General features: G+C 35.8%; 1 non-coding gene across 1 annotated transcript; it reads right to left on the bottom strand.

The window, feature by feature from the left end:
- Positions 1 to 50,311: 50,311 nt before the first annotated feature.
- Positions 50,312 to 50,418, bottom strand: LOC143642980 (U6 spliceosomal RNA). The gene has a single exon (XR_013156037.1). It is a non-coding gene; the product is annotated as a U6 spliceosomal RNA (small nuclear RNA).
- Between the last annotated feature and the right edge of the window lie 21,671 nt (positions 50,419 to 72,089).

Here is a 72,089-nt window from a genome sequence, read left to right as displayed (position 1 = left end):
TTCTCTTTTAAAGACACTAAGAGAAGAACCTTTTTGGCAGAAGACTGTGTGTGGACTTTCGCATGGGCCCTTTGCATAATATTTCACCATTCATCTGCACCACTGCACACATGCACCTCATCTATGCTTTTCTGGGTAGCAAGGAGTTAATACTTTTCATTTTTGTTTGCGCTTATTCTGTGGTTTTAGTATTTATTAAATGTTGCTCGGGCTCTTCACACTCAAGTGGCACATTTTATCAGCACCATCCAACTCTACCTAGAAGGTCACTAGCTCACTGATTCATTTCTGGATTATTACTTCTTTTCTCAAGTTCGTAAAAGCTGTGAACAAAAACATCAGCTGGAAAACTACAGTCTCGACAGGAACCTTAAAGTGAGTCTTTTCTCAGCTTTTTAAAATGGTTTATACACAGCTGGGTATGATTAGGGAGAAAACCTGAAGACAGTTCCTCTCTCCGTGACAAGCTAAGATGCTTTTCCCAGCTCTCAGCCACACAACCACTGAAATACCGCCCAAGAGAGACCCAAAATACTTTCCTGATTAAATACTCAATCTTACGAGATTTTCTAACAAAAGCCAGTGTGAGTGTCACTGACATCAAGGTAACTTTTCCCATTTTCACTAAAGAGTAATCATTTATATATTGACGTTTTAGTAATTTTCCCCAACACCCTTCCCAGAAATGTCAATGTACATATTTGAATACAATATTGAAGGCCTAAATTAGCAATGATTATTAGGGATTTAATAACAGTAAAAAAGTACCAGGAAAAAATGTCAGGATTTGAAATGTATTTTTGGGATGTGTTTCTATTCATTTTAGAAATTATCTACAGAATTCTGCATACTAGGTGCAATGCTATGTAGGCATTGGTAGTCGGAGAACACAGTAAACTTACTCCCTTCTTACCTGGAGCTTACAAATTATACATGATGTGATGTAAAAAGATGGAACATTGAGAAGATGAGTAAGTTTGAATGGTCCTGGGAGACATCATGAGGAAAGTAATATGTAAGTTGCAACCTGAAGGTTGAGCAGGGACTGGTCAGGCAAAGAATTGTGGGAAAAGTCTTCTAAGCAGAAAGAATTCTAGGAACTAAAAGAAGGCCAGGTGGCTAGAACTCAGAGAGAGAGAAGGCTGCATGAGATAAGATTGATGAAACAGGCACCAGCCAGATTGAGCAAGATCATGCAGAGAAATGGGAACCCTTTGAAAAGTTTAGAAAGGAAGCGTTAAACTCTTATGTATATTGTTAAATGATTAATCTATTTGTTAGATAAGAATGGATTGCAACAGAATAAGAATTGGAGAAGACAAACCCAGGTCTTTTATTCATCTAAGAAAGACATCATAATTTTGGAGTGTATAGTTGATGGAGTGTAGTGTTAGAGTAGATAGTTATAGTGTGAGGGAGAGGGAAATATCAAGAACAATTTTCTATAATTAGGACTGAGAAACTGGACAGAGGTGCCATCTACCAAGATAGAAAAGCTTAGTAGAGAAAGAAGAATATTTGGAGTGTCAAGTAAGGCAAAATAAAACATCTTGTTTGAGATTTGTAAACTGTGAGATCTTGTGATAAAGTTAAGTGGAGATGTCAAATAAATTTATATAGGGGTCTGAAAAAAGGCCTAGCCAGGCAGTATATATTTGAGAACTTTGGAATATAAATGGTACGATAACCAGGGTAGTAAATGAGAGCAACAAAGTTGAGAAAAAAAATTAGGAAAAGGATAATACCCAAACTCTGAATATGATAAGTAGCTTCTAAGAAAACTCCAATAATCCCTCTTCCTGGAACTCAGGCCCTTGTGTAATCTCTTTGTATTGAATATGGGCTAAACCTAGTGACTTGTTTTTAACCAACAGAGCATGGGATTTCACTTCTGAGATTAGGTTGCAAAAGAATCTGACTTCCCTCTTGGTTGCTCTCTCAGACTCTGTGGCTTGTTCATCCTAAGGAAGCTGGCTGCCGTCCATGTTCAGTTGCTTTATGGGAAGGTCTCCATGACATGGAACTTGGGGAAGGCTCTGGCCCACAGCCTGTGAGGAACTGAATCCTCAACCAGTAAGAAAACCTGAAAGAGGATTTTCCCCCAGTTGAGCTGTCAGATGAGACAGCAACTCCAGTCAACACCCAAATTGTGACCTAATGAAAGACCTGGAAGAGGTTTCCCGTCGCACCTGATTCCTGATCCCCAGAAACTGTAAGATGATAAATGTCTGCTGTTTTGAGCTACTAAGTCTCAGGAAAAGTCATTGCACAGGAAGTAGATAAAAAACCCACCTGAAGAATCCAAGTATTTAGAACAGGATAATATGATCTAGAATGATAAGTGGTGACATTGGTGGGTTGGAAATCAGGAGAAGATTGTGCTATAGGAAAAAGGAAATAATGTTTGAGTTAAAGAATGATAGTTGTATGGAAAGTGACTGAGAAGCCATAACATAAGGACTGAAAAGTTAGATTTGGCAATGTGGAAGTCATTGGGATCTTATGAGTGTAGTTTTGATAGAACAGTGGAGCATAAACCATATTGACATTCATTTAATAGTAAAAGGGAGATTCAAAAGAAGAGAAAAGGTTATGAACAACTTTCTTTGAAAAGCATACCTCTGAAGGTAATAATGGACATTTTTTCAGTTGCCCTTGGATCTAATTCCAGATTTCCCTTAAAGTAGGACTAGTAATTTCCTAATTATGTTTTCAATGACCTTGATTTTACCTCTAACTTCACAGTGGACCCTAACTGGGTTAAGCCTAGCAACTTATCCCATCCTCCTGGCCATAATGATTGGTGCAGGAATAATCATGGACAAACAATTTAAATTAGCAGAAAAGAAATGATCTCTATTCTACTGTAGCTACTGATAGAAATGCTCTAGTGTTTCCTTTGTCTACTGCAAAATTAGGAAGCAGGTAATCCAGGTTGTTGCTGGGAAGCCATTTGATAATATACATGGCAAGATAGAACGGTGATGGCAGAGTGAAAAGGAGGAAAGAAATGAAGTCCTTGGTGATGTTGTTGAGCCACCTCAGCAAGTCTCATGTGAAAACCTTTGGAATTTTACAATTCATAAGGCAATTAATAATCTTCATTTTTTATGTTAACTTTGAATTGTTTCTGAATTGCAACTGAAGACATCCTAACTTCAGGAAAAATCACAGACATAGCTAGAGGTGGAGGTAGAGCTTGAGAGGTGTTTTGTTTAGTTTAATTTTGAATTTGAAAAAGTATGGAATATGATCACTAGGATGATGTTGTGGATAGAAAGAATATATAAAAACAGGTAAAAAGAAGCAAATCTAAGATGTGAAATCTTTTGAAAAACTCATTATGGTGGACACTAGAAAACCTACAGGACAAAGGAGAAGCTAGAAAATGTGACCGATGTACGTTTTGTGATAGGAAGATGAGGCAGTCCTGTCTACTAATTTGTAGCTTTCTTTCTACTAGCTTATGAAGCAGAGTTACCATTGTTTTTAGTTGGAGTAGAGGGAACGTGGGGAAGGAGTTGATTTGACTTGCTTACTGAGAACATAAAAGTGATAAAATATTCACTGCACATGGTATGTGATAAACTTTCCAGAGAGATGTTGCAGTAGCAGTGGAAAGTGAAACTTAACATTTAGAAGTGAGATTCCTGGAGAGAAATATATTTAGAAAAACACTTATTACTGCCATTAAAAGGAAGGGTCCAGTGCACAGGAAGTTCAGTGGTTAGAATGCCTGCCTGTCATGCGGGAGACCCAGGTTGGATTCAAGGACCATGCACCCCACAATACCCCCCCCAAAAATAAGGGGTACAAAGTGAATGAAATGGACCCACTTTATATAAAGAGAATTAACTGGCATAGTGGAGTGCACTTTAAGAACACTTTCTTACAACTACTGCTCACAAAAGCATAATTTGGGAAAAGTCATACTTAGCATTTTTTTCTATAAATAGCAATTAGTTCTAAATATCATATTTGATTTGCTTCATGTGATGTTATTTTCAAATATTCAGGGAAATGACTTGATCAGTATTTATTTAGATATCCTCCAACTTGCACTAAGAACACTTTCTCAGGATCCTTGCCTCATTAATCATATATTTTCTCTCAAATTATTAGCTACTCTCTTTCTATGGACTCATTTTTTTTCAGCTTGCAGGTATTGGCAAACACAGAACAAACCTCCACACTTTGTACATTTCTAAAAACTGAGCAGTATTTCCATACTCTTGCTCAGCTAACTTATTCAGGGTTCTTTACCCTTGCTGTCTCTAATTTCTTACCTACCTTTGGCTATTGTTTCAGTCCATCCTTTTCTGTATTCCAATTAAATCAGTTATTTGAAGCTGCTCTTCTAAGATTACCAATGGTCTAGGATTACCCAATCTAATTGTGCTACTTTGGATCATACCTGACCTAATTTTTCTTAACTGATTTCACATCCTACAGGATCAGTTGGCCCTTGGTACCCAAACCAACTTGCAGTTCTGGAAATGTTGGCTGGAGATTCAAGGGAAACTGAGATCCTGGAACAGAGGAAGCTATGAACAAGGCAGTTGAGAAACCTAGACAGGTTATGAAGACAGTCCAATTGAAACCAATCTTTTGATTTGTTAGGGAGGTAGATGTCAGATAATAGGCTACAGGAAAGAAACCGAAGATATGAAAACAATAACAAAAGAAAGAGAAGATCAGAATGGTGAATCGGAGAAGTCTCAGGAGATTTGCAGGGTTGTATCTAAGTTTAAGGAGCTATATACCCTCACCTATTAGGAGAAAGGACGTTCTTGAGGGCACTGGGTTCTTTCAGAAATATCTGTTTTGAAAATCTTCTCCTTTACCTTGAGGGACACTACCCTTCTGGTGTTTTTTTCTATCTCCCTGATAATTCTTTCTCAGCCTCCTTACTTCACCCCTTGATTATTGTTGTGCCTTCAGATGCTGTTCTTGAATATTTCTCTTTCTATTCATAGTATCCCTCTGTTTCATCTTTTGTTTCTTGATTCTGATGTCCAATTTTTATCTGACCCATTCCTCTTCAGATTCCGTTTATTTAACTTCACTTATTCATCTGCTGGCTCCTTAAAGCTAAAGCCATCATCTCTCTTCATTTTTCCCTTCTCTTTCTTCTCATGTGTTTTTCATCTCTGTGAGAGGTCTTACCCAGCTGAACAAAATACAGATTTGGGTCCATATCCGGGACACATACCTTTTTCTCATACCTGTCACCAAGCCAATAAAATCACCAATCCAACTCTCAGAATGATCCTCAGTGGCAAGTGCATAATCCATCATGATTTTCTCTAATCAATCTTATCCCATTCTCTTATGCCAGCTAGTGACTGGTGTGACCAGACACTTGATTGTCCAAATGAGTACACTTTTGAGGACAACAAGCATCAGTTGGTACTCTTTCAGGCAAGCTGAAATGTATATTTATTGTCATCCCACTGATAACTACTTCTTTGCTAAAACAATGATTACTGCTCAGTTCCAATCTTACCCTTAGCCTCATTTGTAATAGTTGATCTATTTCTCCTTGACACACTTTCTTCACTTGACTTCCAAGACAATCTACTTATTTTCCTTCTGCCTTATTCATTGCTCCTTCTTAAAGTCCTTAGCTGATTCCATAATTTCTCTCATACCCAGTGCTCCAGGACTCAGTCCTTGCTTATTTTACCTCCCTTTCTTCATCTCCCCTTACATTTGTGGCAATCTCATCCAGGTCTATGACTTTAAATATCATCATATGCCTTACCCTCCCAAATGCCTATGTCCAAACTTCAGCTGAAAATTTCAATTTGCATATCTAACAGTATATCAGGCTCAACATATCCAAGACTTACACAGCGGTATTCCTACCCAAACCTTTTCATCCATAGCCTTAGCCATATCAGTGGATGAAAACTCCATATTCCCAGTTGTCTAGAGCAAAAACCTTGGAGATACAGTTCACCTCTCTCATTCTCTCATCTCCACATCCAATCTATCTACATCCAAGATGGCAATGACTTTACCTTCAGAAATCATCCAAAATCTAACCATTTCTTAGCACCTTCACTGCTACCATTGGGACTGTCCTACCATCATCTCTTGCTTGGATTATTACAATTGCCTTTAGCCCTTCCCCACCCCCCTCACCCCCCGTTTCTAATCTCTCCCTGAACAGGTCGTTTTCAACAGAGCTTCCAGACATAAAATGATCATGTCACTACCCTGAACAAACTATTCCACTGCTCCTCATTTCACTCAAAGTAAAAGTCAAAGGTTTTACAATGGCGCAACACTGCCACATAATCAGTTTTAATTAATTAATTAATTAAATCAGTTAAATCAGTTTAACTCCTCACCTCATCTGCTATTACTCTCTCCCTCTTTTATTCCTTTTCTTCCTCCCACCCTTCTTTATTCCTCTTCTGCCCTTATAACCCCCTTGCAAGTTCTCAAACACATCAAGCATGGTCTACGTTACAACCACTCTGCTAGCCTACTCCCGCAGATGTTTGAATTTCAACCACTCATAGTTTTCAAGTGTTCTTTCAAATACCTTCTCCTCAATCAGACCTATTTTGACCATCTAATTAAAATTGGAAACTTCCTCTAGTCCCAGAACTTTTGGCTACCCTTATTTTGCACCATATTTTGTCCACTGCACCTGACTCCTTCTTACATATTATGTACTTCACTTATTTGTTGTGCCTATTATTATAGTCTGTCTCCCCTTGCTTGAATGTAAGGTTCCCAAGTCCATGCTCTTTTGTGACTTTTATTCGTTGTATGGGCTGGCACAGCAGAGCCCTTGCTTCTAATGAACTTCCACCATTATCCGGTAGATTCTTCCCACCTCTACAAAGTAATCTTCCCCAAAGAGAAAAACTAGAAGATTTAAACAGTACAAGAATATGATTACAGCTCCCTTTCAGTTTCAAGAAAAATTATCTGCTAGATTTTCCTTTTTTTTTCCCTTAAGCTGAATAGCTGACACTTTTATTATTCTAAAAAGTCTGTTGTAGAATTTTTAAAATGTCTAACTATTAAGCAAAGAAGTGAAGTTTGGGTGTGCTTTAATAGATAAATATCAAGCAAATAAGAAACATGCTTAGGAGGGGAAAATTTCTCCCAGTACTATGTGCAAAAGAGTAGAGGTATAAAAACCCTGGGACATTAGGGGTTATAAATCCATATAGCATATGTCTGGGGACATCTGAAAGAAGAAGCTGGAGAGCTAAGAAAGGCAAGATCATGGGGAATATTTTTATGCTACAGAGTTTAAATTTGATCATTCTGTTTATGGTATAGAAAAAAAAGGGGGCAAACTTCTTGCTTACATTTTAGTATCCTGCTTATCTTTTGAATCAACCTGACAAACAAGGGATGAAATTTTTAAAATATTCCTAATGTCAAATAAGGGTTCATTTTCAGTGAATTCTGATTAGTTTAGGTTCACTTTTCATACCTTTAAAAATGACCCATTGCATTGTTAGAGTAATGACAAATATTTAATTGACTTTATAAGTAGTAGAAATATTACTGGACTTGACATAAGGAGAAATTATTTCAGCTATGTTACTAATTCACAGTGTGACCTTCGGCAAGTCAAATTACCTCCCTAGAATACATTTTATTCATTTGTATGGCTTTATAATTACTAGGTTATTTATTTCCTGCTCTAAAATCCTATGAAAACTTTAAAGCCTTTAAAGGCATTAGTTATTCTTAAAAATAAGATATTTAAAAATATCTACATCTAAACTATTTTATAAATATGGGATAAAAAAGGGAAAACCTCAGCTGCTAGTTGAAAGTTTCAGATAGATTTGATTTTTTGGTACTGTTTTAGTCTGAAGTGAAGCAATGGGGGTGGGTTACAGAGTGGCATGTGACCTTGACAGACTATTCAGAAGTGGGAGGATGAGACTGGTTTACTTAAGAGTTTGTAAGATGGAAGGATTAAGTTCACTTTGGCCATCCTTCAGAGGTCGAGCCACGGACCTCAGATTTCTGGAATACATGTGGATATTTGGTCTGGCACCCAAATTGTACTGCATGTACCTTTTTAGCCACTGCTAACATCAAAAGTAGTGCTAGCGGGTGGGCCACAGTGGCTCAGCAGGCAAGAATGCTGGCCTGCCATGCCAGAGGACCCAGGTTCGATTCCTGGTGCCTGCCCATTTTAAAGAAAAAAAGTAGTGCTAGTGAACATATTACAAAGGCAATATAAACACCTCATCTTAATGTATTATTAATAGCAAGTACATTGTAAGAACACTGAATTTATTTTAGAAATAAAGTCGGAAGACTTGGGTTTTAGTTCTAATTCTGCCACTGCTTCTCACTACAAATAATCATTTAACTGTTCAGGCCAGTCTCCCCCCATCTCCATCACCCAACATTAAAGAAAAGAGTTGGGGTGGATAATGTTTTAGACCCTTTCTAGTCCTTTGTCCACTTCTAGGCAAAGTGTCTTTGGTGACCATTTATTTCTTGGAGATGCAGACAGTTAGCTTTGTACAATTACCTACCCAAGGACCTGCAACAAATGGGTGTGCGGCAGTTTTCACACAGTTTAGAATTCCCTCCTCAATAGCAAACTGGTGATTGTATAAATGTCACTGAACACATCCAGATTCTGTAATGAAGAAGCAGAATTAGGGCAAGCACAAAGTAAAATGGCTTGGAGAGCTGTATGGAAAGAGAGAGGAAAATAATATGCATAAATCATGGAAAATGACCCCTTTTATTGGATGTGTTTAAAAGTCAAAACTTAATTTCCAGTGCCATATAAACAGATTTTTAAACATCATTTATTTTTATGATTGATTTGTATATATTAACAATAAGAAAACATTTAAAACAAAGAAAATCTATCAAATAAATTGTACAATCAAGTTCTTAGAGCTTAAACATTTATACACTCAATAACTGTTCCTTTGCTATCCTTTTCTCCTAAAGAAATATTTAAGAGTTGTAAAGTGCCACACTTTAAGGGCTCACCCAAAGCAGAAGTTTTAAAACTCATTTTGGATAAAAAGAAATTCTGAATCTGTAATTTTTGAAATATGTACCTTGTTCTGCCAGCTAGAGAAGACCCATCTTTTAAAATAATTCCAGTTAATAAAATTTTATCATAAAACAACTCTATAAGAAATGATGTACTATTTCTGAATTTTTAATTCCTATAGGAAATTAGTTAGAATTTTATTTAAGATCTAGAAGACATTATGTGGGACTGATTCCATTCATACTGAAAGCAGAAAGGAAATGATGGTTTAACTCCTCTTATTTGTTTTAGTAGGGGTGGTTGCTTTCTCCAATATGAAAATGACTTATTGTTTCACTGTTATATCTCAAAGACCTCACGATCTGTGTCATTCAGTGAACTGAAAAGTGATTCATATTTCTTAGGTATTTGCAAATAGAAATTTGATTCTTAGATGTTACAGTTCGGTTCTTGTATGATGATGTTTAGGTATCAAGCCTGGATTTGAGATGACTTCAAACAAAACTGAATTTGGGAAGTTTCATGAAAACATAATTCTAGCATTTCTTCCCATTTTGGAAGGGTAGGCATAAAACCAGTTACAGTTTCACAGTTCTTTACTTTGAGCATAAATTAACTCTTTTGCATAGAATAAAGTCTCTATATAGATTGTACAAAAAAGCCCCTTTTAGTATGTCACTACCCTGATAGCTTCCTTCTTTCTCTTTTCTATTTATTTTATTTATTCAAATTTTATCAAAGAAATAGTTTCATATAAGCCTTCCAGGAATGATGACATTCGCTGAATCTCTTCTCGAGAATTCCTCATCTGTGTTTGTCATCAAAGTCTCTTTCATTAGACAAGTTACTCTTCCCCATTTCCTCTGTGGAATCTTTCTGAACAATACAATTGATTCTTCTGTACCTCAACTCCTGAAATCTCCAAAAATTTGTTTATACTTATTATTTTTTTAATTTCTGTAAATGTTCATGGAAATTTAATAATTTTTCAACTGCAGTTTGGTTTTAGTATCTCAAGCTCTTTATTTGAGGCTCCCAGGAAGAGGGAGTATATGGATGAGACAAGACATAAATAAACAGTACGTCTTTGCCAGAATTATGCTGTTTTCACAGGTTATAAAATTACTCACGGGATCTGTTAAACATCTTACACTACATCAGACAATATTCAACACCACCTCTTCATTTTGGAGGTAAGCAACTGAGGCACAGTAAAGTGACACAATAGACACAGGGCCACATTGCTGACCAATAGAAAAACTAAGACCCCAAATCAGGAAATTCTTACACCCCATTTCAGTGGATTTTTCATCATTTCTTCAGTTATATAACAAAATTGGGCCTTTTTTTACTGTGTAGTTTGGGGGAGATCAAACAACTGATAAGGAGCCTTTCCTTAAGCAGCTGTCATCATGCTTTAGTGGGAAGAAATGCATTGAGTGTCAAGAATGTAAGGGTCTTGGGTGTCTTTTTTGTCACTAAACGGTTTTGCAACATTTGAAAAATTTTGCCTCATATTCTCAGATCTAAAATGAGGATTTTGACCTAGATAGTTGCTTGAGATGTTATTTATACAAATAAGGAGTTAAAGAGTGCATATAATATCTTGCATGAACAAAAAAGAAGCAGAATGCATGGTGATATATCTGTTGTTCCTCTTTGTACTGCTTTTCTTTTTCCAATTTTGCAGTTTTTACTAGGGACTGCCATTGCTGCTATAGACAGTACAAGCCTTGGGAAATCGCCCTTTCTTGTACCATGGAACAAATCTTCTGGAGGACTATCTCACCTTGTACCTTAGATTTTATCAGTACCAATTTATTGATCTATTATATAACAAAGATCATCAGGTAGATGCGTAAAATCTTTACCCGGTTTAGCTGTGACTTAATTAAGCAAACATAAATATAACATATTCCTTTCCATTGCCCTGAAGGCATTTTATATATTTAATCTGCATTATGGTTTGTGCCCTAATGTTGTTTATTTATTTGTTGAGGCTGTAACAGTTTTTCCATGCTCATGTTATTTTGCTATTTCTAGAATCTTTTCCTTGAGGTTTAATTTTAACTATTTCAGTTTTTGTATTTTTATTTGTAGATCATGATTTTTATCTTATAAGAGCAAACCATGAGCACTTTCCTATATACAAGATAATTGCCTATTGCTCACTCTCTGGGGACAGATACTGTTTTCATATTGAATATTTAATTCTAATAATTTTTTTCACCATATAAGTGTATGTTTTGGGAGTCTTATGCATATGAATATAAATGTCTTTCCACTTGACTTTTCTTTTTTCCAAAACAGGAATCATACCAGGAACTCTGTTTTGCACAATCCTTTTTTCCCACTTAAATTTTTATTATAAACATTTTCTCATGCCATCAAATATTCATCAAGTAAGTAATCTTAACAATTCCCAAATACTCAATTGCAAGAATGTTCATAACTTAGTGAACATTTTCTCTATTGTTGGGTACTTTGACTGTTTCCTGTTCTGGTTAACATAAATAATCCTGTGATAAATATTCTTATGAGTAATCTTTTACCTCATCTCAAATTATTTCCTTAAGCTAGATTCCTAGAATTGGAATCAATGGGTCCAAAAATATTTCTGTTAATGTTTTTGTTTTTGTTTTCTTTAGTAGATGAATCATTTAATTGGTATAAAGCTGATGCAGTCTATATATAAATTTCAAAGAGTCACATTTTAAAATATCAATACATTTGCTTTCCTTTATTTACTAACCTTATCTGGACTGGACCTTATTATGATAAATGTGATTTACATTATATAAAAAAATATATAGCAAATTCTTTGCATGACTTGCTAGGTTCTCCCCCACCTGGGAGAGAACCAGCTCAATCCTGCATATTACAAATGAATAAAAGAACGTGTGCAATAAACTTCATTCTTTGGGGGTGTGAGTGGGGTTGGGAGAACTTAGCTCCAAGGCAATGCTTTAGGAAAAAGGCAACTCAAATTTCTCTTAGGAAGAGAAATGTTTGCACCCATGGTGTTTTTACATCTTTTCACACAAACAAAATAGCACTTCTCTACTCTAGCTCAATCTGATCCATGAGCTGGTCTCACATTTTCTCAAGTCTAGGTTTACATGCTCTCAAGTCCAGGTTCACATCTTCTCATGTCCACTAGACTTACAGTATTTTATTCTCTTGAACTCACAGATTCCTCTAGATATTTGTCCTCACAACAGCACACCATAGGAACTGTCCTTTTCCAAAACAGAGCTTCTGCTATTTTGTTTGTGTGAAAAGATGTAAAAACACCATGGGTGCAAACATTTCTCTTCCTAAGAGAAATTTGAGTTGCGTTTTTCCTAAAGCATTGCCTTGGAGCTAAGTTCTCCCAACCCCACTCACACCCCCAAAGAATGAAGTTTATTGCACACGTTCTTTTATTCATTTGTAATATGCAGGATTAATATGTTATATGGGAATTGCTGTGCCTCTGTATAATTCCCCTTTCCCTCCCTTCTCTTCTGTCTCTGCCTCCCTCTTCAGATCTTCTTTCAGGGAAATGGGCCATCTCAACTAGTCTGTCTGTAGCATATTATGCAAAATGATTAAAATCATCAATTGGAAGATGCTTAGCTGCTGATAACAAAAATTCCAATCTGAAAAGATCTACACTGCAGATGAATTGTTTCATGCACAGGAAATCTTTTTTAAGTACGGCATTCCAATTGAATAGTGTGTGAAAACCAGATCTTTTCCATCATTTTTCTCTGCCAACCTCCCCAAGCTGGCTTTTGTCCTTGTGCTTGGGTCCCAGCTGCAGCCATTCTAAGATCACACCCACACACAGTGATGTCCATATACTCAAAGGAGCTATTTCTTCCTGGAGTATTTTTCTTTCTTTCTTTCTTTCTTTCTTTCTTTCTTTCTTTCTTTCTTTTTAAGAGCCAGGAGTCATTTCCCAGCAGATTTCCCCAAAGGTATTATGGTCCACAATGGACCTAGTTATTACCTAGTTACCTAGTCATTCCTAAGCCAATCACTGACAGGGAAATGGGCCGATAAAAATACACTAAAGCTAGTCGCGATTTACCCCTGAGGCTGTGAAAGCCCAACCTTCTCTGAAGCGCAAGGCTTCCCTAAATCTGGACCAAAAGAAAGAGAGAAAGTTGTGGATATATTATAATATAATAAGAGGAGTTAATTTGGAGAAAATGAGAAACTGGTGAGTTTAGGATTTTATTGATAGGCAATTAGTCAAAATAAAATTAGATATCCCCCTTTTTCTTCCTGACAAAATTTACTGATGTCTTCCACTTCATCTGCTTTATAGACAATTAAAATGAAAAGGTTTCCAAAGCACAGTCATATATTCTATTTACATCGGGGTTTTAAAAGTCAAGAAGATGAGATAAGCAGGCTGTACATTAAAAGTTATTTTCAAAAGGATATTGAGAACCAATATGATTTCCAAAAAGGGGTGGCCCAAATATGGCCAGCAGAATTGTAATTTCATGTGTATGTTGTTTTTGTTTTGTTTTCTTTCGTTTTGGGGTCAGTTAACTATTCCTGGTATTCCATGGGTAGAGAGGGAGATGAAGATGTGTTTTGTATTGTTATTTATGTGGATTAGACAACAGCAAAAAATGTAGTTAAAGCCATTCTAGTTTAAGAACTCCTGGTTCTATTTAAATGACAATTTCAGAGCATAAAATAGAATTTTAAAAAGACACATACACAAAAAGACTTTCACTCAAAAGTAACAGGAAGGCCGATAAAATAAGAGATGGTTATTATTTTTTTTTTTCTTTTTCAGGTAACAAGTAAATGAGGATAGCACACTGATGATGCTTAGTTAGGTAAACACCATGAAGCTTAATGGTCCTCTAAAGTTTAAATACAGACCTACTCAACAAGGAACAGTCAACAAACTGGCAGGATAAAGCAAACTTGCATTAAAATAAATGCCTATCTAACAAAACACAGTTACAGCCTAATGGGCTGTCAGTGTAGTGCAAATCTTTCCAAATTGCCAGAAAATAGACTGTAAGCCTTCATATTTAAAGTGAATTCCCCTGCTTGTAAAACATCAGGTGATTTAGGCAGCCCTGAATTATTTGAAATTTTGCTGCTGTCTGCTCTCTGTCCCACTCAGCTATACACCACCCTGGGGGAGGTAGCCTCAGAGAAATGAAGGGCACCAGTGACCACTTAGTCCAGACACTTTAAGTTTAAACAAGTAGCAAATGTTTCTGAGCCTCAAACCTCTGTGTACATGAACTTTAACTTTTGTCTTCCTTTCATACAGAAATTTAAAAAGATAGTCCTCCCAATATACCTCCATTTGGCAAAATTGTTCCTGTAGATTTATTTGTCCCATGTACCAAAAGAAAGGAACAGCTTGCATAGTTAAAAGCAATTATCACTATTTAAATTAGTATAACTCTTCTCTAATACAGAATCTACTTTTACGTTCTCTTGAAGATTATTTTCCAAGAATATTATAGTTATTTTATTTTTTTGAATTAGAAGTTAAAGGGTTAATTATTAAGGTCAATTTTATCATGGTAGGAAATAATATATACATTTGGAAACAAGTCTGTGTTTAAACTCTGCTATATCCCTTTTTTACAATGTGACTCGAGACAAGTTGTTTAAGCTCTCTGAGCTTCATTTATATTATGGACAGAGTAAGACCGCCCTCAGATGGAGAGATTATAAAGATCGATAGAATTGATGCATATTTTATGAGCATCTAGTACATCGAAGTTACCACAGAAATGTTAGCCTTCTCCCATTTTATTAGAACTGCCTACATTAAAAATTGCAAAATAAGGAAAGTTATTTTCCAGACCACACTGTTCTCTGGGAGAACCTTTCCTCCTCTTTTCACACCAACTCAAATGGTGATTGTGGATGCAATATGCATGCTTCTTCTAGTTTGTTAGCTGCCAATGCAATATACCAGAAATGGAATGGCTTTTAAAAAGAGGAATTTAACGTTACAAATTTATAGTTCTAAGGCCATGAAAATGTCCCATTTAAGGCAAGTCTATAGAAATGCCCAATCTAAGATGTCCAGGGAAGGATACCTTGATTCAAGAAGGGCAGTGAAGTTCAAGATTTCTCTCTCAAGTGGAAAGGCACATGGCAAGCATAGCATCTGTAGGCTGCCTCTCCAGGCCTCTTCCTTCATGAAAGGTTGCTGGTTGGTGGATTCTATGGCTCTTTCATCCTTCTGTTGTGTTTCTCTGGCTTTCTCCGCATTCTCAAAAGGAACTCTCTCCAAAATGTCTCCTCTTCTATAGGATCCCAGTGAACTAATCAAGACCTGTGTAGAATGGGTGGAGACGCATCTCCATCCAATCAAGTTTGAGACCCACAATTGATTGAGTCACATCTCCATGGAGATAAACCTTATTAAGTTTCCAATCTATGGTACTGAATAGGGATTAGAAGAAACCATTGCTTCCACAAGATTGATTAGAATTAAAACATGGCTTTTCTAGGGTACATAAATCCCTTCAAACTGGCACAGCGCTCTTCCCACACCCTCATTAAAATGTACTATCCACTATTTACTCAACTCGAGTTTGGGGGTAGCACATGCAGTATACTATACAGCCAGAGCTCACAGGCATTTAATTCAGGAGAACCTCAATGAGTGGACTATACAGAAAGAGGAGACAACAAGACAAGAAAAATAAGTTCAACGGTGTAATTTTTGCCACCATCATTTCCACTGAGCAAGTACATGGTGGAGGGAGAGAGACCTGCCTTTGTAGGTCTCTCAGTTAGTCCGTGTTTCCATGGAGTGGCACTCATAGCCAAGGCTTTGGGCTTGAAGGGGTTTTCAAGAGTCAATTGAATACACTTGGTTTTGCTCTAAGGTTCTGCTGACTTGACAGCCTAACCTCCTTGTCAGAATCAAGTTCCCTGTGACAGCTGAACCCCAGTCTCTCGATTCAGGGTCCTGGTCCCTCATCTCTCTATTGTATATCCTTAGGTAAGTTACTTAATTTTTCAGTTTTTTATTTGTAAATTAAAAATCATAAAAGCATGCAACTAATGGAGAGATTATAGTGATTGAAATAGTCTGCATTAAGTGTTTTTCACTGTGCCTGGTATGTAGACATTTGACCTAAACTTATTACTAGGTGGAAATGACCACGTACATTTCTTTGCTGGTGATTGAGGAATGAACATCTAGCTCAAGTGGATTCCATCAAAATTCTTCTCCCAAGATATTTCAAACCACACCTTGGAGAGAGACATTTCTTTTGTCTTTTAATCATGGAGATATAAGGCTATGAGTATAAGTTCCTCAAACCATCACGCTGGGAAGGGGCTCAGGGTTATACAGGAAGCTTTCTTTGCTTAAGTTAGTTTGAGTATGTTTGGTTGTTCTCACACAGTATAATCCTGTAAAATACATGTGCTTTGGGGAATAAAGCATAAAGACTTCTTTATTCATCTGCATGAGTCTTCAAATCTTGGAACGTACCCATTTTTTTTTTCTCAGTCAAGTGTATACAGATAACTTCTACCTCAAAATTAATATGTAACCTTGAAGGAGTTATGCTAGTGATTTAATTTTCAATTCATATCATAATATAATAAAGCTTAATATCAAATATCATTTCTAATACCACACTGAATTGAATTTGTTTGAAGGCATGTTTTTTCTACCAGTAATCTCCATGAGTCAACCATGTAAAAGCCAGTTAACTTGATAATACATTGACCTATAATTCATATTTATCAAACTTATTGTTATAGTATAATTTAGTTTTGCTCCAATTTGAATCTTTTTGAATTTTAAGTGCCTTTCTCTATTTTGCTTCCATTGGCCAACTTCAGAAACTCTGGAATGGATTCAACAGGGGTACTGCTCTTAATACCCAACTATGTATTTGAACATGAGAATTTCAGGAGCAGTATGTCAAGTCCAGAAAGAGGATCATGTTCTTAGGGAAACAACATTTGTCACTTTGCTACAGCAGTCAGTATAAAAACTTGCAAGTGGAGGGCCACGGTGGCTCAGCAGGCAAGAATGCTTGCCTGCCATGCCAGAGGACCTGGGTTCGATTCCCAGTGACTGCCCGTGTAAAAAAAAATTAAAAAAAAAACTTGCAAGTGGAAGCGAGGTACTTTTCCCTAACAAATTGAAGTGAAACAGTGTTATATTCACATTATTCCACTCAAGAAAATGAATTCTGGGTGAAGAAGAATGCACAACAAAAATGGAACCACATGAAAACTATATATCAAAAATTATATTTACACATAGAGAAGGTGGGCCATGGTGGCTCAGCAGGCATAGTTTTCATCTGCTATGCCAGAGATCCAGGTTTGATTCCTGGTGCCTGCCCATGCAAAAAGAAAAAGAAAAGAAAAATTATATTTACAAATAGAGAAAACATGGCCTAATTACATACAGAAGTATGGCTCCTCTGAATTGCGTATCCCTTTTTAAATGCTTGAGAAAAATAATACAATTTTACTTCCTGAAGTAGGAAGCACTATGTGAAGCTTGAGGGTCACTTAAAGATAGGGAATCATGAGAAATTTTGTTTCATTTTTAGCTGCTACAATAACTGAGTAACCATAAATCTGAGAAAGTTCATGGCTCAGGATATTTCTAACAAACTTTTTCCTTTCCGTTGAAAGAGATGATATGAGGGATTGAGGTTTAAAAATATTTCCAAGTGCATATTTGAACTCTGCTATTTATCACATCAAGAAAATGTTGTGAATTCTAAGAACTCATTATTATTAGGAATAATAATAGTACTATTAATATCAGCAAATGCATTGATAAATTTTATAGATTCTGCCAAATGGCTATATTAAAATTTAATAGGGGTCATCACACTAAATTTAACAACATGGAAACTAAGACACAGAGAAAATACCTGTTTTCTTTTTTAAATTTAATATACAAGCAATGTGATTAGATTGAAATACAAATCTCAACTCTAGCTTGACACTGTGAGTCACTCAACACCTCACTGCAAGCATAGTAAATTATAAGAAAGGAACATGTGCTTGGGATCTCTAACATGGCAAAACATAAGTTCTGCTCTAAATTATTATGCATTACATTATAGGTATCATACAATTATAGCACAAAAATCTCCTTATGCATCAAATAACTCTTTCAAAATGTCAGTTCGATGAATTACATGTAAATGAATCAAAAACATATGGGTGAAGTTTATCTTGAAATAAAGAACTTGGCCAAATGTGTTTTGGGTTTTCATCCATGCCAAATATCTGAAAGATACTGTCAAACCTTGGCTGGTCTTACCTCTCCAACGCGACCCTACATAAGCGTTTCCTATCATTATCTGATATTTTGAACCCTGGCTTCTGTGTCTTGCTCATGTTTCTTAGTGTTGGGACATTTAGTGCATACATGATACATTTAACAAACTATATTAAATATGTATCAAAACTGGGTAAAAGAATCAGAGAATACATGTTACATTAAATATGTGCTGTAGTATGTACATTAAGAGAATCCTGGTTTGCAAAATTAAGTGTGGCAACTACATATTCATTACATTTTTATAATTACAAAAACTATCAAGCTAATATAGTCAAATGTTTCATAAGTTTACTCAGAAGTAGCTGTTATTCATTTTATGATACGTAGTAATCTACTTATCAATCTATATATATGCATCACATATATGTCAATATAGTCACACAGTATGTGAATATATCATTTTCACACGGATCCATACTACATATTCTACTTAGGTTTCATTTGTTCAATTAATAATAAATCATATTCCTCTTTCTAATAGGCATGGAACACATTTTGGAACTTTATCCCATTTTTTTAGTAAACAGAAAATTTAATGATAAATATATAGGTTGTTACCGTTTTTAAAAAATATTATCCCTATTTTAAATATTTATCCATTATGCTATTTTGCTTAAAATGTTTTCTTTTAGAAAATCAGAACCATTAGAATTAAAAGTAGACTAATCAGTCTAATAGATGGTGGGATTTTAAAAATCCATTTATGTATTTATTTGAAAAGAAGACAATCTCTGGGCAGAAGGTTGGGTTTATACTATCACTTTTAGATACGTTATGTGATCCATTTCAGAAATGATAATCTAGCCTGAAAACCTTTTTCCTCAATTACAGCAGAATCTGGCATTCTTTTGCAGTAAAGTCAGCAAATGGGAGAGATCCTGAAAGCCACTCTCTTGGGAGTGTGAATTTGGGATTACGTCACCACTTAGCAGAATAACAACAATGACGGGTTGAAATGAATCCCTCTCCCAGTAGACTGAACTTTTTAGCCTCTCCCGCATCAGCCATCTCACTGTTGTTGGTATACGATTTCAGTAAAGGAAGAGCAAGGCCAAGTTCAGAAAAGGACCAGACCACCACAACAACAAAAACTTGGATATGAATAATACCAATTCGTGTTTGGCTCCTTTTAGCTACTAGTGGTGTAAATTCCGCACTTGATTTCTCAGTGAAAGATTAGACACTTAATAAATAATGAGGGAAAACTAGCCCAGGAAAGATTTGTTTCCCCAATAATATAGGGAAATACGTAAAAGTACAAGTATGCAAAATAGTAAGTTATGGGCTTTGAGATCAGAGGGATCAGAGAGAAGTTGATATTTACAAGTTCACTTCAATAATTACACAACAAATTACCTTAATAAATGCCAATATTACAAATTAAGGGGAAAAAACTCACTTGTGTATCATCTATTTCCCTGCAATTAAATAGTTTAATTAAGGAAATCTCATTACAGAATCGTATCATTGAGATTCTTTTTAGAGTTCCATGAGTTTTTTTCTTTGTCTGTTTTATATGGTTGGGGTTACATTTCATTCTTTTTCCATGTGCGTATCCCCTTACTGCAGCACCATTTGTTGAATTTTTGCTTTTATTTGTTTTTTGGTTTATTTATTTGTTTGCTTGTTTGGGAAGTGCATGGGCTGGGAATTGAACCCAGGTCTCCCACATGGTGGCCGAGAATTCTGCACTGAACTGCCCTCACACCCCAAAATTCCATGGTGTTTTAAATATGAAAGATATGACAATCACTCATAGAGTCTGAAAATATCTACATTAATAGTTGTGTGGTATTTTCTTGTTCTACATGCACCACATATACCTACATGTAGAATTTGTAAATAATTCAAAAGTATTTGCACCATATCCAGAAAAACCTCCTTCATTGGTGGATTTCTCTGTGCTAAATAAATAAATATATATATATATGTATGTATATATACATATACACATATATATGTATATATGTGTATGGATGCGTATGTATATATACATGTATATCTATACATACACACTACGTTTTACTGTGATATGATTACGTTCTATTACATGTGATTACATATACTCATATATATATATGTATTCAATATGAAATGTATTCATATGATGTAAAATATTGTACTAGTTCATAATTTGGTCATCAATGGATTGAAAAAAAATCAGTCAAGAAAATTCCCGTGATCTGCTAATGCTCCCCCATGTAAGTGACAGATTCATGACTTTGGGTTTCCTAGCATTGACTCTGCTATTTAGCAGGGACACTAAACATAAATCAGATGTATCTTTCATTTAATTGCCACCAGGTCCTAATGATTCTATTTTCAGATGATCTTTTTTATTTGTCCATTGCTTCCCATTCTCATCACCACTTAGCCCACTTCATCTCAACACCTCATATTTGGCCATTTGCAAACATTTTCCCAGGTGTAGTCTACCTCTGTTTGAGGATTCCATGCACAATTTTTTTTTACAATTTTGCCATAAGTCTAAAATTATTTCAAAATGAAAAGCTGAAAATATGCAGGTTGAAGGGACTTGATTTGATTCTCACTTTTTTCTAGAACACAGTCCAATATTTCAGCTCTATTTCCTGTTTTTCCTCTGCCCATTACTAAAAGAGAACATAAATAGTTCTAAAACATTTACCTCAGAAAGTTATGGTTTAAGTTGTGTCCATTCACTTCCATCTCAATGAAAACATTATAATTATTTTCCTTACTCATTGCTAATTTTAAACACCAATCTCTTGAAAATACTTTGAGCATATTTTATGAGAATTAAAAAAAAACACTGTTAACACATATCTACATTGAAATCATTTTGTTCAAAATGTACTAGTATAGAGAATCAGAGATTAGAATAAATTCCATGTTTTAGTAGGATGATAATTTTAAGTGAGCAATTTATTTGTGTTCCAACCATATGCTCATGGTGGGTCTAAATTTCCATAATTCAAAACCCATAAATGGAGAATCTGCTATAAAGTGTGAATCTGTTTCTTGGAAATATTGTGATTAAATGTAATTCCTGTTTAGTGGAATGAAAATGTTGTCAACATTAGGACAGTCTGTTGGATTAAATTAAAATACACATATAAATTGTCCTAGTCAAATATCTATTTACTTGAGATATATTAACCTCAATTCCACTTTATGAAGTGGTAGCATGAGAAAAATTAAGTAGATGAATGTGCAAGTCATCATAACTGTTTTAATTACATTGTTGTTTTTTCAAGAAGCAGAAAATAAAATAACTCCTTTTTCCTAACTGCTCATATCTTCCAAGAGCTCATAATCCATTTACTATCATTAAGATTTTGCATTTGCAAGGTAAAGCCGTATCTAGAATATAAATAACTTAACTGAGGCTCAGAATGGTGAGTATGTTATGATATGACCCTGTTGCTTTGTGAATACTGAACAAATACGTGTTATAATAATGCTGCTTTATAAATGCCGCTTGGTAGTATTCTTATATGATTTGAAGTTCATGAATTTATAAATTGTACCATCATGATATAAGATTCTGGATCTTAAGAGAAACACTGAAGAAACAGAGAACATTCTAGAAGAGCCCTTATTTGAGAAACAGTAAAGATGTGTAAAGGAGGATAGGTTTAGGGAAGACTCAGACTTTCTGGAAAGGATAACAGTCAATGAGAGAGAAATAGGAGTAAAGGAATGAAGGCAGAGAAGGGAGAGAGAAAAATTGAGAGTGAGACAGAGCAAAAAGTGACCTTCCAGAAAGAAGGCAATTTGTTGCCATCCAAAATTTATTAAAATCAAAAGAATCGTAATGTCCCTAAGACATTTGGATTTTCCTGAACACTGGTGGGAAAACACAGTTTTGGACTTTGTTATAGATCTGAGCAGACAGTAATGACTGAGAAATAGACAGGTAGAGATCAGAGAACTGCAAGAAAGTTCTCTGTGGCCTGGGATTTGGGGCATTCATTTCCTTCTCAGAAAGAGAGGAGCCCCGGTAGAGGTAAGTAAATGTAAACTTTTCTTATGTTTAAAACAAACCAAAGCATTAAGGAAATTTAAGAGCATCCCATGCACATGCATACACGTCCATAGCCAATGTCTGTAAAATGAGGAATGCCTGGAATCTGAATAATTAAAATAATTATCTAAGCTTATCCAAAAGTTTCTAGGAGAAATCACAGCATTAAAATGAGATGTCTTTAAAAAACAAATATTATATATATATATATATATATATATGTATATATATACAAAGTTTGTAAAAAAACATAGTGGTGAGTGTGTTGGGGATAGAATAGTGGGGGAGTGTGTTGGTGAATCTTGAAAGACATATTTGGCTAAATGAATAGAGGTAGAGATAACTGAAAGTGGCATATGACTGTGAAATATAATCATTTCAGGACAGAATTCCTTTCAGTAAGCCTTTGTTGAAACAAGTACAGCTAATATGTTTGAAAGTGGAGACCAGGTAAAATGATCAGTGATTTTGAAACTGCGTGTATCACTTTTGTCCTGGCAAAACCACTTTGGCCAGGGGAATAAAGATAGAGGATATCAAGGGTTGAAATTGTGGACTTTTGAGTGTTTATAACATTAATCATATAATATTTAAGTAGCTAATGATAAGAATGGATTAATACTTTTCTTCTTTTGATAAGAAAGTCATTTTCTCAAGAATTTCCTCCAAAACATTCTTCTCGGGAAAAGAAATTCTGTAATTTATCCATGTTATGTAGCCAAAATAGGATTATGCCAGGTACTAGAAAAAGAAGCATTGATATTTCCTATCTAGAATAGTAGACACTCAAGGAGACAGAAAATTAACACCAAGTTTTTGGAGAATTGCAAGATAGGCTTGTATGCAGGTAAGGAGAGAGAGCATCTAGGGATTTGTGTAAAGTTAGAAAGCCTCATGCTCCAGGAAGTTGCTCTAAGTTCTTCACTGTTTTATGTCTGGTGACATGAAAATGAAAGCTACAATTAGATGTGGCTATGTTTTATAACCTCCTGTAACATCTGTGACCTTTTTCTTGATCCAAGTTTACACCCAAGGATACATGGAAGCTGAAGTAACACTGAACTACTAGTTCAGTAGGCTAGTTGAACCCATATTTGCAAGCAAATGCAAAACAGAGGTGAGAACTCTGGATCCTTAACCGGAAGAAAGCATATATACAAAAGGAATATTTCACATCAGCGTGATTTCTTCCTATCAGGGATAGGAGCTTAATAATTGCATTTCCCACACTTCCCCACGGCACCTCACAGTGGTATCTATAGCATTTCACTAGGTTCTCAAGGGGTATGTAACTCAAAAGTAAGAAAGGTCACTGCCTTAATTTAGAGACTTTCAATTAAGTTAATTAAACACTGTGTTATGTGTTTGAACATTCAACTATTAGAGGTCATCACTGAACAAATTCAAAAATATATTTTGTAATTATTAAATCATAGATCATTACCAATCAAAACTGTAATTCAAATGTAGTAAATGCAACTTCTTTACATAGAGGTATGGGATGAAGTATATAGACAAAGTAAGACTGCTAAATTAAAGCAAGTAATCTAGTCATGGTAAGAACAAAGCCCTTCATTTAAAAAAATTATATCATTTCTCTGTATCTAATCTAATGAAGGTAGTGACATTTTGCAGGCATTCACATTTATCCCTCCAACAGACTCAAAAGGGACTCTGCTCATAATGAATATCAGACTAGCACACATAACATGCAATACAGAAAAAAAATCACATAACTCTAATGTGAAAATAGCATGTAACTCCATTGAAAAAAATAGCACTTACTTTTTATTTGGCTCGTATGAATGTAAGACAAGCAATGATTTTAAGTTAGAGATATACAGATTATTATTCTCTGGAAAGCCAAATAGTTGACCACAATGTAATTTTTGTAACACTGAGTGAAGAATATTGATGATTTCTTTTATAACCATTACTGGATAATATATCATTAAAATAAATATCTTAGCTAACAGTGATGCATTTGAAAGTCAATTAGAAATCATGAATGGATTATGATATTAAGTTAAAACCATCTATGGCCCATTTATGACTATAGTTATTTCATAACATCTTTTCCTAAGTGATTGAAAAGACACATATGTTTAGTCTATTAAGAGAGGCAGCGGGCACACTCTGGGAATATGAGAGAGTTTCAGTTACACCAATTGAGGAGATAACTCTCACCCGGATCACCCCTCGTCTTTTCTGTTAAGCTGAATTCAGCATTTGGTGTCTAATGAAAGACTCACTCTGTTGAGAGTTTCTACAGCAACAAGGAACAGATTAGCTGCTGACCAGCATGGGGACTCTGTGACAAAAGATCAAGTTTTAAGGCAATAATACTTTTTATTCTCATTTTAATGGCACAGGCATTCACTCTGTTTGCTTGTTATTTCAGATTTAATTTTTAATGAAACAATTTTATTTTTCCCATTTTGGAATAAATTTTATATTATAAAAAATGAAATATTCATCTTGAATTTTATATCCTAATGAATATGCAAGTAAAACTCTATAAAATGGAAAGGAAAAAGCTCTTTGGATATCAGTGTCTTGAGTACACACTCAAATCAACAAATATATATACTGAGTACAAAATATACAAGACCCTTTGCTAGAGAGAAGGAAAGGAGAAAGGTCCTTTACTGATTCTGTCAGTCAGGGATATCCTCATTATTCCCAGTTTCTGCATTTGTGAATTCACCCAGTTCCCCAAATCCATACTTGTGGTGTTTTCGTGGTCATTTGCTGACATGTGGAGGACAGTGGAAACTCTGAGTTGCCTGTCATGTAGCTCTCAGCTGAAGTTGAACAAGGAAAGGATCTGTCTTCTTGTTTGAGCTCCCATACTATGAACAAGGGTCCTCTTGCAGTATATTCAGTGCCACTTTTTTTTTTCTTGCAGTTTTGGGCTTTTTGTGGGTGGTTTTGTTACTGTCAGAAAACGTGGTTCTAAATAGGCCCACCTGAACCCACACCAAACGGAGAAACAAATCTCTTTATCGTGAAGAGATGAGTTTATTGAAGATGTATCATCAAGGAACTGGAGGAAAAGCTTCCCAAGACCAGTTCAGAAGGATGGTTTGGATTTTTATAACCCCAGACCTTAGACAGAGAAATGGCAAAGGTCCAAAAAGAAAGAGGAAAAAAAACGAATAAACTGAAGTAAAAGCCACAGGAGTCATTAAAATTGAGTAGCGGTGGCTTGCTTCATTTGGTTTGGTCGGCATATCCTGTTATCTGGGAGGCCCTTCTTTCTTTGTTGACCATTCAGTTCTTTATCTTGTCTCTCAAGAGGAGGAAGGTGCTGACATCAGTTCACCTGATGTTTCATTCCTGCAAGCAGAGCAAGGGAGGGTTTCTGGGAACAGAGAGCAAATCCTTTGAGATTAGACCAACAGCAAACTATTTCAACAAGGGCTTTTTATGCTTAAAACAATTCATGACTGCTTGAGTAAAATGATTATATCATTTTTGTTTTGGCTACTGAAGACTATACCATTTTCCAGCTAAACGATTAAGTCTTTTTTTATTTATCCAGTTATCAGCTTTGCTGTTTAAAATGGCCCTGAAGCATAGCATTGAACTGCTGTGTGTAGCTTTCCTAAGGACAAGGAGGCTGTGATGTTTCTTATGGAGAAAATACGGGTTAGGTAAGCTTCATTCAGGTGTGAGTTATCATGCTGTTGGCCATGAGTTATTTAAACAGAAACACATGGAAAGCAAGGCTATATATTGATGGATTGACAAAAGTGCTATGTCCAGACACTCACAAGGACTTAACCCCATGTTTTCCCCAGGATTCGCTGATTCAGAGCTTGCAGCGACTTTATAAAATGCATCTTCTGTGAGTGTTCCTGCCATGATGTAGATGAAGCAGGCTTCAGCTACCCGTGGAACACCATAAGGTATCTTCTCCAATTACACTGCTGCTCTGGCCAACCAAAATCACATCAGTACAATTGTTGCCTAATGCCTGTTTCGCACAAAATTACCAGCACCTCCTCACCCTGGCCCTGCTATGTTTCTGGCTCAAAGTTAGAGTATTCCTGTGTCCTGTGGGAGAAGGCCTACATACATCTTGCAGTATATTTTCTTCCATGCAATGTGCTCTTTGTCTCTCTCTTCTCTGTCCATTTTCAATCATGTATGAGATCACTGAAGGCTGAACATGAGTTAAATCTGAGTAGCAGAACTGAATGATTCTCTTCTGATGAATCAAGATTAGTTTGGGGCTAAGCCTGTTAGTACAATGCCAACTTTTCTGAGGATAATTTGAAGGGACAAAATTTGAAAGAGTTCATAAGAGAGGGCTTGAATAATAAAAGACTAAGAACATAAGTGAAGAAATATGCTATAACTGCTGCAGACACACTGATGGGTGGGTCAATTGGGGTTTGGAGGAAACAAAAGGCTTTCCAGGTTTCTACTGGGGGCATGACTACTTGGATAAAAACCTTTGTACTTCTTTTTTTTATAATACATTGATATGGCTTTTCTAGGTCTACATAGAGTTTACAGCAATGAAAAGTAAATAATAGTTAATTCATTATTTTGTTGAACACGAATGGTGAGGAAATTTGAATTAGAAGTCATGTATTAGGGACTCAGTAGAAAAAGAATTCATGGTTTTGTTGATTCAGTGTTGAACTAGTCTCTTTCTCTGGATACAATTTCAATGATTCACTTTTATATGAACTTTATTTTGGGTGCCTGACAGCAGCTGTTACTAGCACTGCAAAGCCACTGCCAAGGTGGAAAGTACATTTGATGACACAACAAGTTAGTTTCAAACCTCATAGTTCTTTATTTCATCCAAAGTGTGTAAGGTGTTGACTTTCTAAGGATCTGAGCTCTACATCAGAGTCTAAAATATCATCTAATTTTACTTCAAAAATTGAAGAGCCAAAAAATAATCATTAGCATACTGTGAGTTTTTATCAAGTACGTATTAATGAACACTATGTGTGGTTATTTCAAGTATTTTTATCCATTTTCAGCAAATTCTGAAACTATTCTAACAATTGTAAACTTACTTCTGAATTGAGTTTTCTAATCGGAGAAGCTTTTAAGCAATTATAATGAACTATAAATCACATTTGACCCAGATGCATGTAATACTGCTGCATTACAAGTCTGCATCACAGCACCAGATGTATCAATTATTTCAATCTTCTCCCTCTATTTCGTAGTAGAGTTTGAGTCCAGGTTTCAGCATCGCTTTCTCACAATAGAATTTCAGACTAGCTGGAGTTAATTAATTTAGACTTGGCTCCAGCTTGAGTTCGTCCTCTCTAAGTCACCCCTTTCCCCAGTCTTGGCAAAACTGTATTACCTCATTGATTGTAAGGGCATCTGGTTATAAGGGTGTCAGTACAATTCCACATCTTAACACTCTCCACTCAGAACCAATAAGAAACCAGCTCCCAACTGGGATGTAATGTGTTAGTGGATGTTTTCCACAAGTAACTCCTTCTCACAGGGCACTTATACAAGGAAATAAGTTTGCATGTATATACGTATATACATATATATTCTCACATATAGTATAACATGGCTCAACTCCTCTATGATTTATAAAGCAGTAAATTATTTGTCATATCTTAAAAGCTAATCTAATTTACATCTTTCAGTGCTTTTCTGAGCCTGCTGTAAAATAGACACTTTTCTTTGGAATACCAATTGCAAGAAATTTTGAGACAAGTTTTACAGAAAAGTTGTTTTTTTATGACCTGTAACTACTTTGTACACTGGCTCCAACAGAATGCAAACCTGCTGTAGTGCTCCCGTTTAAACAATGGACCTTTCTGAACCTCTATTGGAAACTGTTTCTTGAACTATATAGGAATTTTCCCTGTAGAATCTTTTAAAAATATAAATGTATTCCCTCCCTCCCTCTTTCTTTCACTTTTTTGCTCTCCCTCTCCATATAAATATCAAGGACTTTGACCTAAAGATTGAAATATACCTTAACATTATTTAATGCAGAGTATCTGACCTGGTAGATCCACAGAAGCGAAATGAAGATGTAATTCACCATATCATATTTGAATTTTAGAAGGCAAACCATGGTGGTCACAACCAAATGGGTTGGAGGCAGCAATGGCTGGCTGCTAACAATCCACGTAGGTAGATATCATAATACTCCCCAATTAAAAGGAAGAAAGCCAGAAACAAGAATTATAGCAGGAAGAATTTCTTCAGAAAATCAGTTAACCCTTATTCCATGAATTTGTTCTGATTCAATATTACCCATTCACAAATGTGTAAATTATTAGGACTAAGATAGAAATAATGAAAACAAAATAATAAAGTTTCAGATTGGTGCTGCAGAAGGCATGTTAGACATGTATTTGGGACACATGATACTGGGGAACTTATCTTTCCTACTTCAATTGCCATATTTTTAAAATTTAAGAATTAGTTAAGATGCTCTCTGAGATCTTGGCAGCTCCAAGTTTCTAGGACCAGAAAATATGTTTCTGTTATTACTGGGGGAGGAAAGAAGAGGGAAGGAGAGAGGGAAAGTGGAAGGGAGGAGGAGCTTCTTTATTGTCCCCAGAACTATTACTAGGACAAGTACCTAACAGTGAGGAGCACATGATCATGTTTTGGATTCCCTGTTGGCACATGGTAGGCAGCCTCCTGGATGGCCCATGAACCCCACCTCCTGGTATTCACATCCTGTGCAGCCACTTTCCCTATTGCCAGGGTTGGTGGGTGAGATTGACAGCATATGCCAGATGAGACAAGATGTCACTTCCGAGGTTAAGCTATGGAAGGCACTGTGGCTTCCATCTTGAGGTTCTCTGCCTCTTTCTTGGATCACTCCCTGCGGGGTAAGCCAGCCACCATGTAAAACAGCCCCCTAAAGAGACCTTCTTGGCAAAAGTGACTCCTTCCAGGAACATAAATGAGCTTGGGACCAGAATTCTCAGCTCCAGGTAGGCTTCAGAAAACTGCAGTTCCTGCCAACAGTTTAACTACAACCTTCTGAGAGATGTGAGCCAGAAACACCCGGCTGAGTTACTCCCAGATCCGTGGCCCTCCAAACTAAAAATAAATATTAAAATATAAAATAATAAATGAACAAGAAAAGTACTTATTATTTATTATAAAAGAATATAAATATAATAAATATTTAATATTAATTGTAAAAATAGTAATAAAAAGTAAAATCATAATTTTTTTTTGCCTTCAGTCATGAAAGATAGCTACTCCAGAGCAGAAGACTGGCATGTAAGTAAAATAAATTCAATATGAATTTGAAATTTATTAAATGAAAAATAAATTTTTAATTTAAAAATTAAAATACCACCCCTTCTGTGTGTGTGTGTGTGTGTGTTTATATATAGAGAGAGGTATATATATATATATATGCTTACATGTATTTGGAAATTTCATATTATTTTCTATTTTCCTTAAGTATGGGAAATGGTATACGCTCAGAAGGGATAAGCACTTGTGTTGCTAATGATGTTCACCAGAGCAATTGCAGGAGAGATGGTTATATTCTAAATGTAAACTCAAATGATTAGAGATATGGTACCTAATATTGTCACCTCTCCTTTTATCTATTTTACGTTCAAATAAATCAAGCACATATTATATATTTTTCTCTTATCCTTTCAAAGATTTATAAGCCTTAGGCCACTGTTCCAACTTCTGTAGTGATGTATACAGATCAATAAAAAAATTCAGCAACTTCATAATACTGATTAACTGGTTGATGCCTACAGATCGCAAATATTTACAACTCATACATGGTTTCTGGCATCCTGTGTCATTCAATCTTTCAGATATGTCATTTTAAGGAAATACGATATAGCTTTATCTTTTCTTCAGATGGCACACTTTCTATAAATATTGTCTGATATCATGCTATATAGATTATCATTATCTTGATTTCAGGTATTTGATACATATTTTTACAGAAAGTAACAAGCACACTCAGGGATAGAGTGATGGAAATTTTGAAATCTTTCTAATGTTCTGACTAATTTTTCATAATATTTAGTGATCTGCTGCCAATTTGCTATATTGCCTTGAAGAAATAATTTCCCATGTATTCTGATAGGCAACTTTTGTTTCTGCTAAGAGCAAACAGCTGTATAAGTTTAACCAAAGGATAGCTATCCGAAGCCTAAATTAGCTCACCTGAAAAGCAGTGATAGCTGTATTGCAGTTAGAATTAGAGTGTGTAAAAATGCTTAGCATAGTGCCTAACATATTACAAATACTCAACATGTTTTTCTGATGTCATAAATCTATAGATAATTAATTCAAATACAAGATAATATATATTTTTCAAATCTTATTTTTGCATTTTATACCTTAGAAGTTTCTTATGCTTAGCTTTGTTTTAATGGGTTTTGTCTTTGTTTCATAAATTGGGTGGTGTTTTTGTTTGTTTTACTTCATATATTCCATAGATAGTCACTGAAGGTATATAGGAGCGGGGCATGTGTTCGTATCTAACGCAAATCACGTTATTCAACCAGATAAAACATAAATCTTAGGTGGAATAAGGCTACCAATTCCAGGTCTTGAAGAATGGTATCTCATTTTGGATCTTGGAATTACTGGTCAGAAACTGACCTCTGAAGAAGGCAAAAAACCCCACAAAGGATAGCAAGGAGAAGAGGGAAGCCCTGCTTTTCATGAATGAATTTTAATACCATGAGTTTAGCATACTGTTTCCAATTCAATGTTGCGTGCTTTTCTCTTGAAATATATATTATGAAAAAAAATTCTAGCAACTACAGAGAGAATGAGTAAAGAAGAAGGTTTCAATAAAATAGAAGGTGGAGACTTGGCATATAATAGAAAAACAGCTGTTAAGTGGCAAGAATCACAGTATAGGATGGATTGAAGCTAAATTGGTTAAACACTTGGGTGAGAATAAGACTAGCATAGATGTTAAGAACAATGAAGTTTGGTCAGAAAAACAGCTTCTAAAATTGCCATCTCAAAGTTAAACATCTAGAGTGACCTTATTGAAAAGTTCAATTAAAAAAAAATTGTTTTGATCAGAAGCATATGGTAAAAAATTCATTTGAAGGAAAACATTCCCAAACATTCTTTTAATTTGAATCATCAGAAATAATTTATCATGAAACATAAATTTATATTCATTTTTGTTTCATGACAAATTAAAAACAAAAGACAAACCTGGTGTCTCTGTGAAAACCTCACCCGGAATGAATTTTCAGGAAATTTAATTCCATTTCAAATAAAAGAAGCCAATCAAAGCAGCAGAGACATAACTATCTGCCCATCATGAAGACATACCCTCGTGTGGCTTTACCTTTGAATATTTCAATGAACCCAGCATAACTCAGAGCTTTAAGACATAGATGGCCTAAGTTAAAATGTTATATTTTCAGTAAATGTTGTACAGAACAGACATTTCAGAGGTGCTGAAAGCTGTGAATGACTTGTGTAAGAGGTAATAATTCCAATAACAATTAATACTATTTAGCAGTTAAGAAATAAGGTGGTGCGATGGTGGCTCAGTGGCAGAATTCTCGCCTGCCATGCTGGAGACCCGGGTTCTATTCGCGGTGTCTGTCCATGCAAAAAAAAAAAAAAAAAAAAAGTAGTAATTAAGAAATAGTTGTTCATTTCAATTTTCATTGGTGCTAAATCCTATATTTTTAGCCCCCATCATATTATGAGTTAACCAAATTGACTTGTGATCATAAGCTTCCTGTTTTTGTTTTGAAATATAATTCTTCATCCAAATCAGCTATTATACTTAAAACACATTTTAATTGGGTAGCCAAATATTTGAGGGATAGAATTAAATTTTTAAAAATTCATGAAAGCTCTTTTTTCTTTTAAAAATTCTCAATCAAAATATATTTTAAGGAAAATTAATTCTACATGCTTTTAATCTGTTTACACACACGATCAGACTGATCTGTGAACTAGATATTTGATGTTTCAAAAAATTGTTCCTCAATCTACTTGTGTGTGTGTGTGTGTGTGTGTATTTTAATTGTAAAGGTAACAGATGCTCATAAATTAGAATACCCATAAAGGCTCTAATTAAAATAAAAGTTACTTGTAATTTTACTAATAAAAGATATTTCCTGTTAACATTTTGGCACATCTTTCCAGTAATTATATATAATACATTTTCTCCCTATAGCATGCTTTATTATAATTTATATATATTATATTCTATAACCATATATAAACAATACTTATAGTGTGCTATGTAAAAAAGGTATATCTTTTATTTGGGTTATATATGAATACAAATATATTTTACAAATCCTCTAATTTTGTAAATTTAGAAAATCTTGGGATTGGGGATGATTTTATAACTTTCTTTAAGCAAACAGGCTACACTTTTAAGACATACTATAAATGCTGAGCAATGCTTTAAAGGATTAAAGGTGCATCTAGTGAAATTTTTCATATAGTTCAATTTAATTCATACTTCACTTTTTTGGCTTTGAAAATCAAAACCTAGATAGACTATAATTTACTCATATTTATAACGCAAAACATTTTATTAACCATAAGAAAGTGCTGTTTAAATGTGGCAGTGCAAAATGTAGCAATGCAATTCTTTTGGCCTGGGACTCCAGTATTAAACTCACACCCAACCTCTCAGCCAGCAGTGTAAGCCTTTCCTGGACACTGATAGCAGGTGTTCTAGTCTATTAGAATATCAAAGAGAAGATCCAGAAAAAAACGGGTTGGCCATTCCTTGAATCTGATGTCATAAGAATATTTCCTTACAAACTTAAAATAATTAATTAGTTTCCATTTATCAGCATGACTTTACTATGAAACTAAGGGTTTGAGATCTAAAATAGCGTTTTTCTGTTTAGAAACATATTTCAATGTACAAGATCAACACAAATTAATAACAACAAAAATAGTTTAGGCATACAGTATCTGCATTTCGTTAACCAGAGTATATATACCCACACCCATATAGATTACATAATACATTAGTATACTACCCTCTAGGAGAGAGCATCAGAATTTAATCAGAAGAAAGTAAAAAAAGTGACAATCAAATATATATAGATTTGTTTTTTCCTTTGATGATAAAACCATTTTTAAAATATTGGTGTTCATTTTTATCTCATACTGTTACAGCTTTGATTAATGTTATTTTATATTAAAATTAATATGATAGTAGAAAGCACTATAGAGTCTTGTGATTCTGAATTTTGGAATTCAGTCTACAGATTTTATCAAAACTCTCTTCTCTCTTATGCCTTAAATACCTCAACTCTAGTTTCTACAGCCACCTACCAACTTGTACTTATATACTCATCTCTTGGGTTAGGATGAGCTTCTGTGTTCTGTAAAGAGCAATGAATTGGGAGTGCAAGGATAATTCAGTGGTAGAATTCTCACCTGCCATGTGGGATACCCAGATTCAATTTCCAGCCCTTGCAGTCCCCCCACACTCCCCACTGAAAAAAATTCAACAAATGGTGCTGCAATAATGGGATAGTAACATGGAAAAAGAATGAAGTGTGACCTCTACCATACAGCATACAAAAAAAAAAGAGCAATGAAATAGGTAAATTATTACTAACTAATAAATAAGCCAAGAATGTCTCTGGTGAAACTGCAAAAGCATCAAGTACAAAAGAGAAAAAAGCTTTCAAAGGGCACAAATCTTGCTAACAAAGGGAAGATAAGATTGGCATTAGACTTCTCATCAACAGCACTAGATACAGGGCTTATGTATCTATAGGGACAAAGACTTCAAAGTTCTGAGGGAACTTGGTTAACTTTCAATGCCTTATTAGCATGGGGTTATATCAGTTCTGTGGGCCCAGTACACATCTGATTTTTCCAAGGGTAATATATCAAGATCTGGTCATTAGTTTTTGGAATTTTTAGAAACAACCTCCATGGAGAAAGCACAAAAAACTTAATTAGGATGGCTGCATGAAATGTACATGCTTATTATAAAGCCTAATGCTATAAATGTAATGGTACATGAACAGAAGTTGGAAGATGGATTGAGGGGAAAGTGATAGGTTAAAAAAAAATGATTCTTCAGCTTTCCTGGGGGAAAGTTAAAATATATAGTCTAAACTCTATGTTAAAAAATAAAGATAGAAGTAGGTGATTTACAGTTATAATGCTAGTCAAACGATTTTTTAAAATTATTTTAAAACAGGGTTGGCAGAAATTAGAAAGTGGGAAAAGAGATATCTAGTATAAATAAGTTACATTCTTCACCTTTCAAAAAGGGAAATTAATAAAAACCTTTTAAAAAGTTTCTTTTCCAAGAAAGAGATATAAATGCAATCTGGAGTCATGAAAGTATGTAGAAAAAAAACTAAAAACAGAAGAGAGAAAGGTCAAAAGTGGTTATTTCAGGAACATGTAACTGAAGGGGAGGATAGCAGACTATTTACAATTTGAAAAAAATACACCAAAGAAAGGTCCGTGGCTGTTTCTAGGATGAATTTGGAGGGCCAAATGTCATGAGGATGGAACACTTACTTTCTGCTTGTTATTATTGTCATTCTGTTTTCTTTTAACAATGGATAAAAATTAAATCCTTTGTGATAACTTTGAATTAAAAATGAAATTCTTAATTCAACAGTGCCAGTAGATTTTAGTCTTAGCTCTACTACTTATATCCTGATTGATAATGCAGAATCATTTAATCTCTTAAGCTTCAATTGTTTTCTTAAAATAAAATAAAGATGTGACTGCCTCTTCCCACACTCTACATTGTTATGAATAGTGAGATAAGATGCATGAAGAGTGTTTTATAAACAAAAGTCCAACACATATAAAGATAGATGTGGAAAGCCTAGTCTTTTTGTAAGGAATTAGAAACTTGAAATTAATTAAATTCGCTTCTCATTTTGTAAGCAAATCCTTGTTGTTAATTAAAAATTTAAAGATTGTTAATGTGTTCAAGACACTGGATATTATATACTATATTTTATGAATAAAGAGGAAAATAAGCTTAAATTCATAGCGGTTTTCCTATATTAGAACTAGAATTAGAATAAATTATGTTTGATAGGATGTTTAACATAGCAGTTAATTACTAAAGGGAATATAAATTTATAATTTCTTTCACAAAGTTTCTGTAATTTACTTTTCTCAGGTATTTTGCTTGGGCTCAATGTCCTTTCTTAGGGATGGGGACTGGAACTTGGGATATAATGGAGAATAACCTGGCTCAGTATCAATTTTACCTCATTTCCACATTTATTTCACACCTCCAAAACAGAATTATCAGTAACTTATTAGAACATCCATATTCAAGTGCCAGGCTGGTCATTTACAAGGAAGGTGTATCCAATAGGAAAAAATATAATAGACTCATCTACTTCACAACATTCTTGTGAGATTCAATTATTACAATTCAAAATCATCTATAAAATTTAAACACCGATCCGATTATAAAATGTGCTTTAGAGTCCAAATGATTTCAATTATTCAATATCTTCCTATTTAAACCATAAATATGTGAGGAAAGAATTCCCTATTTAGAACTATAAAGGGAATGGTGGTTACTTTAGCTGATCACTTTTTGCTATTAAAACTATCTGCATTGTCCCATGCGGAAAAAAAAAGCTATCTGAGTTGGCCTTAATGCCTTGAAGGAACCTATTGTCTCCGGGATAAGCGCCAGAGGACATACTTTCTCTAATCTGCAGTTTTGCCAAGGTCTGTTGAGGGACTCTGCTACAAGGTAGGCCCAAGATGTTAGTTAATGGCAATATTTTAGAAAGGCCTCCTCTCACATGGAAAGAAGGAACCAGAATTAGAATAAATTTTGTTTGTTAGGATGCTAAATTGGGATATCACTGCTTTTGGTTCTAGACTAAAGTCTTCTTGCTTACAAATCTGTGCCTCTGGGTAAGTCATTAACTTGTCTGTTCTCAGTTTGCTCATTTACTCAATGAGGGGCCAACTAAATGATTTACAGTTTTTTTCCCACCTCATACACACAAAAAGTTTCTTCTGTAATTCTATTTATCTCCTAGTTTCCTACCATAAGTGACCCTATCCTGGGTCATATATAGCTTCAATTAATGCTGAGGGAACATTAACCTAATATTTACACTAATAGCCCATTCAGTTATGAATCTGAAATTATTCAGATTCAAGTTGTGAACTCTTGTCAGAATAAAAACTTCCGAACAAATATTTGTCAAGGCCAATTAAATCGAATGGAATAGATAGTTATTGCATAAACACAACATTATAAACTAAGTATAAATCAAGTAGAATCTTAAAATTTCCCCAGAAACAAATGTACCTGAGTACAGCTAATACTTTCTTTCAAGTAGTGCCATCAGCAAAATGTCGTTATTAAAGAGAACTCTTCAGACATATTAAGGGGAAATTCTGGACCATATGGTTGGCCAAGCCAAGAAGCGCCTTTTGCCTGCTTTACTATGACCTTCTTTGCTGTGTGGTATCTGTCACTAACAGTGGTCTTTCTGCTCATGTAGTCAGGAAAACATGTTTAGTTCTGACTTGGGCTTCAGATTTTAGGAACACGAAATTTACAGAGGAAAGATGCCTGCAAAAAGTCCTGAAAAAGAATGAGACTCTTTCATATTCATTTCTCTCTTGCTTTTAATCTTTTCATGCATTTAAGTTTTCACCCAGGAAAAAAAGTTATAATGAACTCTACTCCACTGAGATTTTGGGGGTTGATTGTTTGTGTAATGTTTGAAATGTGCCCTAGGCACATTAAATCTTAAATCGTTATCTAGGAGACTAAGCTTGGCATGATATATTGACTGAAATAGGTCTAAATAAACTAAAATAGCTACACATTCCAGCAAGCCAACAGTTTTGAGCTAAAACAAATTGCATGACTCCATTCATTACCTTTAAAAGGCAACTGAAAAATAACCTATAGCCTAGAATAAGTCTGATGCTGGGATGATTCAAAGACAAATAAAAATACCACTATATGTAGGTAATTCACGAGTTTTTAATTTTAACAAACATTTAATTACCCCACTAGAAGTGATGTCTGGTGTCAGAGAAATTTATTCCATTTCAGCCATTAAATATTCATTAATGTTCAAATATTTCTCCCAAACAATAAAATTCAGCAGTTGAAATTCCTGATCTAATGTAAAAGTGCATATGTAATTATACCTCACATCTATTTATTAAATAGTTGTTCAGACATATCTGACAAGCACATACAGATTCCAAAAGTTTTTCTTAGCACATATGCACAGGAATGTTGCTACAGTTAGGATACCCTGCAGCAGAATTCAGTGTTTATAAATAGAAGTAAAGTTGTGTTTTACTCTACACTTACGTACACATCTGGCTCTGTAAATCTGCAAAAATTTTCATGCAGTAGGGCAATATCTTCCCAGATATTTCTAACATGAAGAAACATCAAAAACAGAATTTTTGAGGGCGAATCAGAAGACCAATTGATTTAAGAAAAAAAGTAAACTGCACGGTAGCATTTGAGGATATCTTCTCAATTCACAAGCATGTTCTCTAACAATTCATGGTTTTAAGTCCACTGTGCAAGTTCCTTTATTTTTCTTTTCCTTCTCATGTCCACTCAAGAGAATAAATATTAAACAGAGTCATTGTTAGTTAAGAAATTAAAAGATGCTGATAGACAGTAAGAATAGGGTCGTCTCAAAGACCATACCATCTTGGTTAACTAAAGAGGTTCCAAATCAGGAAGGTAAAGACACCAAAGGGAAAGTAGTACTAATTTACACTTTTACCTGGAATTTGTTTAGACTGAGTGGTTCACCAGCAGAGGATGAATATAACTATGATTTCTTCTCTACCTCTAGCTTCTATGGAACTCTTTCACATTTATTTCAGAACTCTTTATAAAGCCAGTATTTACTGGGCACCTGTTAAGTTCTGGCCATTCCATTTGGTGCGTGTAATTCATCATTGCATTTAACAATTCGAAAGCCCCAAAGACACAGAGAATTATTTTTATTTTATCTAGTAAAGACTAAAATGAAGAGCTAATGGCATTCCAAAGTCATGCAAATAGTATACAATGGAGCAGAGTGTTAGCCAGGTATTCATTTTATATCAAAGGTTATGCTATTCTCATCATACTATACTCCCAAAATAAATATCAGAATGCCCAAATTCTTTTAGTCTTGGTTCCAGAAGATGTGGGGATTTGGGTTTCCCAAGAGGCAGAGGTGATGGCTATTTTATTTGCTACTGACATTAAGTGAATACTCAATAATGTTTCTAAAAAAATTAAATTCACCTAATCATACTGATTTTGTGTCCTCCTCTGTTAAATATATTTTATCATGTATTTCTTGTCTATCTCTGAGGATGGTTGTGAAAACTAAATATTATATTGCATAGGAAAGTAAACTTGAAATGTAGCAAGTAGTATATAAATAGAAGGCATAGTCTTATTAAGTAATCTATTTATTACTTATTGGAGAAAATATAAAGAGAAAATGCTCTATTTTGTATTAAAAAATCACCATGATCATATAATTAGAGCAAGTGTCACTAATTCTGAAGAAAATACATAGTACCTCATGTAATTGTGGACTCAAATTAACCTAATGTCAAAAAAAAAAAAAAAAAACAACATAGAAAGGAAAAGAAAACTACTTACTTACACATGAGAAGTTTTCTTAGATTAAACCTAAAGGAAAGCCCCACTAAAATGACCCCAAAAAGGATTTAAAAAATCTATAAATCCAAGGTCATGTTGAGAATAAAAGTAGAGATAATAGGACTGAAGAGATATAACCAAAAAGTAAAAATGATGGAAAGCAAATGGCAAATGGAGAATGGAAATGTATTTAGGAAGCAAAAGAAGCTGAAGGAGGAGAAATTAATATTCAGCAAGCTGGTTCTTTATCACCAGTCCTCTTAAATTTTAGGAATTAAAGGTCAGGAAGCAGGGTACAGCTAAAGAATGAGGAACTACTAACAAGATAACTGAAAAGCAGTTGGACCTTAAGTCCCTTCTCCACCTACAACAGAAGGCAAGAGGTTTACTGTCTAAGAGTTTCAATCAGAGAATTACCCTGGAAAAGAGAATCAATGGGATAGTTGGGGGTAGAAACAACCTTCTCAACTCTAATGAAAGCAGGGGTGGACATTAAGCTAAGTAAGTCTGCTTACTTCCTTTTTGTTCAACTGTTTGAAAGCTCATAGCCAAGCTCTTATGCATCAGATTGAACTATTACCCAGAGAGTATGCCCTAAGAGAAAAGATAGCAGAAAATGTTATTTGGGAGTACTCCACAATGATATGCCCCATCAGCATTTGACAACCCCCGATCTCATGAACAGAGCTTCATCAACAGAAACCCTCCAGCATAAAAGACAGAAGCCCAAATGAACAGAATGACAGAACTCACAGGAAATAGAAATGTAAAAAGGAGTAGAAGAAAATTTCTAAAAAACAATAGCATCCTCAAAGACAGAAGGGAAACTGCTGCATCCAGGAGAAAAGAACAGACCTATTTAAAAAAATAAAAAGAAAGAACATTTGAAGAACAAAATTATGTTCATGGAAATTAAAAATATGATAGCAGAAATACTAATAATTAATAGAACAGTTAAAAAATAAAGACCAGAAATTGTACAAAAAAGAACAAAAAAAAATCTCCTTGAAAATAAGACAGAGACAATAAGATAATTTAAAAAAATCAATACAGAATGCAGAATATCTGACTAGTACAAGATCAGGCAAAGAAGGCAAGTAAGTAGAAGTGAGGAACATTCAAAAAGAAAGGGTACAATGTTTCCCAGAAATAAATTCATGAATTTCCAGCACAAAAACAAGTATTCCCCAAGCATTCCTCACACCAAAGCACACCTTTTGAAATTTCGATACACCAAGTGTAAACAGAAGATTGCAAAGCTTTAAAAGTGAAAGAAAAAAGTCTCATGCCAAAGAATGGAAATCAAAACAGTTTCAGACTTATCAATAGGAATCCTTCAAGTCAGAAGGATTTTCTGGACACTATTTCTAACTTAGAATTCATTACACAACCAAATTATCTAGTACAAGCAGATAAGGTCAGTTTCAGGTGTAAAATGTCTCAGCAAACTTACCACCAATATGTCCTCTCTTGGGGAGTTGCTAAATGATACAATTTTCTGAAATCAGATAGTGAAGAAATATGCCCTTGGACGTTGGAGGGAGGTAAAAAGGCTTTCAAGGAGGAGATCCAAAGAAGTCTTAGGCCTACAGGGACAGCAAGTCCCCTGGGAGCAGATGGGGCCACAGGATATATGTCATTCAGGCTCAGAAATGGAACTGAATGATGACTAGTGTGTTTGTTCTTATTGGGAGGTTTTGTTGTCATTCAGGCTCAGAAATGGAACTGAATGATGACTAGTGTGTTTGTTCTTATTGGGAGGTTTTGTTGAATTTTCTAAGAAAATGTGTTGATGAATAAATGGCAGGTGCTTAGAAAACTGGGCAAATAAAAAAGAATTTACTTCAAGAAAAATGAAATGAAAGGAGACATAATCTATAATTTTGGGGGCTCAGATTTGAATAATATTTATGCATTTATAATAATACACAAAGGATGTTGATCTAACCAAAAAGTATTATGTTGGGAGAATGAGCAGAGGTGAAATGAATGTGCTTGAGTTGGAGAGCATTGGATGTGTGATAGAAGACAGGAAAAGGAAGTTTGAATAAGTGAAATCCTTGCCTTCTAGTGTGATGGTTGCGTTCATGTGTAAAGTGGCCCTGTTGTCTGGTCAAGCAAGCACTTGTCCAACCATTACCACAAGGCTATTTTGTGGCTGATCACATCTACAATCAACTAAAGGAGTGTCTTCCACAATGCAAATCCAATCAACTGAATTTAATCCAATTAGTTGAAGGCTTTTTAGGGAAGAGAGAACTTTCACTTTATCTTCAGCCTGCTGGCCTCCCTTGCAGAGTTCAACCATGATGTTCACTGAAGTTGCCAGCTAGCAGACTGTCCTACAGAATTTGGACTTGTACATCCCCACAGCTGCATGAGACACTTTTGTAAGATTTCATATTTACAGAACCTATTGGTTCTGCTTCTCTAGAGAACCCTGACTAATAATATGTCTAGTAAGACATCAGTAGATGTTAAAAATTGGAAAACTGAGGAATAGTTACACAATTATACCTTTTTAAAATATGGAACTAACTACTAACAGGAACTAAAACAATCAGAATAACTGATGTGCTTTCCTTTGGAGAGCAGAAATCAAGGTCAACCAGAATGATGAAAGAAATTTGGGTGACATTTTATAAGCTCTTGGGCTTTTAGAGTAGTCTGTTTTATTTGGAAAGAAAATTTTCAAATATTAGCAAATCAGAAGCAAAAAAAAAAAAAAAAGCAAGATTTTTACAAAGTAGCAGCCATGATTTCTTCACATTAAATTTGGATTGATTACTCTCCACATTAAATTTGGAATCAGATGCTCAACAAGAGAATAAAGTAGATGCTGGCAAACCCTAATCAGTTGTGAAATCCCAACTGCCACCTGTTTTTCTACAGCCCATGAGATAAGAATGTTTTGTACAGATTGAAATGGTGGAAAAAAATTAAAAATATATTTCATGTAAGAAAATAAAAGGTAAATTTAACTTAACTGTCCATGCATAGACTTAAATTGTAACACAGCCAGACTCATTTGTTTAGACATTGTATAGGGCTACTTTCACACTACATTGGAGAACTGAGTTGTGGCAACCATATGCCCTTCAGGAGAAGAAGTTTGTCAACCCCAGGAATAAAAGACTGCATCTACCAGAACCTCCGATGCAATCACAGCTAAGTTTATGTGATACTATGTCCTTTATAATTAAACTAAATCAGCAATTAAAAAAAAGTCTTTTCTCTATTGAGTTATGTTTTATGTACAATATCCTCTAAGTTCCCTACCATGCTTTCATAAAATTCCTTTATTAAACAAGTGGCATGGAGGATCAAAACCATACTACCATAGAGAAGGGAGGTTGGATGTGGTGTGGTGGATAGGGATATTATTTAAGATAATGTCCTTAAGTTAAGAGATGCAGTTTGATAAATTGATGATTAGTAAATACAAAATTAGTGGGACCATAGCCCTGGGATTTTACAAAGCAACTCCCTACATGCCGGATAGGCATACTCATTGAACATGGGGTAGAGGGGAGCCCTCCAGCAGCCCCTATCCCCCTCCCCCTGAGCTATCGTGGCTGGAGAGGTGGACTAACTGACCTGGACTAACTGACCTGGTCTTTCCTCACCAGCTCTGGTTTCTCATTTCTGGGTTCCCACCATCTGGCACAGAACGGAGCTATTTTTCCTGCAACTTAACCCCAGAAGGAGAGGGCATGCATCAGTATACTTGAATGATATGATATTCTCCTGAAACTGAAATATTGTGGAATATATGTTTAATTTTTGGATACAAGCAATAAAAAGCACAACAGATTGATTTCTGAATTTCCAGATCATTGCTAGCTCAAGGATTTAATTTTGGTGCTCATCCTTTTCTGAATTTAAAAATGCTTTTAGGTAAATGCTTTAAAGTAAAACAAACAAAAAGTTGTAAAAATGATTATTTTATGATTTTTGAAATGGAACATATGTGTTAGATTAAATTCTCTTTGGGAGATTTTCTTTTGTGACAAATCCAGTCTCAACCTGTAGAACATAATAGTAGAAAAGTTTAGAGGTGAAAAGATCCTCTATATAAAATTTCAAAATAATTTCATTTACCCTAAAAACTCTCCATTTAATCTATCTATCTATCTATCTATCTATCTATCTATCTATCTATCTATCTATCTATCTATTTGTCTATCTATCTATCTGTCTATTTACCTATCTATCATCTATCTGACTATTTTTATCTAAGGATAGCAAAAAATGCCTTGCGATTTTTCCATACTGGGATCTCATGAAGGTTAGAAAAGTATTAAAAGACCTAAGATGATTTTTCAAGTTAAATTAGACACACAATGTTTTGCCTATGACATGAAACAAACTATAAAATGAGTACTTTACAATGTTCCACATATCTTAACCATAACCTATTAAGACTATCCACAAAAATTTAAGTTTTAATGTGGATGGAATGATCACAGTGCATTAACATTACCTACTTCAATAGATTCGAAAGTCTCCTTATTGCCCATAATGACTTCAGGGTCACCTAGGAAATTGGTTCCCACAGTTCTATTTCACTAATGAAGTCATGCAAACCATGAGGAGGGTGGCACGTTGACCCTTCTGTTGCCGTATGCCAAATCTTAAGGGTAACCTGATAAGAGTTTTGGATACAGAAACAAAGCCAGCCTATGTGTAACCACATAACTGGGGGAATGACAAACAAAGATGCTATAGAATGGAAACAGATAATTTCAGACAAGAGGAATGTAAAGTAATCCTTCTTGCCCCGTCTCTGGTACAATAGCATGTTCAGACCTTTCTGTTCCATTTTTCCCCTTCTTCACCTTTATAGGCAAATAACGAGCTTTGTTTTGTAACATGGAGTAAAACCAGCTTCAGAGTGTTACTAATCCCCGCAATTTTCAGATACAATAAAGCCTACACGAATCCAAGTCTATGTTATTAAATTGTACGCCAGCACTTAGGAGAAGCACCTTGACTTAAGGTAGTTTAAGAACGGTTTGTTGGACATTTCCTTACCCTTATTTGTATCCACAAGCAGTTTGCATTGCCATAATGGCCTTTTTCCCACTTGGAAAGCAATGAAAATAATTTTAAAAGAGGAATTTATACATGGAAATATTTCACATGCACATACTTTCAAAAATTGTTAAAATTATCAAAATGTAATAGTTTCATTTAGAAACAGTAAGATATTAAGATATTAATTCTACTATAACTACATAAACATGTATTAACTTACACTCAAAGAGTTTAAAATACATGGCAAATTTCTTTTATTCTTTTTTTAAAATTCTTACTTTTCTTAAGAATATAAAACACCTTTGTGAAGGAAGTAAACTGACAAAGCATCAGTTTACTTAAGAATAAAATGTAACCATCTCTATGTAATGACAGAACTTCTCAGTTAGCCTCATTTCCCTTGTCCGTGGAAGTTGTTTGCTAGGCACAATGTGGTTGAATCAGGTGAAATAAATAAACCTCTGCGCATGGGTTTTATCACTGGCAAAAAGAAAGAAATTTTCTATTTTCATAAAACGAAAAGCAAAGTGAATAACATAGAATCAAAAATCTAAAAATGTGTATTCATTTAGAAACCATTACATAATCAGCTCAACACAAGGTTGTGAAGAAAAGCAGCCCTGGATGAAATAGAAGTTGCAGAGAAAAAAACCGATCCAAGGGAAAGAGTGGTGAAAGCCAGAAAATATAGAAAAAACATAAGTGTAGAAAATAAGCCAAGTGTTTATTTAATAATGATTATTTCTTTTATAGCTATGATATCAGAAAAAAAATTTTAATGAAATAAAAAAAAAACCAACCGTTACTGGATATGAGGTTAGAATACTCAGATTTGGATATGAAAACTGCCTTTTCTGTTAACTATCTCTGTAAACTTATTTTCCTCATCTATAAAATGGAGACAACAAATAAATGTCATTTATTCATTATTTATTTTCTTACATTTTATATGCATTAACCTCTATCACCTTAACGAAAATCCTATGTAGTAGGTACAAATATCTCCATTTTATAGTTAAGGAAACCAAGGCAAGGAAAATCCAGTTACTTTCCCCAGTAGCACAGCTTGTAAGTGGCAGAGCCAACAAGAAATCAGACAATCTGGTTCTGAAACTTACAGTCTTAAAGTGAGGGCACATGGAAAGCACTGGGCACATATGAGGCCCATGAAATGGCTGTTTGTATTCCAGAAACATTTTCCAAAACAAAGTGTAAATTATTTACAGATTAGCTGATATTTTACACAGTATATTCAAATGTTACATTATCTATGCATGTGTGTGTGTGTGTGTATATATATATAATATGAAAACACTTGCAAGCTATAATAGAATGGCATTCACCCATAAATCATTACTATCAGGACTGATAATTGAAAAGTGACCTTATTTTGGAATGATAGGTCATTTGTAGGAAGTCTGAGTATCTTGCAATAAATCCATCTATCTATAAATAATAGGCTATTTTCATAAAACACATGAGTCATGGTTCCCTCCAAATCTGCAATCTCAAAGGACAAATTTTGTCTCAGTGAGATGTGTGTGGGGAGGTTTCCTGTGCATATAATTTTGAAAATAGTAAATGTTTCCCCAAGGACCAATTAAGATGACAAATCTCCAGTTGTCTGTCATAAAGCAAGAAAGTAAGCAACAAATTGTTTAAAAGTTGTTTTAAGATCATGCTTTCTTAGAGAGTTAGTACTTCCCACAGTAACTGTGGCACCACAACTTGATATAATTAGAGTTATTTTTATAGGTTGTGATAGATCTGTTTTTATCAACAATTCCCATCCAAATCAGATTAATCTCTGGAAGAACATGTAGACTATAGACAGCTATTCTAGGAATTCTGTGAAATGGAGGCATATTAGTCATAGAATATCACTCAGCCTCTTTGGGAAAGCAAAGTTTGCCTAAAGCAACATACTATGAATCAAGTAAGTAGTTACTCAGACTCTAATATACATTTGACTTGTACAAGGCCATCAGTGAGGCTTTTGAAACTTTCACCTACACTGTGGCAGCAAATCAAATACTGGAAGGTAATACCTAAATAGCTCATGACCATATCATTGTGAATGCGGTTGAACTCATCAGAATAAAATTAAATCCTCAAATAGGTCTTATTCATTTTTGCATCTCTGGTGCTAGATTCGCATTTAACGTGATCAGGAATTAGTTCTACACACTTTACTTGAGCTCTGTTGAGTTGAAAAATGGGGTGAGTGTGCATGTGTGTGTTCATTACTGATGGAATTTGAGAAAATAAGCAAGATGGAGATGAAAATGTCATATATGGAAAAATGACTTTTGCTTTGGAAATGGGGAAGCATAATTGTTTATTTCATCATTCCCTTTATGTCATTTATCAGTTAGTGAATGTAATAGTAATCGTGGAGTTATAACCCATAATTGAACTTTATTCACAGCAAGGGTAGTGAAATTAGTTCCTGACATTCAGATCTTAAATCTGAATGAATATGAATAAGCATTGTAAATGGGATGAAAAGATCTCAAGTTCCACCATTTGCCTACACTGCATCCCACACGCTCACGGGCCATAGCAAATCCTTTCATTTTGAATGAGTTTTTAAGACTTTCCAGAGTGGCAAATGAAACAGTATCTGTCTGAAGTAACTATATTAATCAATCAAATAATTACTGTGATCTCTTACTAAATTATACCCAGGACATTTTTGTCAGGATAATGACAGATAGAAATTATGATTTATCTTATTAGATCCATGAAACTGTTCTTGCTTTTATATTATCTATTGGATTCATGGTGCCTCTCTTCATTCACCCAAACAGCAGACATCCCTCAAGTTCACCTTTCTCTCCCTCTCTTTCTTTCTCCCTCTCTCATTCTCTCTTTTTCCCCTCTCTAAATATTTTTACTCTCCTCTGTGTGTGTGTGTAAGCTTTACATTTACGCTGGTCCTCTCTGGGTGATGGCTTCTGGTGCCCCAATTTAAAATGTCCCTGTGGAAGTCACTCCTCTTTTCCAGTAATTGCACAAACACACTCATTGGACTGCCTTTGACAATCCCCCAACAGGATGGGGTGGGAGAGTATGCTGACCAGGCAACATCTTCTTCCTACCACCATCAGTCCCTCCTGTGGACCTAGGGAAGGGGGGATGGGGAGAGATGCAGCATCAACACTATCCTATGGCCTGCAAGATGAGAGGGGGAGTACACCAAAGGGAAACCACGATACTATTTTGTCAAGAGGTTTGGGGGGCTGTGCAGGCACATTCAACAGATGTCACTTCATACATCCCCATGTATTCATACTAGTTTATTTCATCCAGCTATGCATTCAAACCAGCAAATGCCTTCCAGAAATAAGAAGTCAACTCTGTTGTATGAGGTATATATGTGCAGAGTGGGGCCTGTGCTCTTCATTCCCATCATCATAGCCTTAGTTCTGATTCAGAGTATTGCCATCTTGATCTACATCAATAGCTTCCTGTCAGATATCCCTCCACCAGTCATACCCACTTTGTCTCTTTCACTAGACTAGTACAAAATGACTGAATCTAAATTTTAGAGGATGGAGTCCAAGCTTTCACATACTTTGGAAATCACTGTCTACCTTATTAGCTCCTTAAAATGGTATGCTATGATCTTCATGCTTTCGGTGCTGCATTTTCCTAGACTCATGTCCTGCCCTTCTTCCTACTCGTTATACTCCCCAAACTCTGAACTATCTGTAACTCTTCAAATGGGTCGCATTTCATGTGTTTGGACGTCCTATTTCTGCTGCCTAGGACAGCCTTGACACTTTTGTCTATCCAGTGAATTTCAGCTCATCCTTAAGATTATATTCAGCTGTCAGTTTCTTCTAATAACCAAATAAAAATCTCCCCTGTATTTTCAAAGCACCATGTATATTCTACTCTATTATTGATATTGTACAAGTATGCTTAACATGCTTGCTTTGTACAATATATTTTTAATTCATTGATGATTGCACTAATGTGAATCATTTATATATTCTAATTCCTGAGACAAAGTAGCCACTCATAAAATGCTTGTTCAAAGAAGTTCAATTAAGTAGCATCTCTCATGAAATCCACTCTTTTGTTTAAATAGAGGAATTGTAGGTTTACATACAAATTGTGTAGAAAATACAGAGCTCCTATATACACACCCCTTTTATTAACACCTTGCATTAGTGTGGTACATTTTTTTTACAATAGATGAAAGAATATTATGACTGTACTATTAACTATAGTCCATTGTTTTTTTTCCTTTACAGTAGTTTATGCAAGAACTTATTTATATTTGTAGTGTTAATGAGTAGGGCATGAATCTCTAGAACCCCTTTCATTCATATTCACCTCCAATATGCTAATATTACATATAGGCCCACTAGTGAAGAACTTTCACTTGTGTCTATTTACTTACAATTAAGTTTGACCTCATCAGCTAATTGTTCACCCATCTCAAGCTTCTTTGTATCTCTAGGTCCCTATATTCTGTATTATAACCTTCCGATTTTATCTTTACCATGATCATAAAAGTGGAGTCATACAGTAGCTATCCTTTCATGTCTGTCTGGCTTATTTCACTCAGTATTATGTCTTCAAAGCTCATCTATCTTGTCATGTGGTTCAGGATGTCATTTCATCTTACTGCTGTGTAATAGTCCAACTTATGTATATACTACATTTTGTTAATCCACTCATCTGTTGATGAGCACTTGGATTGTTTCCATCTTTTGGTGATTGTGCATAATGCTGCTGTGAACATTGGTGTGCAATGTTTGCTTGTGACATTGCTTTCAGCTCTTCTGAAATAATGGTATGGCCAGGTCAAAGGGCAACTTGATATTTCATTTCCTAAGGAACTGCCAAACTGTCTTCCATAGTTGCTGTACCATTATAGATTTCCACCAGCAGTGCATAAGTGTCCCTTTTTTCCCACATCCTCTCCAACATTTGTAGTTTCCTGTTTATTTAATAGCAGTCATTCTTATAGGTGTCAGGTGGTATCTCATTGTAGTCTTGATCTGCATTTCCCTTATAGCTAGTGAGAATGAGCATCTCTTCATGTGCTTTTTAGCCATTTGTATTTGCTCTTCAGAAAAATGTTTATTCATATCTTTAGCCCATGTTAAAATTGGGTTGTTTGTCTTTTGTTGTTGAGTTCTATGATTTTTTTGTATATACAGGATATCAAACCTTTATCCGATGTGTGATTTCCAAATATTTTCTCTCATTGAGTTGACTGTGTCTTTATCTATGTGATAAAGTCTTCTGTGGCACAAAAGCATTTGATTTTGAGGAGTTACCATTTATCTGTTTTTTTTTCTTTTATTGCTTGTGCATTGGGTGTAAAGTTTAGGGAAGCTACCTGCTACTACTAGGTCTTGAAGATGTTTCCCTACATTTTCTTCTAGGAGCTCTATGGTACTTGTTCTTATATTTAGGTGTTTGATCCACTTTTAGTTAATTTTTGTGTAGGGTATAAGGTAAAAGTCCTCTTTCATTCTTTTGGCTATTGATATCCAGTTCTCCCATGCCCATTTCTTGAAAAGACTATTTTGTCCCAGTTCATTGGATTTGGGGGCCTTGTCAAAGAGCATCTGACCATAGATTTGGTGGTCTATTTCTGCACTCCCGATTCAAATCCATTGGCCAATATTTCTATTCTTGGTGCCAGTACGACACTGTTTTGACCACAGTGGCTCTATTATAAGTTTTAAAATCAGGAAGCGTTAATCCTCCCACTTTGTTCTTTTTAAGGAAGCTTTTAGCTATTCAAGGTCTCTTTCCCTTCCAGATCAATTTGGTAACTAGATTTTCCAAGTTTTCAAAGTAGGTTGCTGGAATTTTTATTGGTATTGTGTTGAATCTGCAGATCAATTTGAGTAGAATTGACATCTTAACTGTATTTAACCTCCCTATCCATGAGTAGAGAATATCTTTCCACCTATCTTCTTTTTTTTTTTTTTTTTTTTTTTTTTTAAAGGAAAGACAGAGAGAAGGAAGGAAGGATAGAAGGAAGAAAGGGAAACATTTTTAAACATTTTCTTGTTTTTATTGTATTCTGTTTCTCCGTTTTTGTTACATGGGCTGGGGCCGGGAATCGAACCGAGGTCCTCCGGCATAGCAGGCAAGCACTTTGCCCGCTGAGCCACCGCGGCCCACCCCCCACCTATCTTCTTTGATTTCTTTTAGGAATGTTATGTAGTTTTCTGTGTACAAGTCCTTTACATCCCTAGTTATGTTCATTCCCAAATACTTGATTTTTTTAGTGCTATTTAGAATGGAAGTTTTCCCTTAACTGACTCCTCAGGTCATTACTTGTGTATAGAAACAATATTGATTTTTTTTTTTAATGTGGAACACTTCATGAATTTGCATGTCATTCTTGCTCAGGGTCCATGCTAATCTTCTCTGTATTGTTCCAATTTTAGTATATGTCCCTCTAAAGCAAGCACACAAAACTGATTTTTGCACATTAATTCTACATCCTGCCACCTTGCTGAATTTGTTTATTAGCTCAAGTAACTTTGTTGTAGATTTCTCAGGATTTTCCAAATATAGTATCCTGTCATCTGCAAATAATGAAAGTTTTACCTCTTCCTTTCCAATTTGGATGCCTTTTATTTCTTTTTCCTTTCTGATTGCTCTGGCTAGAACTTCTAGTACATTATTGAATAACAGTGGTGACAGAGGGCATCCTTGTCTTGTACCTGATCTTAGGAGAACTTTCAGTCTCTCTCCATTTAGTGTAGTGCTAGCTATGGGTTTTTCATATACTCCCTTCATGATATTGAGGAAGATACCTTTGATTCCTACCTTTGGAAGTGTTTTTATCAGAAAAAGATGTTGAATTTTGTCAATTGCTTTTTTAGCAACAATCAAGATGCTCATGTGATTTTTCAATTAATTTTGTTTATGTGCTGTATTACATTAATTGATTTTCTTGTGTTGGACCATCCTTGGATTCCTGGTACATACCCCACTTGGTTGTGATGTATAATTCTTTTAATGTATTGTTGGATTTGATTTGCTATATTTTGTTGAAAATTTTGCACCTAAATTAATTAGGGAGATTGGCTTGTAGTTTTCCTTTCTTGTAGCATCTTTACCTGGTTTTCATATTAAAGGGATGTTAGCTTCATAAAATGAGTTAGGTAATGTTTCTTTTTCATCAATTTTTTGGAAAAGTTTTAGCAGGATTGGTGTTAGTTCTTTCTGGAATGTTTGATGAAATTCCTCTGTGAAGCCATCTGGCCCTGGGCTTTTCTTTGTAGGAAGATGTTTGATGATTGTTTGAATCTCTTTATTTGTGATTGGATTGTTGAGATCTTCTATTTCTACTTGAGTCAGTGTAGCTTGCTCATGTTTTTCCAGGAATTTCCATTTCATCTAAGTTTGCTGGCATATAGTTATCCCCATCCCCTTATGATTTTTTAAAAATTTCTTCAGGGACTGTGGTAATGACTCCCCCCCCCCCCATTTCTGATTTTATTTGCATCCTCTCTCATTTTTTCTTTGTCAGGCATGCTAGTGCTCCATCAATTTTATTGATTTTCTCCAAGAATCATTTTTGGTTTTGTTGATTCTTTCTATTGTTCTTTTCTTCTCCCATTCATTTAATTCTGCTTTAATCTTTGATATTTCTCATCTTCTATTTGATCTGGGGTTGGTTTGCTGTTCTTTCTCCAGTTCCTCTAGGTGAGCAGTTAGGTCCTCAATTTTTTTACTCTTTCTTCTTTTTTATTATAGGCATTTGGGGCAATAAATTTTCCTCTCAGAATAGCCTTTGCTGCATCCCATAAGTTCTGATATGTTATATTCTCATTTTCATTTGTCTCCAGATAGCTACTGATTTGTCTAACAATTTCTTCTTTGACCCACTGGTTGTTTAAGAGTATGTTATTTAATCTTCATATATTTGTGAAAGTGTTCATTCTTTGGTGGTTATTGTCTTCCAGGTTCAATCCATTGTGATCAGAGAAAGTGCTTTGACTAATTTCAATGTTTTAAAATTCATAAAGACCTGTTTTGTGTCTCAGCATACCATATATCCTGGAGGATGTTCCATGAGCACTAGAGAAGAATATACATCTTGGTGTTTTAGGGTGTAATGACCTATATATGTCTGTTAGGTCAAATTCATTTATCAAATTGTTTATGTTCTCTATTTCTTTGCTGACCCACTCTCTGGTTGTTCTATTTATAGAAGAGAGTGGTGTATTAAAATCTCCTACTATATTGTCTAGTTCTCTACAGTTTTGAACTGCTTGCTTCAGTTTTGCCAATGTTTGTCTCATATACTTTGGAGCTCCTTGATTGGGAGTGTAAACATTTATGACTATTATTTCCTGTTAGTGAATTGTCCCTTTTATTAATATATAGTTTCTTTTGTGTCTTATGATGCCTTTACATTTAAAGTCTATTTTGTCTGAAATTAGTATAGCTACTCTGCTTTTCTTTGGTTACAGCCTGTGCGGAATATCTTTTTCCATGCATCCACTTTCAATCTAGTATATCCTTATTTCTAAGATAGATCTCTTATAAACAGCATATAGCTGGATTATATTTTTAAATCCATTCTGTCCATCTGTATCTTTCTTTTTTCTTTGTATGATGTATGGTGGGTGTCACATTTCATTCTTTTTCCATATGAGTATCCCCTTATTGCAGCACCATTTGTTGAATTTTTGTTTTTGTTTTTTTCCTTTGTTTGTTTGCTTGCTTTTTTGGGGGAAGTGCATGGGCCACAAATTGAACCTGGGCCCCCCTGCATGGCAGATGAAAATTCTATCACTGAACTACCCTTGCACCCCTCAGTCTGTATCTTTTAAGTGGTAAATTTAATCTGTTAACATTCAAAGTTATTACTGTAAAAGTGTTTCTTGAATGCACCATCTTATCCATTGGATTTTATTTGTCAGATCTATATATTCTCTTTCCTCTTTCTCCTTTTATCCTTTAAGTTACCCTTACTGACACTGTTCAGTTCTATACTCTCCTCCAGACCTCTCTCTCCTGTATTTATTTTTTATTTTTTTATTATGGGGGGCAGAAAGAACCCCTTTATTATTTCTTGTAGGTTCAGTCTCTTGTTCACAACTTCTTTCAGCATTTGCTTGTATGTGAAAATTTTAATCTCTCCCTCAGTTTTGAAGGACACTTTGGCTGAGTACAGAATTATTGGCTGAAAGTCTTTCTCTTTCAGGATCTTAAATATATCATACCATGGCTTCTCACCTGCATAGTGCCAGTTGAGTAGTTCAAACTAGTCTTATGTGGCTTTCCTTGTACATAGTAGGTTGTTTTTCTCTTGCTGCTTTCAGGATTTTCTCCTTCTCTTCAACATTTGACAGACTGATTAGTATGTGTCTTTGGGAAGACCTATCTGGATTTATTCTATTTGAATTCATTGGGCTTCTTTAATTTATTTATGTATGTCCTTTATAAGGATTGGGAAGTCCTCCCCCCATTATATCCTCAACAATCTTCCTAGCTCTTTACTCTTCTCTTCTCCTTCTGGGACACTGATGATTCTTATATTTCTGCGCTTTGCTTTGTCAATCAGTTCCCTGACATACAATTCAAAAATTTCCATCTTTTTTTGTCATTTGCTCTTTTGTGTGTATAGAATCAGTTGCCCTGTCCTCTGGTTCACTTATTTTTTCTTCCGCTTCTTTAAATCTGCTGTTATGTGCCTCTAGTATATTTTTGATTTGGTCCACTGAATCTTTACTCTCTGTGAAATCTGCTATTTTTCTATTTATTCTTTCAAATTCCTTTTTATGCTCTTCTAGTGTCTTTTTGATCTCCTTTATTCCATTAGCTATCCCATTGATTTTATTTAGTATATTTATGTGAACATCTTTGATTAATTGTTGCAATGTCTGTGTCTCTTCTGGTGTTTTAATTTGGTATTAGGCTGGGTTATATCTGTCTGCATCATGATATGCTTAGTGATCTTCTGTTGCCTTCAAGGCATGTAAATATCTTGATAGGGTTACATGGAAGTTGATTTCTTTCAATAGACTAAAGCTTTGTATTTGCCTGATGGATGTGGAGCATGATGCAGGGAACAACAGGGCAGGGATGTGCTACAGCGCAGATATAGGCATGAGTTGAGGATGCTACACTGGCACCTAGGAGCATGCATTCTGGGTGTGGGTTTTGGAGGTGTGGTGTGGGGCCGTGGGGGTAGGATGCTGCTCAGGCAGGCCTTGGAGTGCAGGAGTGGGGCACGGCATGGGGAACACAGAAGTAGGTCACAGCAGGAGGCAGATGTGGGGTGCTGAGTGGATGCATAGGGACTGGTGTGCAGGCAGGATGTGGGTGGGCACATGGAGTGTGGGGGTCATTGGTGTCAGGGAGTGTGATGGGTGGCACAGAGGTTGGGGCAAAGTGAGGGCATGGAGCAGGTGTGTCTTTGCATGGGTGGAGGGGTTCAGGGGGCACTGGATGTGGATGTGTGAATGTGTAAGGGTAGAGCACAGGTCACAGGTGGGTCAGGGGTTGATGATGTTGGGTGGGTGGGGCCCTGGCGCAGGTGTGCTGGTACAGGGGCAGGAATTGTTTGGGGCAGGGATACACATGTGTGCAGGATGGCTATGTAGCACAGATGTACATGTGAGCACCTGCAGGTGTGAGAGCAGGGTGCTTAGAGTGGGTAGGGAGATGGGTGACAAGAGTCAGAGATGTGGGATGTGGGGGGATTCATGGGTCATAGGGCAGGAGTGGTGCGCATGAGGGTAGTGCATTCAAGAAACACGGTTTGGTTTACTTTCTTGACCCCATCTCCCTTTCCATGCACTCCTGAAGGCCCCTGGCCTCTGTCTGGAAATTGGCACAGTAGGTTATTTGCAGTAGCTGGACGGTCTCTTGTTCTATGTGTCTCAGTTCTTCAGCTTTTGCAACCAGGACTTCCCTATGGGGTATAGAAGATCCTCCCAGGTCACCTATCACCACCCTAGTCACCTTCCCATCCCTTCTCTAGCTGTTCCTTGGAGCAGGGTTGGACTCAACCTACCCTATTCTGCCATCTTCCTGGAACTCTGGTCCATTATTTTTTTACATCATCTTTCACTCTGTTGTACAGTTCTATGCTTTCTTTTAAATTTTATTTTAGTAACATACATAACCTAAAATTTCCCCTTTAAAACACTTTCAAATACATAACATGGTGTCATTAATTATATCCACAATGTTGTGCTGCCATCACCACCATCCATTACCAAAACTTTCCCGTCATCCCAAATAGAAACTATACAATTTAGGCATTAATACCTATTCTCTCTAATTTCTTTTATTTCCTAGGGCCAAGCTTTGTTTTCATGTGTTAATTCCTTGTCTTTTCCATTTCTTTATCTTCACTGCTCAAAGAAAGTTTATTGGTCCATTTAATATACTATAATCATTCATAGACATGTTTGTATATATGGCATTCCTTTAAGTTCCTTTTCTTCCCCTTTTCACTCTAATTTTTTGCATTTACAGAATACACACAGAAATATCTGTTCTTTTGACCAACTAATCATAATGCTTCATTTCTATAAATTATGGTTCAACTAACAATTCCCCAGGAAGTTGTCATTATTGTCATGTATTCACCATATAATATAGCATTTATATAATAATGTATATTATTATATAAATAATGTAACAACACATCAACCTTTCTTTAATTTACCTTTGTAATCAATGTATTTAATGGATAAAATGATTATTTTAGATCTGCCTATCTGGCTCAGCTATTAGTCACATAATCAAATATCAGTAAATGAATCTCCTGTTTGAGATGTACTGACAAAGTAGGGGCATAGCTATGTATTCAGGAGCCATTAAAACATTAATAGCCATAACTTTTTATTGTGGTAGTATATAAATAATATAAACATGTCATTCTAACCATTTTTATATGTACAATTAGGTGATAATGTTGTGATAACATCATCACCATCCATTACCAAAAATTTTCATTATCCAAAAACAGATACTCTGTGCCTAGTAAACAATGTCTCTCCATTTCTCACTGCCTTCAACCCTGGTAACCTCTATTTACTTTCTGTCTTTATAAATTTGCTTAATCTAAATACTTCTTATAAGTGGAATGGAAACATACAATGTTTGCGTTGTTGGATCTGGATTATTTCACCTAGCATGTTTTCAAGGTACATTCCTGTTGTGGCATGGGTTTGACAGTGGCTGTACCATTTCACATTCTTTCTAAGAATGTATGAGGGTTCTGATCTCCCCACATTCTCTCCAGCACTTAGATCAGGCCAAGACTAAGCTCATCCAGAGCCCAGGAGGCGGTGGCTGCTAGACAAAAAAACACACCAGGCACAGAAGTAGACATGGGTTTATTGGGACTTATGAATAGGAGAAATTTTCTGGTGTCAGCAAGTTGCTGTTTAGTGCTTATAAAGGAAACAGTAATGCACAAGGCGATATATGATTTTAGAACAAAGATATTTCCACTAATATGAGGACATTGGGTTTCTAATATAATCATTAAAGGGGCTTATGACCTGATGTTTTACTAAGTTAGTGTTTAAGACTATATTATAATCAGTGTTGTTTTTCACATCTGTAATTACATCCTTCCCTCTCTAGTGAGACTGTTTACTTTCCTGACTTTGTCTTTGGCTAAAGCAGGTCTGTGACGGGTTTTCAGAATAGGGCCTGGATATCAGGCCATCACAAGCTTATTTTCCACTTTGTTTGTCTTTTATTTTAGCCATCTTAGTGGGTATGAAGTAGTATGTCATATTTGTTTGATTTGTATTTTGCTAACGACTAATGACACTAAGCATCTTTTCATGTGCTTATTGACCATTTGGGCATCTCATTTGCAGGAATGTCTGGTCAAATTCTTTGGCCATTTTTAAATTGGGTTATTATCTTTTTATTGTTGAATTGTAAGTGTTCTTTACATATTGTGGATATTAGACTCATCAGATATATAATTTGCAATTTTTTTCACATTGTGTGGGCTGTGCTTTGTGGATCATTTTCTAGGTCTCATGAGTCATTCTGTTTTGACTCCAAAACTTTATTTAAATGTAATGGTAATTTTAGTTTCAAATGGAGATACTGTTCAGTTTTTCTCTGTGAAAGTGCTGGAGGTCCGGGCTTTAACCATAGTATCTTCCTCAACTCTATTTACACAGTTTAACTATTTCTATTTCTACAGACATCAACAGAAAATCCTTCATAAGTTTATTCTAATTTACTTCTGAAAATTTCATCCATGTTTTTTGTTCTTTCTAGATGCTCTAACCTATTTCTATTTGCAAAGTTGTATGACAAAGAGTTTTATTTGAGCCCAAAATTTGACAAGAGAAGAAAATTCAGGAGGAATCTTTTCTAAAAAAGCCATTCCTACTGGGCATCCATTACACAATTGTATGAAACTTCTTTTTATCATTATCAAGAACCAATATCTCGTTCCTTTAAGCTTTGGCCTTTGAACATTTTATTCTTGCTTTGCAAGTAAGTCCTACATTCTAGTTTAGGACTAGAATATTATTACGCCCATTGGGCGTATAATATTTTCTTATGGAGGAAATGTATTTATCAACTTTTGCATGTTTCATTGATTAGAGTATAATAAGACCTCTGGTTGGAATGTTTACTTTGTGTTTATAGTAGTATAAATAGCTAATCTTCAGAACCCAAATTTGTCTTTCCAATCTAGAATATATATCATGTCAACTGAAAGCCAGTGAGAGCAATTATGTAAGTTCCCACTGCATGACATTTTAGTTCCACAAATTCTAGCAGGAATAATATAATTAGAATTATTTTCATAAGCATTTTTATTCCATTAATAAATAGCAATGATTAACTTTTGTTGAGTCCTAATAATGTGTCAGATATTTTGTGAAGCACTTTTCATGAATGATCTCATTTAACCAACCAATACAGCAAAGCAAATTTGAATTATTTGGCTTATTTTAATGAAAGGACCTTAATTATTCTACATAACTATCATTCTTCTTCTATTATTGCCAAAATTGATTTTACAAGGTAGATAATTGTTAATTTCTCATTTCACATTTTATGGTGTAGATGGCCATGAATTTGAAATTCCAACCAGACCTAAATGTTCATTTCTCAGATATTACATGGACTCCATTTTTCTACCTTATCAATAAGGAAACATTAATCAGATGATTATTATTTAAGTTTTAAATCAATGTCTATAAAATAATGGGCAAATATATCTATAAACACATTTTTGAGGGGAGGCTGAAGAGGAGAATATCTTCTTATCTAGCATCTTAACAGAGCAGCACAGGCCCCACTGTAACCAAAAGCTAGTTCTGCTCAGCATTGCGCTAGTTCTTTGTATATCATTTGTACTGGTTTCTTAATCTTTTCTTTTTCTTCTTTTTTTAAGTAAACTGTGTGGTAGTTAGATTCAGTTGTCAACTTGGCCAGGTGAAGGCACCAAGTTCTGTTGCTGCGGACATGAGCCAATGGTACATGAACTTCATCTGTTGCTGATTACATCTGCAGTTAGCTAGGAGGTGTGCCTGCTGTAATGAATGATGTTTGACTTAATTGGCTGGTGCTTAAATGAGAGAGCGCAATGTAGCAAAGCAAAAGCAGCTCAGCATACCTCATCTCGGCACTCACAGCTCAGCCCAGGTCTTCGGAGATGCAGAAAGGACTCATCCCAGAAAAAGATGTTGGAACCCAGAGGCCTGGAGAGAAGGTCAGCAGAGACCACCCTGTGCCTTCCCACATAAGAAAGACCCTCAGGTGAAAGTTAGCTGCCTTTGCTCTGAAGAACTAATGAAATAAATCTCCTTTTATTAAAAGCCAATCTGTCTCTGGTGTGTTGCATTCCAGTAGCTAGCAAACTAGAACTCTTAGTATTGTAGTTGGTAATTTGATTTGGAAATGTAACTTAAAGTGCATATTTTGCTTTACTTTGTGTAGAAATGGTTTTCTACTTCATTTCAAACCAACTGCTAAATGAATATTCACACACAAAAAATTTTGTTTTAAGGGTCCCTTGGTTCCTTAGATACCTAATTTTGGGAAAAGAATTCAGTGGGTTATAAATGATAAAGCTGAGCACAGCACTGTGGCCTGGTGACCAAGGGCTCTTCACATCAGTCAGGTTTGATTTCCATCTCTAGTCTAATAGTTGTGTGATCTTTGACAAGCTGCTCAAATTCTCATCTCTTTTTGTTTCATCTGTAATGTAGTATTTAATAGCACCAAAGTCTTTAGATTGTCAGTAGGTTTAAATGAGAATATGTACAAAGGACTTTGAATAGTATTTGGGATATGTCATGGTTAGGTTCATGTGTCAACTTGGCCAGCTGGTGGTGCCCAGTTGTCTGGTCAGGCAAGTGCTGGCCTGTCTGTTGCTATGAGGACATTTCGTGGACTTAAATCATGATCATGTTGGCTGTATCCACAGCTGATTACATCAGCTAAGGGGAGTGTCTTCTGCAATGAGAGATGCTTAACCTATTCACCAGAAGGCTTTTAAGGAGGATTCAGAAGGGGCAGTCACTCTTCCTGCTTCAGCCAGCAAACTTCTCCTGTGGAGTTTGTCCAGACCCTTCATTGAGGCTGCCAGCTTCATGGCTTGCCCTACAAATTTTGGACTTTTCCATTCCCATGGCCAGCTTCTCCTGAGAGTTAATTGAGGACCTTCATTGGGGTTGCCAGCTTGTGGCCAGCCCTACAGACCTTGGACTCTACATTCCCAGAAAAGGCATTAACAGTTTGTTTGGATGATTGGCTGAAACATGGATCAAAAGGTGGCTGATATTATCTGAGGTTGACATGTCAGAACTGCCCTGGAATAATGTAGATGAGGGGATCTAATGGCTTAGGAATGTCTAGAGGATGCACCTTTTACCAGAACTGTGAGAAATAAATCTGTGAGACTAGCTCCATCATCCCTGAAGAGTTCTGTAGTTGCCCTTTTCTGTAGGTCAGATATCACTTTGGGAACAGCTGTCACTGAGCTGGAATCCTTAAACACAATGGAAGTAAAGCAGAGTTTTCCAGGAATATAGGAGATTCCCTAGGACATCTTTTAGTACTACCATGCCTTGTGATTAAAATCAATGGAAAACTGCAGCAACCCAATCTAGGCAGGGCTAATTTTCTAGTTTGCTAGCTGCCAGAATGCAATACACCAGAGATGGATTGGCTTTTAATAAAAGGGGATTTATTTCATTAGTTCTTCAGAGGAAAGGCAGCTAACTTTCAACTGAGGTTCTTTCTTATGTGGGAAGGCTCAGGGTGATCTCTGCTGGCCTTCTCTCCAGGCCTCTGGGTTCCAACAGCTTTCCCTGGGGTGATTCCTTTCTGCATCTCCAAAGGCCTGGGCTGAGCTGCAAGTGCTGAGATGAGGTATGCTGAGCTGCTTTTGCTTTGCTACGTTGTGCTCTCTCATTTAAGCACCAGCCAATTAAATCAAGCATCATTCATTACAGCAGGCATGCCTCTTAGTCAACTGCAGATGTAATGAGCAACAGATAAGGTTCATGTATCATCGGCTCATGTCCACAGCAAAAGAACTAGGTCCCTTCACCTGGCCAAGTTGACAACTAATCTAACTACCACAGCTACCAATGGCTTTCAGACTTCAGGAATGAAGATTTGGGTCACCCCACCAGGCAAAGAAACATGGCCAGCTGAAGTGCTTGCTGAGGGTAAAGAGAACCTGGAATGGATAGTAGAAGAGGTTAGTAAGAAATATGAACTATGACCACATGATTAGTTGCAGAACCAAGGATTGTAATGCTGTTTTGTTCATGCTATAGTATTTAAATTGTAAGACATCAAGTTTAAGAGTGATTATTACCCAAGGACTTGCACCCTATTCTGGAGAGATTTTAATGCATTTCCAATTATATGTGGGACAGTTGAGTATTGTTAGGAGAGGAAAAATGTGTCTGTTATTCTTTTCTATTTAGAGATTAAATGTGGTTTAAGGTGATGCGTATAGCTGTCAAGTTGACAAGGGGTGGACTATCATGGTCAGGTTCATGTGTCAACCTGGCCTTGTGGTGGTGCCCAGTTGTCTGGTTGGGCAAGTGCTGGGCTGTCTTTTTCTATGAGGACATTTTGTGGACTTAAATCATGATCACATTGGCTGCATCCACAGCCGATTGCACTTTTTTGTAATCAGCTAAGGGGAATGTCTTCTATAATGAGAGATACTTTATCTGATCCCTGGAAGCTTTTAAAGTGGATTCAGAAGAGACGGTCACTCTTCCTGCTTCAACCAGCTAGCCTCTCTTGTGGAGTTCATCCAGACCCCATTTGAGCTGCCAGCTTCATGGCCTACTCTACGGATTTTGGACTTTTCCATTCCCATGGTTGTCCAGCCAGCCTCTCTTGAGAGTTCACTGAAGACCTTCATCAGAGTTGTCAGCTTGTGGCCTGCCCTACAGACCTTGGACTCTACATTCCCATGGTTACATGAGACACTTTTATAAGTTTTATATCTATGGATATCTCCTGCTGATTCTGTTTCTCTAGAGAGCCCTAGCTGATAAAGGTTATTATAAATGCTAATAATGAGAAGTTAGCAATCTCCTCCCAAATTATCTCAAATTGTAAAGATTCTATGGAAGTCCTAAAAACATTTTACTCTCTTACTTAAGAGGAAGTAATCTATATTATTCAGAATAAAAGAGGGAAGCTTTCTAGTTATTATCACATGTTAAAATTTGGAAAATAGAGTCCTTTAAATTAAAGTTGGGAATTTAAGATCCGTCTCATTCAGATTGAGGTCTTCCTTGCATGAAAAGACACCAAGAATGAGTTGACTTGAGTTGAAACAGGTCCCCTATTGTGCTGGTTTGAAACTGTTGTATACTCCAGAAAATTCATGTTCTTCTAATCTAATATTATGGGTGCAGGTCTATTGTGGGTGGTACCTTTTGATTAGGTTGATTCTATACAAATGTGACCCACCCAATTCGAGGTGAGTCTTAATCCTTTTACTGGAGTTCTTCATGAAGAGAATAAAAGGCAGAAAGCAGAGAAAGAGAGCTCAAAGTCGACACAGAGAGCAGAGAGATGAAACCAAGTGAAGGATGCTTGAAGGAAGAAAATACCCCAGCAGAGGCCAGAAGACCTACAGTAATTGAGAGAAACAATTTGAAACTAGCTTAGGAGAGAAGGTCTAGCAGATGTTACCACGCGCCTTCCCACGTGACAGAGGAACCCGGACACAATCAGCCTTTCCTCAGTGAAGATATCCTCTTGTTCATGCCTTAATTTGGACATTTCCAAATCTAAATCATGGCCTTAGATTTGTAGCTTGGATATTTGTAGCATGGATATTTCCAAATCTAAATCATGGCCTTAGATTTGTAGCTTGTAACTTAATTAATCCCTTTTGTAAAAGCCAATCATTTCTGGTATACTGCATTCCAGCAGCTTTAGTGAACTGAAAGATCCATCTTGGATTATGAGCTCTGTAAGTCTGGGAGAATGTCATATTTATCTTTAAATTCTACAGACTATCTGTTATAGTGTTCTGCACCAAGTTGATGATACCCAGTAAATATATTCAGAATCCTGTTGAATTAGAGTTGCCTCTTAATTATCCGATATAATGTTTGAAGTCATGAATGTATCTATGCCTTGCATCCTCATATTCCACAATTTAATGTAGCAGTCCTTAGTATGGGAAGTGCCTCTCTTCAAAAACAACCACAGTGTCTCAGGAGTGAACATAAGCGGGTTGAGTCAGAGATTCTGCATTTTGGTCACAGTAACAATGTGGGCAAATGGCATGGAGTGTTCAAGAAACCAAAATTAGGAAAAATCAGCTGAAATGTAGAGAGTAAGAGAAATGACTGGCTGAAATCTAAAGAGTGAGGGAAGTGGTAAGATAAGACCAGAGAGATAAGAAAATCCCAGGCAATGTGTGTCCTTATTCTGAGACCACTCAGAAACCACAGAGGGTTTTGAAGCAAGGCAGGTTGAAGGAACACGACATGACTTACTTTTTAAAAAATTACTTTTATTAAGAATTAAGGTGTTAATGATTCTGCTTCCTTCAGTGGAACTTTCATCTGAGCTTTTTGTCATTATTGTTTTAACTTCTTTCAGAACTGAATTGAAACCATGAATGTCAATAAACTGGTTAGTAGAAGCAAGCTGAAAGGGAGGTACAGGCATACCAGATACTGGGAGTGTGTTAGTTAGATTCAGTTGTCAACTTGGCCAGGTGAGCATACCTAGTTCTGTTGCTACGGACACAAGCCAATGGTATATGAACCTCATCTGTTGCTAATTACATCTGCAGTCAGCTAGGAGGTGTGTCTGCTGCAATGAGTGATGTTTGACTTAATTGGCTGGTGCTTAAATGAGAGAGCTCAACATAGCACAGCTAAGCAGCTCGGCATTCCTCATCTCAGCACTAGCAGCTCAGCCCAGGCTTTTGGTGATGAAGAAAAAAGTCACCCCAGGGAAAGTTGTTAGAACCCAGGGGCCTGGAGAGAAGACCAGCAGAGACCATCTTGTGCCTTCCATGTAAGAAAGAACCTCAGTGGAAAGTTAGCTGCCTTTCCTCTGAAGAACCAACAAAATAAATCCCCTTTTATTAAAAGCCAATCTGTCTCTGGTGTGTTGCATTCCGGCAGCTAGCAAACTAGAACAGGGAGTAAAATATTTCTTTGTCCAGTGAAACTAGTATTTTTGAATTTTGATGAAACCAAATTTCTCTCTAGCCCAAATATCCATATCCCACCTCCACATTTTTAACATATTTTAAGGGTAACTGGTCAATTAGTACTATAAGCTACATTGAAATTAGCAGACTGAAGCCCTCAGGGCCTAGTAGAGGTTGTTTAAATTTAGACGGATGGAAGTTTTAATTGAAGGCAGGAAGGATGTCTTTTTAAAATGATGAGAGCATAAGTACAGGTTGTTTATCACATCTTGAACTCATTCAAAAAATATATTGAATCCCTACTGTGATCTTGGGTATCTGCAGTCTTAGTTAGGTATGTGATCAGTAAGATTACTAGGACAAGTGATGAGAGAACTCCGCATCTACGCTCTACTTCAGAAACGGCATTTCCCGTGTAGGTTCAGAGGAGCTTGGCCCACGAAGTTTTTCCTGAGAAAGGAATTCCATGGTAAAGTAAGTTTAGAAAACACTGCGTAGTATATTTCTGTACTTAGAGCTTCACAGTAAACATTAGCTTTGAGTGGTCCTGCAAAGCACAATCTGTTTAACTGCTTAAGATGTGCACATTTCTACCACTGGGTCTCTGCATGTCGAAAAGAAAGCAAAACCTGAAATATTGTCCTGAACCTATGTCTGAGCTCACACTTTGAAAGGGAGGTAATTGTATCAGCTGAATATGTAAATACATAGATATAAAAATAGTGATTAGTAGTTTTAAAATGTCTACTTTCTATCCATGTAAACTTCAAATATATTTTGCTTAGTATCCTAATGAACACCCATGAATTGCAGTGATCAATATGCTACAAGACGAACATTCTTTAGAAAGACATTACTTCTAGTACTTTCTTTCAATATTCAAGATAACATCTTTACTTACATCTAAATGCCATCCACTTAATTACCAGTCCTTTATGTCAACCTCCAGGTACCTGGTTCTTATTCATAGTGAATAAGATTGCTCTTTTCCTTGGGTGATGCATCATGACTTTATTTGCAAACAAATGCAATCATAGACCATAGAATAAAATGATGGTCTCTGGTCTTTTTGTTTTTATTGCAACTGTTGCAAATATTCAAAATCACAGCATGCTATTAATTTCGGCTGATATTTTCAACTCTCTTAACCTAGCACTTATATCCGACAGCTGTAAAGTCTTTCAGCCATAATAAATCTCTGCCTGACTTCCCAAAGCAAACAGTGTTGAGGAGAGTGAACCCTGCAATAACATTTTGTCAGCTCAAATCACTACCACAACATAAGTGATTCAGACAGTCTGCCCTGATTCAGGCTTCCCAACCTCCGGTCCTTATTTCCTATTTTCTTTTACTTATGACCTGTTCTTAATGTTCTGAAGATGCTGAAATACTGCATGCATTCCTCAAGACTAGCCAAATTCCCGTTTAACATTTTTTCTCTCTTTCTTAGAAGATCCTGCCTTTTGGCCTGTGTAGACCAGCTCTCCAGAAAACCAAGTTTAGTCAGGTCAGCTAATTTAGAAACAAAAATTGAGTAACTGCTAATGGTATAAAATTAAAATTTAATACTACATCCTATATTTCTGGGTAGTAAGTGAGAAAAAGTAATTTTCCTTCATTTACTTAAAATTAATTCAAGAGACTGTGTTTTCCACGCGTAGAGCTCTCTCTACTGTGCACATTATAAAGAATGTGCTGAGTAAATGAATGAGCTTCCTTTGAGTTAAGTATGCAGAACCAGAAGCTAGGTCAAACCGTGTGAGCTTGGTGGAAAAATGTATATATTATCTAAAACCAAGCTGTCAAATAGTAAAATAATATAACAATTAAGCACACAGAGCCTGTGAATCAGACAGATCTGCCTTCAAATCCTCACACCACTCTTACTAGCAGTTTATCTATGGGCCTCATCTGTAAACTGGAGGTATTGCTACTTATCAAATTCAATAAAATGGGCTATTTTAGTTTTCCAGGCTGCTATGACACATTCCACATAATGAGTTGGTTTAAATGATGGGAATTTGTTAGCGTATTGCTTTGAGGTGAGAGGAAGCCCAAATTTGAGGCTTCAGCAAGGCAAAGCTTTATACTTGAAGACTGGGGCTGTGTTCTGGAACTGGCTGCTGGGAATCCTCAATTTCCTTGGCTTTCCCTATCACATGGGGAGGCACATGGTGATATCGTCTCCTTCCACATCTGGTTCTGCTGACTTCCAGCTTCTAGCTCCTTCCCAGGGCTTTCTTTGTATGAGGGCTTCATTGATAGGATTAAGATCCATCCTGAAAAAGATATGGGAATATTGAACTTCCTCACCTGGGGAATTCCTGATATTCTCACAAGCATTGGGGACTACCAGTTTAATAGGCTGAGCCCTCGATCTTGGGGCTTTCCTTATGAAACTTATTCCTACAAAGGATAGACTGAGCCTACTTATGATTATGTCTAAGAGTCACCCCAGAGAACCTCTTTTGTTACTTCAGATGTGGCGCCTCTCTCTAAGCCAATTCGGCAGATGAACTCACTGCCCTCCTCACTACGTGGGACATGATGCCCAGGGATGAGCCTGGACCTGGCATCATAGGATTGAGAAAGCCTTCTTGACAAAAAGGGGAAAGAGAAATGAAACAAAATAAAGTTTCAGTGGCTAAGTGATTTCAAAGAAAGTTAAGAGTCGTTCTAGATGTTTATCTTATGCATTATTTAGATATCCCTTTTTAGTTTTTAGTGTATTAGAATAGCTAGAAGGAAGCACCTGAAACTATTGCACTGTAATCCAATAGCCTTAATAGCTTTTAAGATGTGACCATGCAACTGTGAAAACCTTGTGACCTATACCCCCTTTATCTAGTTTATTGACGGAGGAGTTAAGAAAAAAAGGGCAAAAATATAAATAAATAATGGGAGGCATAAGGGGCATGTTTACTTATTATTTCTATTCTTATTTTTATTTTTTTGGAGTAATGAAAGTGTTTAAAATTGATTGTGGTAGTGAGTGCACAACTATATGATGATACTGTGAACCATTGATTGCACACTTTGGATGATCGTATGATATGTGAATATAGCTCAAAAAATACAAAAAGACCTAACCCAAATGAGCTTTACCAAAAATAACATCTTCAAAAGGTTTCATTTACAATAGGTTCACCCTATCAAGAATGGGATAAAGATTAAGAACATATGTTTTCTAGGGTGCATAGCTCAAGATATCTGGGTGTCTTTTTTTTTTAATTGCCACTTGCAGTGTCTTGTGTTTTAACTCTGGCTTCGTTTTTCATTTGGAGTGGAGTGTTACCCTAAATCAAGTAGAAACCAATATTTCAACTAACTTTGTTACTGTAGCTCTTTAGTTTGAGCAATTCTGGTTCAAAGTCAGCAACCTCCCCATTCTCCCTACCATTCAAAATCTCCCAATACTTACCCAAAGAACTATTCATTCTTTTGTTTAAACCAAATCATATGGGCATGCCTATTATTTTTATTTTTCCAACACTAAAACCATGTCAATTATTAAATACTGGTATATTATGAACACCTGTTTTTAAAAAGAATCATCATTATTCAGCATTGATTTTAGAACAGGAATGAGAAATTATTCAGGATCTAAGGACATTGGGCAATTGGGCCTAAAAGCCTGGATTGTCCTGCTACTTTACTGGCATCATAATACACAGGACATTTAATCTCTCTGGGAATTCATTCTTTCAATTATAAATTAGGATGATAAAAGTACTTACCTGAGAGGGTTTCAACAGAATTTACTAGGGTAATATCTGAAAATTGCTAAGAATATCAGTTGGTGATAGAAAAGTTGCTCACAATGTGTTAGCTATTATTATCTTTAACAGAGGAGGCAAATGAATACTAGAAAGTTTAATGAAGTTGCTTAAGGTCCTCAATCATGAACAATGAGCTCGTAATCAAGACTGAATTTTTTTCAAATTATTTAAGTCATTATTTAATAATGAAGCACTTGCTAGATACTGGAAAAGCAATGGTGAAAGAAACAAATGACGTCTTTACATTTTGTGCACAGTCTCATTTGGGAAAAATCTAACCACATGAGCAAATGTAACCACATATGTAGGGAATATGCAGAGGGCATGGGGAGTAGCTTCCCCAGAGTGAGGCAGATGCCCTGGGAAAAATGACTTGCAAGCAAAGACATGAAAGAATAAAGATTGGCAAGCAGTTAGGCCAAGAACTTGTGTTCCTTTGACAATTTCACTGCATGAAAACTATCACTAGTTTTCATTTCTAGAGAAACATAATGAGCGTGGATTCAGTGGCAAGCCTATGATAATTGTATAAATTTAAAAAATTGGGTAAAATAAGTTACAAAGTATAACTTCCTGAGGATTTTTTGTTTGTTTGTTTTGTTTTTTGAGGATTAATGACTTTGTAGAATTTTAAGCAATACCTTTTCAAACTCAGGCTAAGTATAACATGTGATTAATAATCCTCTGACTTCAAATGTTTGGTTGTATGGGAAAAAGAAAGTTGCTTCTGTTGGTACAAATGGATTTAGAGTGTAAAAGAGAAAGGGCATTGAAAAGAAGCAAAAACATTCATTGTTACTCTTATGTCTTGGGTTGTTGAAAATATTCTACTTAATAACTTAATACACCTTTTATTTTATTTGTTTGAGGAAAAAATATTTCCATCTCTCAAATTATTAAGAGGATATGAGCTTATCCTGGGTTTGGCACTTCAATTGCATTGAATTTTTTTTTTTTTAATATCCTGTAACAGAGAAAGAGAATTATTAACACTTGGCATTAGCTGCTAGGAGTAAACTTTAATGCTGAAGATGGCAGTGCTCTTGAAAGAGCAATCTGAACTTTCCCCTTTCAGTAACTACAGTAGTACCTTTTAAACTTTGGGGTCCTATTTCCATGGACATGCAGCTCATCAGGCAAGCACTGTTGAAGGTATCTCACTCATTTTTTTTTTTCAGAATTATTGATAATAACAGTAGGGCTTTGACTACTTTCCAGTTTTCTAAATACACTAGGTAACTACGTAATTGAATCTGGTTACCTTTGATTTCTTCCCAGTATGTCAGTATACATGAGCTAGTCAGTGTTTCATTTCTCCCCAAATGTCATTTACAGAATGTAATGTTGTTCTATGATGATTGAAAACAGTCATTAAGTGTATGCCAAATAAAAAAGTAATGGGACCACCCATGATAATTAAATAGAGAATAAAGGATAAATTACCTGCTCCAAATGATATTTGGTTCAAAACATGTCACTCACGGTTAAGAGTCTATTTCACTCTCCAAAATTCTTACTACCTTACCCACTTCATATCCCAATTAAGACAATAAACTATGTGTAAAGGAAAGCAGTCCATACAATTTTGGCAACATTCTTTATGATAAATTAATTACTCTTCCTCTATACTTCAGAGGAATTTAATAATAATTGTGCCTTCAACATTAAATACATCCCATGAGATGTTTTAGCCTGTTCACGCTTTACCCCTTTGTTTATAAAATCATAGAAATATATAAACAGGGCAGGCCTCAGTGGCTCAGCAGGCAATGTTCTAACCTGCCATGCTATAGACTGGGGCTTGCTTCCGGTGCCTGGTGCCCATGCAAAAAAAAAAAAAAAAAAATCATAGATATATATATAAATAACGAAACAGTGAACATTTATATAGCTTTCATTTCATACCATATGCTGTTCTGAGAGCTTTACATGTAACAGCACATCATCTTTACATAATCTTATGGAATAGGTGCTATTTTTATTCCTATTTTATATTTGAGGCAACTGAGGCACAAAGAAATGAGATAAATTGCCCATTAGTGAAAGCCCTACTTAAGCTACCAGACCTCCTATTATACAAGTAAGTGTCAAAATCAGCTGTGGTTGAATCCATTACAGCATTCATGGTTTTGATGATCCAATGAAAGAATGATGACATATGATTTGAGTGTGGCCCAACAAAATGAAAAGAGATAAATAGAAGTCAAAAGTGATGGTTATATGAAGGCCTATTGCTTAAATTCTATTCACTGTATGGGCAAACACTAGTGGCAAAACAATGAAATGAGGAACACAGCAGAATTATTATCAGTGCCTTTTGTAGCTCAATAAAGCACAAGGCAAGAAAGATAGTTCTCAACAAGGTTTAAAAGGCCCCTTGTATGGCATTGACTCCAAATCACCTCTCTGGCCACTTCTACTTCTGGCACCAGCCACACTGCAATTCTTACTTCGCTTCGGATATGCCATGCCCATCCCTACCACAGGACTTTTGCACTTCTTCTTTTTGCCTCCTAAAATGCACACCTGGCTTGCTCCCTTACCTCCTTCAGGTCTTTGTACCTATGCTGTCTCTTAAGTGAGACCTTTCCTGACACCCTCTTAAAAATTACAACCACCCACTACCTGTGATGCCTATTATCCTTTCTTGATTTTTTCCCAAAGCCTTTACCATAAAACTACTAGATGTGTTATTTACATTTTTTATATTGTGTGTCTCTTGCCATTAGAATATAAAATCCATGAAGGCAATTTTCTTCATCGGATGCCTTGTAGAGTACCTGGAATATGGTAGGTGCTCCATAAATATTAGTGGAGTAAATGAATAAATATATTGGCAATCTTTTCCAGTCATATGAACATTTTGAAATTATTTACATATTGTATTTTTTATCTATAGGCACAAATGATGTGGGTAGCTATTGCTTTATATTATACCTTGATCTAGTCAAATTTTCATTAACATCACAGAAGTTTATTTTTCTTTCTTTATTGGTCCATACATGGAAAGGGTGAGCCCCAAAGTACAATTTAGTTTAGTTGCACCATTGGAAGAAGTTGGTGTTTGGAAATGTTCATGGCACCTCTGAAAATCTTTTATGCCAATCCCATTAGCATCACATGTTTTTGATCAACTTAAACACATTACTCCCACTAATAAGCAAAAATTGGGCTACAGAGAGAGAACACTGCTGATCTGTACCGAGTAACATTTTGTCTTATCTACATTTATATTCAAATAAGCATTATATTATCAGAGTACAGAACAAGGATGTTGTTCAGATGTCAAATGGGTCTTCTGCAGCAGTAGAGGCTTCCCCTGTGAGCCTTGAGAAAGGCCTTTACAATCATCAGCTTTGACAAGTAAGTACATGATTATACATAGGACAAAAGATGAAAAATGAGACTGAGAGCAGGAGCAAGAGCCACAGTGAATACCTTTTGGATGCATTCTATGAAAAGGGCAAGTTTGAAAGCTATGGAGATAATGAAAACAATTTAGTGACTCAGGCTAATATTTTCAATTAATAAAGTTTTGGCTAGAATATTTCTGAAAATACTGCCTATTCACCTGTTTGTCTGTTCTCTTCAGAACTTTTTTTCTTTACTTTCTTTCTCTTTTGGCAGTTGGCCATTATTTTACTACAGATTTGCCTGCGAAATTGGGTTCACAATCCAAAGAAATTTTGTCCGGGGATATACCTGCCTATTCTTGGACTTTTCTAGTTCAGGAAATGGAGTACAGCAGCCAGCTCAGAATTTGAGAGATCAGGGATGTACCTGAACTATCCAGAAGATTTGTGAACAAAAATGTGAAAATGTGAAACTCCCAGGGGCAACTCAGGCCTCAAACAAGAATGGGAAGAAAATGCAATATGAGGTCTTATTAAAGTCCATCTGCCTATCTTTTATGGAAGGACAAAAGCTTTCTTAAAGGGGGATGGGGTGAGAGGGCGAGAAAGAGAGAGAGAGAGAGAGTGGCAACCAGATAACAAGGTATAGAAGTTCATCAAAATAGTATGGCCGTTGGAAATAAAACACAATGGATTCAATTCCACCTATGTTTTGGGCGAGATTGTTTTGTGCATTTATAGCCTGCCATGGCAGCAAGTCGTTTTTCTCAGCTATTTCAATGTGTCACTGCAAATGCTAGCCCTCATCTTCCCTATGACAAATGTCAGTCAATAGTAACTCCTCCATCTCCATCCTCAGGCATTCTGTCTTTAGACCTTGTCATGGTCAGGTTCATGTGTCAACTTGGCCAAGTGGTGGTACCTGTTTGTCTGGTTGGGCAAGTGCTGGCCTGTCTGTTGCAATGAGGACATTTCATAGAATTAGATCATGATCACATCAGCTGCATCCACAGCTGATTCCATTTGTAATCAGCCAAAGGGGAGTGTCTTCTGCAATGAGTGCTGCTTAATCTAATCACAGGAAGCCTTTTAAGGAGGATTCAGAAGAGACAGATGTTATTCCTGCTTCAGCTGGCGAGCCTCTCCTGTGGAGTTCATCCAGAGCCTCCATAGGCGATGTCGGCTTCACAGCCTGCCCTCCAGATTTTGGACTCTGCATTCCCATGGTCACGTGAGACACTTTTATAAATTTTATATTTGCGAGTGTTCCCTATTGATTCTGTTTCTCCAGACAACCCCAACTAATACCTACCTGTTCTATGCTTTGTTTGAAACTT

Source organism: Tamandua tetradactyla, chromosome 7 (genome assembly GCF_023851605.1).
Source record: "Tamandua tetradactyla isolate mTamTet1 chromosome 7, mTamTet1.pri, whole genome shotgun sequence".
Classification (NCBI taxonomy): Eukaryota; Metazoa; Chordata; class Mammalia; order Pilosa; family Myrmecophagidae; genus Tamandua; species Tamandua tetradactyla.
This window is presented reverse-complemented; position numbering and strand designations above follow the sequence as displayed.